The sequence below is a fragment of the Schistocerca gregaria genome, chromosome 3 (genome assembly GCF_023897955.1).
Source record: "Schistocerca gregaria isolate iqSchGreg1 chromosome 3, iqSchGreg1.2, whole genome shotgun sequence".
In the NCBI taxonomy this organism is placed as follows: domain Eukaryota; kingdom Metazoa; phylum Arthropoda; class Insecta; order Orthoptera; family Acrididae; genus Schistocerca; species Schistocerca gregaria.
In genome coordinates, this window is record NC_064922.1 from 67,613,903 (window position 1) to 67,685,991 (window position 72,089).

Genomic DNA, 72,089 nt, shown 5'->3' on the forward strand with positions numbered 1-72,089 from the left:
GCATTCTATATGGCACAATTTTTTCCCTTGCCGAAGTTGATAGCTCAGAAAATAATGTCGAGGGTTGCAAATTTCTTAAGGAAGGGGGAAATCTTCAGGGTTAACCTAAGAACTGCGACTTTACATCCTAGAAATGGAGGCCTCGGACTGGTGGACATACGCAATAAAGCTTCTGCGCTTTTCATAAAAAGGTCTTTAAACATATTCCACGCCAACGCCGGCAGTATTACTACACAATTGTTTAAATGTGTCCAACCAGAAAGCCTTCAACCACCGGCAGACGTACAAGAAATTAACCCCCGACTGCGATACGTTAGGATCTTGTACACAGAATTGAGCTATGTTCAGGAGAAACTCAGAACTTCACTGCACATTACAGCCAGAGATATCATGAGACAAAGACAACAATATGAAGGACAAAATAAAATTGCCACGAAATATATGAGTCACAACTGGGATGCAATTTGGGAGAATATTAATTTTAACGGGCTCAATTCACATGTGGTAACGGCATGGTACAAAGCCGTCAATAATATTGTCAGCACCAACGAGCGGCTTTATAAAATTGGGAAAGCTGAAACCCCCTTATGTCAGAAATGTAAACTAGTTGACACTGCGATTCATAGATTTACGTGTGGTGGAAATCTCAACAATTGGCATTGGCTCAGGAAAAGTATTGCACTACTGCAACGCACGTCACCCAGTGCTTTTCAGACCTGAAACTAAGTTTTACCCCAAAACCAAAAATAATGCAATACACTGTTTAATGGGACAGTTTGTCCATTACATTATCAATAAAATAGGTGGTGACGACGAAACGGAATTCAAGCTTTTTAATGCAAATGGAGTACAGCAACATTAAGCAATATGCAGACCACAGGAAAATCTATGGAAACATGTTGATCATTTTATTCAAACGAATAGGTGTTGGTTAAAGCGCACAGTCTAACACTAAATGTACTATTTTAGGGGTAATGAAGAAGTGAAGTATGAATCTACGTTCAAGATGAAGGAAATGCCTTTCTTTTATCCATTCATGTTACGTCTGCCCCCCAATAAGTGTCTCATAAATGCTCGCTGTATATTGCAGTATAATCACATGATTCCTACTCGAATGTCTGTTGACTGAAAACTCGAATGACGGCTTTGCAATGGGATCTCCCCCCCAAGACGTCGTACAACCAGTGCTCCTTACCATAATAAAAAGAGCAGGCGAAAAATATACACAACTATAACCGCTTTCCTACAACAATTAAAATGCACTGAAGGAGCCATTCGGTGGGAGTGATGGTGGGGGCATCGTGGGCAAACATCGATTTCTTTGACCCCTGCCCTCGTTGTCCCCGTCATGCGCCTACTGATATGCATCCTTATAATCAACAATAAAAAGTGGTCGAAGGCGCCAGACTAAAGGAAAAGTGTCTAGGATACCTGGCTTAAAAAAAAGAGAGAGAGAGAGAGAGAGAGAGAGAGAAAGTGGTTCAGGAAAAAAAAACAGTCTAAGGCGCCAGAAAAAAAAATTTAAACAAAAAAACAAAACAAAAAAGTGGTTAAGGAGTTGAATTAAAAGAAAATAAAAGAAAAAGAAATGGATAAGGCATAAAAAAATGGATAAGGAATAAAAAAAAGTGGTAGAGCACTGGTCTAGTAAACCAGGGGTCGTGAGCTCTCAACCTCAGAGGAGGAAGACGAATTTTGGAAATCAGTTGCGCGTCGTGGCCGTATAGCAAACAGTATCTGTGATGACGAACAATTAGCGACAAGCGTTTTATTAAGAATTACGCTTTGCCAAAGCGGTACAGCATAAGGTGGGACGAAGCAGTCTGAATTAGATTTTATAGTTGTATTTCTCACATATCTCAGAGCCTTTCGTCGTCGTCGTCGTCGTCGTCGCCGCGCCGCCGTTTCTGCAGAAGTAGCAAATGCCCATCGTAGCAAATGCGGCGAGGGACGCCCTGCCTTCGATTCCGAATGCACAAAGTGTGTGGTCCTGTTTCCCAGTCTATATTTGGTCGGTCTCGTAAAAGGTAGAATGTAACGAATGCGTGGAAAGAGCATGGGGCAGCGGCTGTGTAGAACGAAAACACAATTCCTCAGGGGGTGTGAGCGTTTCGAGATGAGTCGTATACAAGTTATAGTTCGTCGTCAGTGACCGTGTGGCCTAATGGATAAGGCGTCGGACTTCGGATCTGAAAATTACGGGTTCGAATGATGTCACGCTCGTGTTTTTCCAGTTCTGAAAAAGAAACATACCGTTTTAATGTAGCAATTGAGCAGTACGAAACCGTCTGAATGTTGCTGTTGACCATTTTTTGCTTGGAGTTGCTCTTGAGCTTGAAACACACACAACAAGAACGGTGTTAACTAGCGAAATGGTCGGCAGAGTGCCGTCACCGCGAGTTTTGACTGGCACTTGCACATCTAAAACGACGTCGGTAAGTAACTCGTAGACATGTATGAAAGACATGTTCTGAAATGCAAGTGTTGTTGTTTGGAGAGCACATCGGTTACGTGTCAGATGTGTAGCCAAGCAGTAATGGGTCGCCATAGCTGCAAATATTAGCTGGTAATATGATGTGTTGTCAGCTGAAGTCTGATGATGCAGGCGACCGTAAGGCCGAAGTACGCAAAAGTGCCGCTAGGCCGCACCTCTTTAGCTCAGTGGTAGAGCACTGGTGCAGTAAACCAGGGGTCGTAAGTTCCATTCTCAGAGGAGGAAGACGAATTTTGGAAATCAGTTGCGCGTCGTGGCTGTATAGCGAACAGTGTCTGTGATGACAAACAATTAGCGACAGGCGTTTTATTAAGAATTACTCTCAGATGTGATTAAGGCGAATTTCGCAGATAAAGCATTTTTTTTATGTAAAAAAAAAAATTCTTTATTTCCAATAAAAGAATGTTAATTTTACATCCAGCACACTGCCTTATTTGATTAGTGGGCCTAGTTAGTAATACAAAGATAATTAGCAGCTAATTCTAAGTCCTATGTAGTAACTAGTTAGTATGTGAGTGATCAGGAGAAAGCAATGGGCAAACGTTAATGTTAGTCTACTACAAACATGTAATCTTAAGACTAGTTACTAAATCCTACAGCGTTACAGTTGTGTCAGCTAATTAGTATAAACTTACTATAGAGCCTTGCTCATTGAGCTAACCCCAATGAGCGTGCCCCTGACACTGGGCAGGCCAAGATGGTAATCGCTGCATGTTTCTAATAATAATGTCTAAAAACTAAGTCCTACAACTAACTTATCCTACGGTCAAGTCCGGTGCGTTGTGTGGTTCGGTTAGGCTGCACCCCACTCCCCCAGAATCCTGTGGCGCAGCGGATTCAGACTGAGGAAGTCGGCCTTTCCGCGCCCAGGCGGTTTGGGAGTAGGGTATCGAACTCTATCTGTGTCCTGGTTTATCTCTTTCTTGTACTAATATAGTTCTTTCAGGTGGTCCTTTAATACTTTCTGAGATACCGCGTTGGCCAGTTTATTGATGATATGGAAAGTGTCGCGATGTCTGGTTAGTCTATATGTGTCGTTGTGTGGTGGTTGGTCCCGCAGTACTGGGGCCACATCATTGAAAAGGGGGCACTCGTAGACTACATGGTCAGGAGTACCCTCCGGAACACCACAGTCACACGCAGATGTCGCCTTTTTACCGAATCGACATAGATATGTCGAGTACGGTCCATGTCCAGTGAGGAAGTGGATGAGTCCCCGGGATGGATCGAAATGTGACATTCCCATCCTTTCCCTGACATCTGGTAGGAGCTCAAAGGTTCGACGCCTTGTTTCTTCGTTTTCCCACGAATGTTGCCATAGCAGCTCCCCTTTTTTCCTAATCTCTACTTTATTTTCAGTCCTGATGCCCAGAATTTCCTCTGTTTTTTCCAAATTCCCCTTTTTAGTCCAGTACCAAGCGGCCTGCTCCCGAATTTTGATATCCAAGCGGCAAAGCCCCATTATAACTAACAGGACTCCTCCCGGTGTAGTTCTGTATGCCCCCACTGATTTCAGAATCATATTTCTCTGCACTCTCCTCACTGTCATGGCGGGCACCACCCTCGTGAGCCTGTGTGCCCAGACTCCGGAGCCGTAACCCACTACAGATCTTAGTATACTGTTATGATAAAGTTTGATGAGATGTGGTGGAAGATGAAACCGCTTGTGCCCAATGGAGATGAGGTTGTTGAGTAACTGTAAAGCTCTTTGAGTTACGGTTTCGATGTGTCTACCAAAAGTCCACCTTTCATCAATGATGATACCAAGGTAGCGTGTCTCACGTCGCCGGAGAACTGGTGATCCATCTATCCTAACAGTTGGGTTACGAGCTAATTGTCCCTTTAGAAGAAGGTATGTAGACTTAGCCGGTGAAATTTTCATTTTAGTCTTACGGCACCACAGTTGAAGTGTGTTTATTGTTCTATCGATCTTAGGCTCTATGTCTTCTCGGCTACGGCCGCCGACCAGTAGGAGGAGGTCAACTGCGTAGGCTATCACCTCCAGCACTTCATCACTTTGCTGTAATGTGTCTAGTAAGGGTTCCATGTGGATGTCCCAGAACAGCGGACCCAGTACGGAACCCTGGGGACATCCATTGGTGATAGTTTTCCTTACTCTTGTGCTAGTAGATGATAGCCAGACCTCCCAATCTTCACAATAGCTCCTCAGACAGCCATATAGAGGCCCTGGACACTCCTTCTCCCTTAAGCAGGAGAACAGCGAAGGCCATCACAGGTTGTCGAAGGCGCCACTTATATCCACCATGATGCCAACAACGTACTTGTACGGGGTAGAGCCGCAGACCTCGGCCGCAAGGGCGATTGCGTCAGATGCCGATCGTCCAGGCCTGAAGCCAAACTGCCTGTTGCTCATTCCGCACAGCACTCGGTGTGCAGCAAGTCTATCAGCCAGAAGTCTCTCCAGAATCTTCCCAAGCAGATCAAGCAGGCAGATTGGTCTGTAAGATTTAGTTTCTGCTGGGTCTTTGTCAGCTCCTTTTTTATAATTATCACTTTTGCCCTCTTCCATATTCGAGGGAACTTTTTCTGCCTGAGGCATTCGTTATATAAATGAGTTAGAGGGGCGACTATCTGGGGGGCCAGGAATTGCACCACCTCCGCCACAATACCGTCTGGCCCAGGAGCTTTTCCTCTCTTCAGGGAGTTTATATGGGCAGCTACCTCTTCTTCAGAGAATGGGTAGACTGCCATATCATTTTCATATGCATTGTTGTTATTCTCCCGCAGCTGCCGTTGTTCGTCTGTCTCATCCGCAGTATCATCAGGCAACAGGGAGTGGAGAAGGACCTCAGCAGTTTCCTGCCAAGACCCCGTCATCCGGTCCCCATGCCTGACGGTTGAGAGCTCCATCGGAGAACGGATTTTTTCCCGGACAAGCCTGTAGGGAACTCCCCATGGGTCTAGTGCTAATTGGTTCAGAACAAAGTGTTCCCAACTCTTTGTTCTAACTTCCCGTAGCTGTTCTTGGAAGTTATCTTTGGCTTCCCGGTAAAGCTGCAGCCATCTTTGTCTTTCTGGCCAGACGACACTGCGCTGGTAGTGCCTCCTGAGCCTTCTGACCGACCGGCGCATCTCCTCTAGTTCAGCAGACCATGGTGACGGAGAGGCCGGCATGGCCCTCCTCCTAGTAGTTACGGCTGCTTTGACTGCTCGAGTTATTACTGAAACCAGTTCTTCGGCTCTGTTGTCAACGTCAAGGTCTCTGTGGTCGTCACCTTCTGATAACGGAGGAATGTCGCACTCCCCAGCAAGCCTCTCCCAGTCGGCTCTATTGTAATTATATTGTATTTCCCACCCTATGGCCCAGCGGCTCTCGCCATCTCCTATGTTGAAAGTAATGAGATTATGGTCACTTGTAGTGGCATTCTCCACTACTTTCCATTGCTGGATTAGGTGTGCTGCATTTGGCGTAGCCAGGGTCACATCGATGTTTGTGCCTTGGCCACCTCCCGCCGCATAGGTCGGAGGGTTGCCAGGCTTGTTAGCCACCACAAGCTGCAAGGCCATGATGGCCTCTTATGCCTTCTCTCCATTGGGATCCCTGGTGCCGCTGTACCATAGGGGGGATTTGGCATTCATATCGGCAGTCACAAATGCTTTCCGCCCCCGCAACGCCGTGATAGCTGTGGTGAGGTGTGCTAGGTGTCTTTCAATATCATCACCATATTGGAAGTACATGTTGATCACAATAATAGCTCCTGATGGAGACTGCAGCTCCACGACGTTGCAGTGGCTGGTTGTGAACTGCGTTAGGACTGTAGCCCTTATCAGTTTGTTTGTAATAATTATTGCCGCTTTTGGGTCTTCTCCTCTGCAGACGACTTGCCAGGTCGCAGCTGTGAAAGCTATCTTCCCGTTTAGGGAGTACGGCTCTTGCAGACAGACCACATCCAGTCTCCTCTCCTCCACTTCCCTTCGTAACTCCTGCATGACAAGTCTGCTGTTATGAGTGTTGAGTTGGCCAATGGTGATTTCCGTCATGTAGTTGTCTATGGAGTGTATGTATGAATTCTGTCATGAGGCCATGTTTTGTTCCAGTCAAATGTGATACATCCATTTGCCAGAACTGCTTGTCGATAAATTTCGTTCAGGTCGAATTTTTCACCACGTCTGTCAAAGACTTTCTTTAGTAGGTCACGCAGGGCTCAGAAGTCAGTGGGGAGATTCAATGACTTGAGTTGAATTCTGTCCACAGCCTCCATTACCGAGAAGGTGACTCTCTGTCCATATTCATGTCCCACCCGAACCACATGTCTCAAGGCAGTGGTCAGGGTAGTCGGCTGCTCCAGCCTCGCCAGTTGCATGGTGAGTTCAAGGTTTGGATAGACTCTAACGGGATCGACAGGTGGCAGCCTCACTACAGGATCTTTTGTTGCAGCTGGTTCACTTGAACTAGTTATTTTATTTTCTTGAACTGGTTGTTTTGTTGTTATATTTATTTCTGCTGAGACTGCCACAGTCTCTGGTACAGGATGCCGTTGCCGTAGGTCTTTAGTCGGCCTTGTTTCCCTGCTTGGGGAGGAGGGTAGCGTGACTGCCAGAGGCCTAGTTTGTGTCCCTCTATCCGTAGTGGTAGAGTCAGTTTGAGTGCCTATGTCTACGGTTCTGGTTGTGGTGCCCATGTGCGACCTCAAGAAAAGCTTGAAGGCACTCGCCCTCATGGCATCCCTCCTCCTTTTGCTTGGGGATTTTCTTTTGGGCATCCTGTTGGCTTTGGTTTGATCAGCCATAGTCTATTCTTGAAATAAGCCTTTGTTCCAGAAGTTTGTAGGTGGGGCAGCTACGTCCCAAGTTTCGACAGGGTTTTTTACCCCGTCTCTTGCAGGGGATGCAAACTGCCGCAGCCCTACAGTCCTTCCTGACATGGCCATCCTCGCCACATTTCGAGCAGGCCGACCCCCTGGTACAGTGCCTCAAAACGTGGTCGAGATCTCCACAATTGTGGCAACGCGGTACGACCAGATAGTCGCGTGTATTTATGGCATGAAAGCCGACGTATAGTTTGCCCACTGCTGTAATTTTTTTCCACATTTGAGCGGAGACCTCGGCAACTTGATGGACCACATCACGGACCCGAGGCCCAGTTTTGAATCTCAAGTTGAAATTTGCTTTGAATTCTTCTTCTGTCATATCTTCGAAACTCTGAGCCTTTATAGATTTTTGCACTTCTTCATTTGTCATAATTGTTGGTACATCATATAAGATGACCAATGGGTTCCTTTTCCTTGGTGGCTCGCATTTGACCACCGAGTTTAGTTTTGCATTACTTAACAGTTTCTCTTTGTCCTCTTCTGAAGCTACTTCAACAATAACAGAGTTACTGCTGGGTTTTACCTTATTTATTTTAATTTTGTCTTTTGCTGGATTGATAGTGGTCGTAAGCAATTCCGGGATTCTTTTTACGCTAGTGTCCTGACCAGGCAGTGTCCTTAGGAAAACCGTTGTGTCTGATCTTTTAGTGACTTTTGCAATGACATCCTTTGTAGTCTGCGGTTTTGGTGGCGCTTGTGCGACCACCGCCGCCCAAGTCTTTCCGGGTTGTTTTCTTAGTCTTTCATTTTCTTTTGTAAGTTCTTCGACGCGGCCTTCAAGCTTGGCGTTTGCGATAGCCCACGCCGCCAGTTCATTTTTGATTATAGTCAAAGCCGCTTGACTAATTTTGCCATTTTTGATGTGTTCCTCAATTGCCTGTCCCGACTCGTCCTGAGGAGCGGGTTCAGACATCACAGAAGCTCGCGTTGGTGCACTCGAATCACTCGTTTCTGGTGTAGCCATGATGAACGAGTGATAAAAAAGGGGGGTGGGAGCCCGTCTCTTGCCCCAGACCGGCTCCTCTGGCATGGGGGGGGGGGGGGGGTGGACTTCTGCAGCTCGCTCACCGACCTCGCCCCTAGGTCAAGAGCACTCCAGAGCTGCTGGGTTCAGCGCGCCGTTTCCAGCGCACTGGTCCCCCTCGGTGACTCCGTCATCGGCGATTTCACGCGACGCACCCCGGCAATTGCACCCCGCACTCCGGAGAGGCGGATGCACCTCCCGCCCTTCGCCGCCTACTTGCCCGAGTTTCCACCTCTCGGCCAGGCACCCACTCCTACTCAGGTGGCGGGCCGGTCCCCCAGGCGTTCGGCGGTCTGGACCCATCTAACCTGGCCCAGGCGATGTTACCACCACCTGGGTTTGGCAGAACACGCCCCGGATACCCAGGGGCGCGGCGAAGCACCCTTGCCGACACGCGCCGCGATCCCACGCCGACAAACGAGATCACCGGCATGCAGAGCACCTGTTGGTCTGTGCCCTGCGAAAAGAAGAGACTGATGTACGGTCCCTCGACACAGCTCCCCCTGTGCCATGCACGCTTCGCTTTCGCATCGGGTTGGGTCGCAGCTCTCCCTTTTGTCGCAAGGCAGAATGCCAAGCTTAACGTCTGGCACCACGGGAAGGCGGAAAGAGCCACTTGGGAAGGAGAGGCTATAAGAGACACATCACTTCCCCTGTGAGGACTACCGCGGCAAGCCCGTCTGGAAGCGATACGCCCGTCTGGAAGCGATACGCCCCAGTGCGAGCCTCCGTGCCTTACGGCGCGCCGGCTACGGGCGGGCCCGCGCCGAACGCGCCGTCGAGCGAGCGACCTCACGCCAGCCAGATAAAGCATTTGCGAAAGCGGTAGAGCATAAGGTGGGACGAGGCAGTCTGAATTACGTTTTATAGATATATTTTTCACATATTTCAGAGCCTCTCGCGGTCGTCGTCGTAATCGTCGTCGTCGTCGCCGCCGCCGCTACTGCAGAAGTAGCAAATGGCCATCGTAGCAAATGCGGCGAGGGACGCCCTGCCTTCGATTCCGAATGCACAAAGTGTGTGGTCGTGTTTCCCAGTGTATATTTGGTCGGTCTCGTAAGAGGTTGAATGTAACGAATGGGTGGGAAAGAGCAAGGGGCAACGGCTGTGCAGAACGAAAACACAATTCCTCAGGGGTGTGAGCGTTTCGAGATGAGTCGTATACAAGTTAGAGTAGGTCGCCAGTGACCGTGTGGCCTAATGGATCAGGCGTCGGACTTCGGATCTGATGATTACATTTTCGAATGCTGTCACGCTCGTGTTTTTCCAGTTCTGAAAAAGAAACATACCGTTTTAATGTAGCAATTGAACAGTACGAAACCGTCTGAATGTTGCTGTTGACCATTTTTTGCTTGGAGTTGCTCTTGAGCTTGAAACACACAGAACAAGACCGGTGTTAACCTGCGAAATGGTCGGCAGGGTGCCGTCACCACGAGTTTTGACTGGCACTTGCACATCTAAAACAACGTCGGAAAGCAACTCGTTCGGCTTTTGAGTCACATCAAGTATGTGTGTTAATTTTGACGCCACTAGCTCTGCATGTTGTCATGCAATTCCTTTACCTCCCAGAAATGATTATGAAATAAAAGTGAAGTACGTGACGAGTGTGACGTTAGGAAAATATTAGGCAGCATGGAGAGATTCTGTATGGGACCACCCAAGCCAAACGAGTACTGTGTGACGTGCTACCCGGCAAGTGTTAACAGAGACAGCCGGCTAGCTAAGTAGGTAGAGCGTGAGACTCTTAATCCAAGGGTTGTGGGTTCGAGACCCACGCTGGGCGGTATGGGATTTTCTTTCGCTGCAGATGTAAATTACCGTTTTTCTGATTAACGTAATGTAATGTAAATAGTAACTTAAAACTTTGCCTACGTCTCTGTCAGTCGCAAGGAAACTGTATTTGATGGTGAAGGTGATTTTGTAGACATGTGTGAAAGACATGTTCTGAAATGCAAGTGTTGTTGTTTGGAGAGCACATCGGTTACGTGTCAGATGTGTAGCCAAGAGGTAATGAGTCGCCATAGCTGCAAATATTAGAAGCTAATATGAAGTGTTGTCAGCTGAAGTCTGATGATGCAGGTGACCGTAAGGCCGAAGTACTCAAGAGTGCCGCTGGGCTGCGCCTCTTTAGCTCAGTGGTATTCCGCCGCCAGCGGCCGTGCTGTGCGGACGTGCGGTGCGGCTGTTGCGGTGTTTACATCGTCACTGCGAGCGGCCGGCGCTGTGTGGTGAGTGCGCGCTTTCTGCGTTAGTCATAGTTCACGATCACATATTTAGATTGACATAATGGATCAGACAACGCGACAGGATACTTTGAAGTTGATTTTCGATCCGAACTACGCCCGACCGAAATCTTACGAATTTGAGGCATTTATCGAAGAAACTTTTCAGATCAAAGTGGATGAATTGATTGGAATACACCTGTCGATTGTCAGTCCGACTGTGTTCCTTAAGTTATCCAGTTCTGACAAGTGCGACCAAATTGTAGAAGCATGTGGTGGGGTGGCAAAATTCAAACATTCAGACGGACACATAGGGCAGGTCACGGTTTCGCGTGCCGGGATGGGAATACGAACGGTTCGAATCTTTGAGCTCCCCTTTGAAGTAACGCCCGAGGAGATAAACAACAAACTGAGAGACTATGGCGCCATTATCAGCAATGTCGCCGAAAAATGGTCTAGCTTGCACAAGTATCCAGTATTAAATGGAGTCAGGCAAGTTAAGATTGACATGCTGAAACATATCTAGTCGTATCTCTGGATTGGTGGATATAGAGCGATCATCATTTACGATGGCCAGCCGAGAACCTGCTCGGGTTGTGGTTCGACCCAACACGTCCGCGCGCAGTGTGTTCAACGGCGTGTGACGCAACTGCCGACTGGGGAGCGAGACCCGCCTAGTCAAATGGCCACGCTACCCGTGACGTACGCCGCCGCACTACGCAGTGACGTCGCCTCAGACATGTGTTTCGACACGGCGATAGTTGCTTATGCCGACGTTCCCGATGGTAGCGTAGCCATGGATACTAGCAGCACAGAAGCTACAGGTCCAGCACACTCACAAGACGAGGAAACTGACAGGCGTGGAGAACAAGACCAGGCTAAGACGGCAGAAGAAGGCATGTGCAAATCACTCGAAGACGTCGGGCAACACAAAGAAGATACGGTTGCCACGTCGGAGGATAATGACCAGCAGCCTACAACTGTTTCGCCAAAGAAACGGAAGAAACGTCGAATAGCCCGTCAGGGAGCAGCAGAAATCGCGCCAATTCTGCGTGAAAAGGCGAAACAAATAGGCCAAGAACTGGCGGAGACGACACAGGCAACTCCTCCGGAAGATCGAACAACAAAAAGGAAGACTCGAAATGAGGACACTGACCCCGACCGTGGAATCCACATTCAAGACGGTACAGCTAGTCTGAAGGACCTTCCACCTGCACCCAACACGTGCACGCGGGAAGTTACGAGCACGCGAGACTGGGCGGATGACATGGAGGAGCAAAGCCATGATGCAGAGATGGCTGACATAGCACAACGTTCAGGACGGACGGCACCCGACCGTCGACAGGATGTGTCCACCCGGCAACAAACCACCATCAAAAATACTCGTGCGGCAGATGATGATGCCGACACTTCCCTTGGCAAACAGTACCCCACCTGACACGGTATAGTCGACATGACGGCTTTACAGGCGTACAGAATTGCAACCTTGAATATAAATAAAATTAGCAGCACCCTCAATCTGAGAAATCTCCAAGATTTTCTGTACGCCGCTGATATTGGCATCTTAATGCTGCAAGAAGTAACGGCTATCCGTTTGGACGACATCACTGGCTACAACGCCGTCATCAATCCTGGCAATGACAATAGCCTCGGCACAGCGATTATGACTAAAGAGGGGATCCTACTTACAGACGTGGCGCAACTGCCTAACAGTAGAGGTCTCGCTGTCACGATAAACAACACCAGGTTTATCAACATATATGCCCCGTCAGGAACAGGAAACAAGCGCCGCAGGGCCGAATTTTTCAAAGAGGACATCGCCCCCCTTTTCGTGGTGCGATTTGACCAAATAATTTTTGCGGGTGACTTTAATTGCGTGCTGAGTCCCAAGGATCAGACGCCAAATTTTAACAAATCTCTGGAGCTGGAGGACATCGTCAGAGACTTCCAACTGTTTGATACTTGGGAACTAAAACACGGTGATAGGCTAGGTTTCACCTATATCACCAGCCATTCTGCCAGTCGTATCGACAGATTTTACGCAACATCCAATTTAAGGAGACACGTATTACAGTCCGAGCTATGGCCCACGATTTTCTCTGATCATATCGCGTACAAATGTACGGTAAATTTAGAGAAACAAGGCACTTACAGGGCGAGAGGTCAGTGGAAGCTAAACGTTACTCATCTTTCGGATGCTGGATGTCACGCCGCCTTCCACACCACTTGGGCAGAATGTGAAAGGAAGTTCCACTTGTACGGCACGGCGCTGAATTGGTGGCTAAACTGCGCGAAGCCCGCAATAATAAAGACAATGAAAACTTACTCCCATGAAAAAGTAGTCTGGCGGAAGCGGACAGTAGAGTTTTACTTCAGCTGTCTGAGAGACTTGTGCGTTCGTGATGCTACAGTCATAACAAATTATGGGCAAATCAACAGAATAAAAGCAAAATTGCTCAACCTGCAGAGACACCATCTCGAAGGCTGTAAAATACGAACGCGTTTGCAGAACGGTACACGAGAAGAAACAACATCGATGTACCACATTCTCCAAGAGAACAAAAGACAAAAACTTAAAATTCTGACGGAACTCAAAACTTCAGACGGGAGACTCTTGACAGATCAAGCTGCAATACGAGACGAGATCCATCGACACTTTAGTGAATTGCTGGCCAATACACAGACAGATGAAACGGCGCAGCAAGCTCTCACTGCTAGGACGACAGAGCGACTCACTCCAGAAGAAGCTGATGTGCTCGCAGCGAGAATAACGGACGAAGACGTCGAAGATGCCATCTCGAAGAGCCCAAAGAACAAATCACCTGGACCAGATGGGCTACCCGCTGAATTTTATTAAACTTTTCGCGAACAAATAATTGCTAAATTGACACTCGTATGCAATGAAATACTAAATGCGGACACTGACCTTCCGAAGGAATTCTGTGAAGGTACAGTGGTCTTAGTCCCCAAAACACCAGGAGGCAAAACCGTGGAGAATCTTCGACCCATAACACTTCTCAATAGTGATTATAAAATCTTCGCCCGTATCATGATGCAAAGGTTCAATTCTGTTATTCGTACAGTGACAGGAGCCTACCAGACAAGTGTAGGAAAGGACAGAACGATATTTCAGACCTTATGCGACTACAGAGACATTATAGCGATATCGGAAGACTGCAACATTCGCTGTGCTCTGATGTCGCTTGACTTTGAAAAAGCTTTTGATAAAGTTAATCATTCGTACCTGCTCCGGTGTATGACATCCATGCACTTCCCCCAGAAAATTATAGCCTCCGTTAAAAACATACTGACGAATAGCACGTCAAGAATCAGTGTCAACGGACAACTCAGTCACCCGATCAATATTCAGAGTTCGGTAAGACAAGGTTGCCCAATGTCCATGACGCTTTTCGCGATTGCGCTTGAACCTCTCTTAGTATCTCTGACTCGGCAACTCCGTGGATTACATATACACGGACACAAGATCATATGTCAAGCCTACGCGGACGATGCAGGGGTACTTGTGACTGACGAAAGAGAGGTGGAAACAGTACTTGAAGTTGTGGCGACCTACGAAATGGCGTCAGGAGCTAAACTCAACCGCAATAAATCTGGTATTATGAATCTTGGTCGGGGTATAGAGATCAGAGCCGCTGGAAGTATCAACACTGTGGAAAAAATCAAATGCCTTGGAATAGAATATACGAGTAATATCCGCCGCACGGCCGCTCTCAATTATCGAAAATTACTTGCCACCTTATTGGCAAGCATAAAACAACACAGCTTGCGTAATTTAAACGTAATACAAAAAGTGCAACTGGCCAATACATACATCACTTCCAAAGTCAACTATGTTGCTCAAGTGCTGCCTCTGCCACGAACCATTGCACACCAAATGCAAGCAGCGCTTGGTTATTTTGTCAGCAGAGGTCAGATATTTAAGGTTTCATATGATACCTTGACGCTACCGACACGCAATGGAGGGCTACAACTGACAGACATCTACCTTAAAGCGCAAGCGCTATACGTTAGCAAAACTTATAAACAGTGGCAACGATCACCGCGGACCTTAGTGGCTCATCTCTTACGTGAAATCACCCCAGTCAGCAGAGATCCACCAATCGATGTGCATCACATCTCCCACGAGCTGTACCACTATAAACACTTTCTGGTGGAATACAGCTATGTACGCCATAGAATACCGGAGAAGGACATATATCGGGTTAAGGAGGTTTACAACACCTTGCTGGAAGGAAAATTGCGCAATCGAATAGAAAACAAGTTTCGACATTATAATTGGAAAAACATATGGGACAACATATCTGACCCCCATCTACCATCCAATGTGCGATCGACGTGGTACCTCGCAGTCAATAGAAAAATCCCAACCAACTCCAAACTGCACGCGATACGTCTGGCACACACACCAAACTGTTCCAGCTGCAATGTCGTCGACACTGCAGAACATCGCTTCGTCTGTGAAGATGTGAAAGACGTGTGGAATCTCTTCAGGCAAAAACTAGCACATGTGCTACGTACGTCACCTAACACAATTTCACCGACACACGTCCTTCTGCCTGATGACGTGCCATATCCTAACACTAAAAGAAGGTCAGCCAACTGGCTCAAAGGACTGACAGTCCATTACATCTCAACGGCTATGACGAAAAGTGAAGCAGATTATTGGATGTACCTGATGACAGAACATCTAAAGCTCGAACGACAAATGAAATACAAAGACAACTACGCAAATTTCTTGAACCGAACATTGTCTCACCGACAGAGCTGAAGAACGATCAAACGACATGTTGTTCAACCTCAGAATTCTTTTTTTTTTCCTTTATGAAATTATCTATTAAGCTTCTCATTCATTTTACGCCAACAAGGTGGCTATTTCGTTTACCCTTCGCCCTCGTGTCGCAGCACTAATAGGTTGCTGACACACCCATGAGAAGCCATCAGGCTGAAGTAAGCCTGGCTCTAATATAAAAATCGCTCCCACTCAATGATGGAAGAATGTAGCGGAACTATTTCCTTTCCATAACCCCAAAAGAAGGGATTTTATTTACTTGTATACATTTACTTCGTTACTCACCTATCTCATTTGGACCAAACATAGCACAGAAGCTAGCCGAAGAAGGCACAAATGGCGAGCGGAAGGACGGGCTGTAGGGGAGGAAGGAGGCCTCCAAAAAATAAAAAAAGTAAAAAAAAATGAAAAGAAAAAAAAAGTCGGTAGAGTGTGAGACTCTGAATCCAAGGGTTGTGGGTTCGAGCCCCACGCTGGGCGGAACGGAATTTTGTTCCGCTGCAGATGTAAATTACTGTTTTTCTGATTAACGTGATGTAATGTAAATAGCAACTTTAAACGTTGCCTACGTCTCTATAAGTCGCATGGAAACTGTATATGAAGGTGAAGGTGATTTTGTAGACATGTGTGAAAGACATGTTCTGAAATGCAAGTGTTGTTGTTTGGAGAGCACATCGGTTATGTGTCAGATGTGTAGCCAAGCAGTAATGGGTCGCCATAGCTGCAAATATTAGAAGCTAATATGAAGTGTTGTCAGCTGAAGTTTGATGATGCAGGCGACCGTAAGGCCAAAGTACGCATGAGTGCCGCTTGGCCGCGCCTCTTTAGCTCAGTGGTGTTTTCGCTCTCGCCTGTGTCGGTCGCGTGCTGTTTGGTGAATGTGCGCATTGCTACGTTGTTTGATTGTGGCGTGATGAATTGCATTCGACTATAATGGATCAACTTATACGGAAAGACACGTTGAAATTGAGTTTTGACCCTCATTATGAACGACCCAAATCCTTTGAGGTTGAGTTAGTTATTAGAGACATCATGAAAATAACTATTGATGATACGATTGGCATTCACCTATCTATCGTTAGCAGTACGGTGTACCTCAAATTGTTGAATCCCGAGAAATGCGAGCAGGTCGTTCAATCTTGTGGAGGAGTGTTGAAGTTCAACCATTCTGACGGCAATGTTGATGATGTCAGAATTTCGCTTGCTGGTCTCGGAGTTAGAACTGTTCGCATATTTGAATTACCCTTTGAAATTTCCGCTGACCAGATTAATGCCAGATTGAGGGAGTATGGAACAGTCATCAGCAATACGGCAGAAAAGTGGTCGACTATGCATATTTTCCCGGTGCTAAACGGTGTCCGTCAGGTGAAGATAGATATGTTAAAGCACATTCCGTCCTACATCACTGTGTGTGGCTACAGGGCCATAGTGATTTATGACGGGCAGCCTAGAACTTGTGCGGGATGTGGGTCCACAGAACATATCCGTGCTCAGTGTATCCAACGACGCATGGCGCAAATACCGGCCGGTGAGCGTGAGTTGCGCGGCCCGACGTCTACGTTGCCATTATCATACGTCGCCGCCACTCGGGCTAATGTCACCTCGGAACCTAGTTTAGATGTTTCGCTAGAGGGTTTGCGCGCAGTGCCCGAAGGCGTTACACCGATGGAAGCGAACGATGTACCGAATGTTCCTTCTTCACACACCCAGAAGGAGGGCAATACTCACTCGCAGATGGGGCACCCACCGGACACCGAAAGTATTCCGGTGGGCGTACCGGTTCGACACGACAAGTCCGACGTGGACCGGATGGAGTCGAACGAGATGGCTGTCCACCAGCCCCCGCCGTCTCCCAAATCTCAGAAGAAACGCCGGCTAGCACATCAAGGGGCAGAAGCAAAGGCGCCAATATTGCGTGAAAAGGCGAACCACGTCAGACAGAAACTGACCGAAGTAACTGACCCACCGTCGTCGGCAACCAGCAAAACGGCAAAAAAATCTCGAACGAACGAATCGGACACTGATCACGGACGATCGCCCTCAGGGGACCCTGCGGTGGCCGATTCATTGGATCCGAACACTATGCCTGAATGTTCCAAGCTCTCGGATTGCGATATGAACGCAGACCAGTTCGTGTGCGATTGGTCAGATGACGTTGAAGAGGGTGGTCGGGAAGAAGATTTAGTACGGGATCGGCGCGGTATAGAGAATCCGTCATCAGAAGCTCAAGCAGATGTGTCCCACCAGCAACAAACGGCTACCGCCGGCGTCGGTGCAGTGGCTGATGACGCGGACTTCTTTTAGATGATGTTCGCCATGAACTTGAATAGTAGGCATATTGTCACCTAGACCTCTGTTCTCATGACGTCCTTGCAAGCTTACCGCATTGCGACACTGAACATCAATAAGATCAGTAGCCCACTCAACTTAAAAAACCTTCAAGATTTTCTCTATGCCGCTGATATTGATCTCATTATGCTGCAGGAAGTGACCAATATTAACCTTGACCGTATCACAGGTTACAATGCCGTCGTTAATCCTGGAAATGGTACAGAACTAGGGACCGCGATCATGGCTAAGGAAGGGATAGTGATGTCACATATCGAACGCCTGGCGAATAGCAGAGGTATAGCGACTACTATCGATACTACCAGATTTATTAATCTCTACGCCCCTTCCGGTTCTGGGAGACGACGACAGAGAGCAGAGTTTTTTAAAGATGGCATTGTGCCACTTTTCACACCACCTTCAGACCAACTTATATTCGCTGGTGATTTTAACTGTGTACTCAGTCCCAAAGACCAGACACCAAATTTCAATCCGTCCGCCGAGCTTCGCGCCATCATTGAAGAGTTAAATTTAATAGACACATGGGAGCATAGACACGGTGACAGGCCCGGATTCACATTCGTTACTGGTCACTCAGCTACCCGCGTCGATAGAATCTACGCATCAGCAAATATGAGGGAACATGTTTTGCAGTCAGAGCTATGGCCGACTGTCTTTACAGATCATGTGGCATATATATGTACCGTCAATTTAGCCAAACAAGGGACGTACAGGGCAAGGGGACCCTGGAAACTAAATGTAGCGCATTTAACAGAACCCGAGTGTCACACAGTCTTCCGCAACACGTGGGCAGAATGCGAACGAAAGTTTCCCGCGTGGGTAAAATGTGCAAAACCCGCCTTAACAAAAGCGATGAAGAATTATTCCAGAGATCGATGTGCCTGGCAGAAGCAAACCCTGGAATTCTACTTTCAGTGTTTAAGGGATTTATATCGAGAAGATGCAACGGTAATAGCAAATCGTATGCATATTAAACGAATACTGGCTACGATTTTAACCCTCAAACGGAAGCAATTGGAAGGCTGTAAAGTCAGGACACGTCTGCAAAACGCCGTACAGGACGAAACGACATCAATGTATCATGTTATTCGCGAACAGAAAAGGGGGCACAGAAAGATATTGACAGAACTGCACACTGCAGATGGCCGACACTTACACCACCAGCGCAACATACGAGACGAGATTTATAAACATTTCACAGCACAGTTAACGGAACACCCGGTGGATATAGCCGCGCAGCAAGCCCTCATGGCACGCCGTTTTGCGACATTGAGCACGGAAGAAGCAGACGGCCTCGCTGCAGTAATAACTGACGATGAAGTAGCGGACGCCATTCGAGGGAGCCCACAGAATAAATCGCCTGGCCCCGACGGATTACCGGCCGAGTTTTATAGAACTTTTCGACACCATTTAGTTCCAAAGATGACCATGGTCTGTAATGATATCCTAAACGCTGGAGATGATATCTTAAGGGAATACTGTGAGGGCATAGTGGTATTGGTCCCCAAAACCCCAGCGGGCAAGACAGTCGACAATCTCCAACCGATTACATTACTTAATACGGATTATAAGATATTCGCGCGGGTCATGATGCAGCGATTCAGTACGGTACTCAGTACTGTCACGGGGGCCTATCAAACGAGCGTTGGGAAAACTAGAAACATCCAGCAGACGTTAAGCGAATATAGAGATATCATAGCTACAGCCGCCGCTTGTGACATCCGATGCGCTTTAGTCTCGCTAGATTTTGAAAAAGCATTCGATAAAGTCACTCACTCCTATCTTCTGTGCGCGATGGCAGCAATGAATTTTCCACGGAAAGTTATTGACACTGTTACACTCCTGCTGAGAAACGGAACATCCAAGATCTGTCTCAACGGACAACTAAGTAAACCTATTTCCATCACTAGGTCGGTCCGACAAGGTTGCCCGATGTCAATGGCTTTGTTTGCAGTTGCTCTTGAACCCTTGCTGTTCTCCCTGACGCAAGACCTTCCGGGATTACGTATACATGGCCAGAAGATTGTCTGCCAGGCATTTGCGGATGACGTCAGTTTCGTGGTGACGAACGATGAAGACTTAGAACGCGCGTTTCAGCTGATAAACACTTATGAAGCCGCCTCAGGAGCGAAAGTCAACTGTAAAAAGTCTGGCGTTATGCCACTTGGTAGGGGACTAGAACTTGTCAATAGCCGTTCACTAAAAAGGATGGCAACTTTTAAATGTCTCGGCATTGAATACACGCGCAGCATCAGCTGCACGGTTGCTCTTAACTATAGGAGATTGTTGGCACAAATTCGGGCCGGCATACGGCAACATCATTTGCGAAATATCAACGCCATGCAAAGAGAGCTTTTAGTCAATACTTACATCGTTTCAAAAGTCAATTATGTCGCGCAAATCCTCCCAATACCAAAAGTCATAGCACAACGCATGCTTGCGGCGCTCGGCCACTTTGTCAGTAGGGGACAAATTTTCAAAGTCGCATTTGAAACCTTGACGCTCCCCATGGGAAAGGGCGGCCTCAATCTGACTGATGTTTACCACAAAGCGAAAGCATTATATATCAGCAACGTGTATAAACAATGGCAATGAACACCACATTCCTTAATGGCCCTTCTTCTCCATGAAATCGCACTAGCCAGCATGACGCCTCCTGTCAACGTAAGTCACATCCCGACTGCATTATGCCACTTTAGTAATTTTTTCCTAGACTACAGCTATGTTCAATGCACCATACCTGAGAATGATCTTTACAGGGTCAGAGCGCTTTACAGCTGCCTGACGGACAGTAAATCGCGGAACAGAATAGAAGTAAAGTATAAAGACTGCAATTGGGCAAAGATCTGGGAAAACATTCACGACGGACACTTACCATCGCAGGTGCGGTCTACGTGGTACGTGGCGGTCAATAGGATCATACCGACAAATTCAAAGCTACACATGATTCACTTGTCCGACACTCCGAATTGCGTTCACTGTACTTTACTAGATACCATTGAACATCGCTTTCTATGCGACGATGTGAAGGACATCTGGATTCTCTTTGCACGGAAGCTCTCAAGTATGCTGCGTACTGCACCTAAGATGATTACTCCAGCTGGACTCCTCACTCCCGATGCCGTTCCATACCCCCCCGCAAAACGACGAGCAGTCAATTGGCGTCAAGGTCAGACGGTGTATTATATATTATCGGCGCCAGAAAAAAATAAAGTAGACTATTGGTTATACCTACTAACTCAACACCAGAAACTTCAACGAATAGACAAATATAGAGAAAAGTATGCGTCCTTCCTACTCCGAACATTACCGTAGAGAGATATTCATCCAGGGCGACGTTTGCAGTACGAAAATACTGCTGGATGGCCCCTTCAGAATTATAATGGCCGCAATTAGGATTCGGATTGCGGGAATCGAACGGTCACGAATATGCGACGGACCGCCCCGACAGTGGTGACACTTTGGGGGGCGATACCTCTCCTGTCGACAGTAATACGAGACTGTTCTACAGGAACCCCGTGGAATTTCGGAGATCTAATACTCACATTACACTTATTCTTTTCTTACCTATTTAGGAAGATTCGTTTATTTGCAAAGAAGAGGTGTTTCTTTTATGTTTGAATCTCCCATACAAGAGGAGGAGAAGATTTGTTCCTTCATACTGCGGAAGACTCCAGCACCCTCCAGTTTATTTTCACATATGCAGTCTTCCTTGGACGTTGTGATGACTCACATTCTCGCAGAAGAGTTAATTTGTTTAATCCCCACATGCAATATAGTGGTTAACCAACTATCCAAATGCATACTGAAGAGCGTTAAACTGTAACACGAATATTATTTAATATAAACGGTGATTTTTTTTTTATGGCGGAGAAGCCGAGCCGATGAAGGCAATTTTGGCGAGCTTGAGGACGGGCTAGAAGGAGTGGCTGGAGGACCGACACAACAAAAATAATAATAAATAAATAAATAAATAAATAAATAAACAAATAAAAAGTGGTAGAGCACTGGTGTAGTAAACCAGGGGTCGTAAGTTCCATCCTCAGAGGTGGAAGACGAGTTTTGGAAATCAGTTTCGCGTCGTGGCCGTATAGCAAACAGTATTTGTGATGACGAACAAATAGCGACAGGCGTTTTATTAAGAATTACTCTCAGATGTAATTAAGGCGAATGGCGCAGATAAAGCATTTGCCAAAGCGGTACAGCATAAGGTGGGACGAGGAATCTGAATTACATTTTATAGATGTATTTCTCACATATCTCAGAGCCTCTCGCGATCTTCGTCGTCGTCGTCGTCGTCGTCGTCGTCGTCGTCGTCGTGGCCGCCGCCGCTTCTGCAGAAGTAGCAAATGGCCATCGTAGCAAATGCGGCGAGGGACGCCCTGCCTTCGATTCCGATTGCACAAAGTGTGTGGTCTTGTTTCTCAGTCTATATTTGGTGGGTCACGTAAGAGGTTGAATGTAACAAATGGGTGGGAGACAGCAAGGGGCAGCGGTTGTGTAGAACGAAAACACAAATCCTCAGGAGTGTGAGCGTTTCGAGATGAGTCGTATACATGTAAATGTTGGTCGTCAGTGACCGTGTGGCCTAATGGATAAGGCGTCGGACTTTGGATCTGAAGATTACAGGTTCGAATGCTGTCACGCTCTTCTTTTTCCAGTTCTGAAAAAGAAACATACCGTTTTAATGTAGCAATTGAGCAGTACGAAACCGTCTGAATGTTGCTGTTGACCATTTTTTGCTTGGAGATGCTCTTGAGCTTGAAACACACACAACAAGACCGATGTTAACTAGCGAAATGGTCGGCAGAGTGCCGACACAGCGAGTTTTGACAATCACTTGCACATCTAAAACAACGTCGGAAAGTAACTCGTTCGGCTGTTGAGTCACATAAAGTATGTGTGTTAATTTTGACGCCACTAGCCCTGCATGTTGTCATGCATTTTCTTTACCTCTCAGAAATGATTATGACATAAAAGTGAAGTACGTGACGAGTGTGACGTTAGGAAAACATTAGGCATCATGGAGAGATTCTGTACGGGACCACCCAACCCAAACGAGTACTGTGTGACGTGCTACCCGGCAGGTATTCACCGAGGTAGCCGGCTAGCTTAGTCGGTAGAGCGTCAGACTCTTAATCCCAGGGTCGTGGGTTCGAGCCACACGCTGGGTGGAATAGGATTTTGTTCCGCTGCAGATGTAAATTACCGTTTTTCTGATTAACGAGATTTAATGGAAATAGCAACTTTAAACTTTGCCTACGTCTCTGTCAGTCGCAAGGAAACTGTATTTGAAGGTGAAGGTGATATTGTAGACATGTGTGTAAGACACGTTCTGAAATGCAAGTGTTGTTGTTTGGAGAGCACATCGGTTACGTGTCAGATGTGTAGCCAAGCAGTAATGGGTCGCCATAGCTGCAAATATTAGCCGGTAATATGAAGTGTTGTCAGATGAAGTCTGATGATGCAGACGACCGTAAGGACGAAGTACCCAAGACTACCGCTAGGCCGCGCCTCTTTAGCTCAGTGGTAGAGCACTGGTCTGATAAACCAGTGGTCATAAGTTCCTTTTTCACAGGAGATAGATGAATTTTGGAAATCAGTTGCGCGTCGTGGCCGTATAGCAAACAGTATCTGTGATGACGAACAATTAGCGACAGGCGTTTTTTTAAGAATTACTCTCAGATGTGATTAAGGCGAATGGCGCCGATAAAGCATTTGCCAAAGCGGTACAGCATAAGGTGGGACAAGGCAGTCTGAATTACATTTTATAGACGTATTTCTCACATATCTCAGAACCTCTCGCGGTCGTCGTCGCCGCCGCCGATCCCAATTTTCATCACGTCTCCGATGAAATCCTCGATTTCGAAAGAGGTTGGTCGAGCAAATGAATTATAGAAAGTTAACTTCAAAGTATCTATCCTCATAGCTTGTGTCATCACTGATTCATCAACATCATTCCTCACACGCAAGAATAACCGCTGCTAGCGAGCGACTTACCCCGCAGAAGTAAACAAGCCAGCCACAGCGCTGACCAAAGACAACCGCACGCCACTACCGCTGCAGGCAGACTATCGCTCCATTAGGCCACACGGTCACTGACGACCAACATTTACATGTATACGACCCATCTCGAAACGCTCACACCCCTGAGGATTTGTGTTTTCGTTCTACACAACCGATGTAGCCATCTAGCTCAGTCGGTACAGCGTCAGACTCCTAATCCCAGGGTCGTGGTTTCGAGCCACATGCTGGTCGTTACGGAATTTTGTTCCGCTACAGATGTAAATTACCGTTTTTCTGATTAACGAGATTTAATGGACATAGCAACTTTAAACTTTGCCTACGTCTCTGTCAGTCGCAAGAAAACTGTATTTGAAGGTGAAGGTGATTATGTAGACATGTGTGAAAGACACGTTCTGAAATGCAAGTGTTGTTGTTTGGAGAGCACATGGGTTACGTGTCAGATGTGTAGCCAAGCAGTAATGGGTCGCCATAGCTGCAAATATTAGCCGGTAATATGAAGTGTTGTCAGAGGAAGTCTGATGATGCAGACGACGGTAAGGACGAAGAACCCAAGAGTACCGCTAGGTCGCGCCCCTGTAGCTCATGGTAGAGCACTGGTCTGATAAACCACTGGTCGTAAGTTCCATTTTCACAGGAGATAGATGAAATTTGGAAATCAGTTGCGCGTCGTGGCCGTATAGCAAACAGTACCTGTGATGACGAACAATTAGCGACAGGCGTTTTTTTAAGAATTACTCTCAGATGTGATTAAGGCCAAAGGCGCAGATAAAGCATTTTCCAAAGCGGTACAGTATAAGGTGGGACAAGGCAGTCTGAATTACATTTTATAGATGTATTTCTCACATATCTCAGAGCCTCTCGCGGTCGTCGTCGTCGTCGTCGTCGTCGTCGTCGTCGTCGTCGTCGTCGTCGTCGCCGCCGCCGCTGCCGCTTCTGCAGAAGTAGCAAATGGCCATCTTAGCAAATGCTGCGAGGGACGCCCTGCCTTCGATTCCGAATGCACAAAGTGTGTGGTCTTGTTTCTCAGTCTATATTTGGTCGGTCTCGTCAGAGGTTGAATGTAACGAATGGGTGGGAAAGAGCAATGGGCAGCGGCTGTGTAGAACGAAAACACAAATCCTCAGGGGTGTGAGCGTTTCGAGATGAGTCGTATACATGTAAATGTTGGTCGTCAGTGACCGTGTGGCCTAATGGATAAGGCGTCGGATTTCGGATCTGAAGATTACAGGTTCGAATGCTGTCACGCTCTTTTTTTTCCAGTTCTGAAAAAGAAACATACCGTTTTAATGTAGCAATTGAGCAGTACGAAACCGTCTGAATGTTGCTGTTGACCATTTTTTGCTTGGAGATGCTCTTGAGCTTGAAACACACACAACAAGACGGGTGTTAACTAGCGAAATGGTCGGCAGAGTGCCGACACAGCGAGTTTTGACAATCACTTGCACATCTAAAACAACGTCGGAAAGTAACTCGTTCGGCTGTTGAGTCACATAAAGTATGTGTGTTAATTTTGACGCCACTAGCTCTGCATGTTGTCATGCATTTTCTTTACCTCTCAGAAATGATTATGACATAAAAGTGAAGTACGTGACGAGTGTGACGTTAGGAAAACATTAGGCATCATGGAGAGATTCTGTATGGGACCACCCAACCCAAACGAGTACTGTGTGACGTGCTAACCGGCAGGTATTCACCGAGGTAGCCGGCTAGCTTAGTCGGTAGAGCGTCAGACTCTTAATCCCAGGGTCGTGGGTTCGAGCCACACGCTGGCTGGAATAGGATTTTGTTCCGCTGCAGATGTAAATTACCGTTTTTCTGATTAACGAGATTTAATGGAAATAGCAACATTAAACTTTGCCTACGTCTCTGTCAGTCGCAAGGAAACTGTATTTGAAGGTGAAGGTGATATTGTAGACATGTGTGTAAGACACGTTCTGAAATGCAAGTGTTGTTGTTTGGAGAGCACATCGGTTACGTGTCAGATGCGTAGCCAAGCAGTAATGGGTCGCCATAGCTGCAAATATTAGCCGGTAATATGAAGTGTTGTCAGATGAAGTCTGATGATGCAGACGACCGTAAGGACGAAGTACCCAAGACTACCGCTAGGCCGCGCCTCTTTAGCTCAGTGGTAGAGCACTGGTCTGATAAACCGGTGGTCATAAGTTCCATTTTCAAAGGAGATAGATGAATTTTGGAAATCAGTTGCGCGTCGTGGCCGTATAGCAAACAGTATATGTGATGACGAACAATTAGCGACAGGCGTTTTTTTAAGAATTACTCTCAGATGTGATTAAGGCGAATGGCGCCGATAAAGCATTTGCCAAAGCGGTACAGGATACGGTGGGACAAGGCAGTCTGAATTACATTTTATAGATGTATTTCTCACGTATCTCAGAGCCTCTCGCGGTCGTCGTCGCCGCCGCCGATCCCAATTTTCATCACGTCTCCGATGAAATCCTCGATTTCGAAAGAGGTTGGTCGAGCAAATGAATTATCGAAAGTTAACTTCAAAGTATCTATCCTCATAGCTTGTGTCATCACTGATTCATCAACATCATTCCTCACACGCAAGAATAACCGCTGCTAGCGAGCGACTTACCCCGCAGAAGTAAACAAGCCAGACACAGCGCTGACCAAAGACAACCGCACGCCACTACCGCTGCAGGCAGACTATCGCTCCATTAGGCCACACGGTCACTGACGACCAACATTTACATGTATACGACTCATCTCGAAACGCTCACACCCCTGAGGATTTGTGTTTTCGTTCTACACAACCGAGGTAGCCGGCTAGCTCAGTCGGTACAGCGTCAGACCCCTAATCCCAGGGTCGTGGTTTCGAGCCACATGCCGGTCGTTACGGAATTTTGTTCCGCTGCAGATGTAAATTACCGTTTTTCTGATTAACGAGAATTAATGGAAATAGCAACTTTAAACTTTGCCTACGTCTCTGTCAGTCGCAAGGAAACTGTATTTGAAGGTGAAGGTGATATTGTAGACATGTGTGTAAGACACGTTCTGAAATGCAAGTGTTGTTGTTTGGAGAGCACATCGGTTACGTGTCAGATGTGTAGCCAAGCAGTAATGGGTCGCCATAGCTGCAAATATTAGCCGGTAATATGAAGTGTATTCAGATGAAGTCTGATGATGCAGACGACGGTAAGGACGAAGAACCCAAGAGTACCGCTAGGTCGCGCCTCTGTAGCTCAGTGGTAGAGCACTGGTCTGATAAACCAGTGGTCGTAAGTTCCATTTTCACAGGAGATAGATGAAATTTGGAAATCAGTTGCGCGTCGTGGCCGTATAGCAAACAGTATCTGTGATGACGAACAATTAGCGACAGGCGTTTTTTTAAGAATTACTCTCAGAAGTGATTAAGGCGAAAGGCGCAGATAAAGCATCTGCCAAAGCGGTACAGTATAAGGTGGGACAAGGCAGTCTGAATTACATTTTATAGATGTATTTCTCACATATCTCAGAGCCTCTCGCGGTCGTCGTCGTCGTCGTCGTCGTCGTCGTCGTCGTCGTCGTCGCCGCCGCCGCTGCCGCTTCTGCAGAAGTAGCAAATGGCCATCGTAGCAAATGCGGCGAGGGACGCCCTGCCTTCGATTCCGAATGCACAAAGTGTGTGGTCTTGTTTCTCAGTCTATATTTGGTCGGTCTCGTCAGAGGTTGAATGCAACGAATGGGTGGGAAAGAGCAAGGGGCAGCGGCTGTGTAGAACGAAAACACAAATCCTCAGGGGTGTGAGCGTTTCGAGATGAGTCGTATACATGTAAATGTTGGTCGTCAGTGACCGTGTGGCCTAATGGATAAAGCGTCGGACTTCGGATCTGAAGATTACAGGTTCGAATGCTGTCACGCTCTTCTTTTTCCAGTTCTGAAAACGAAACATATCGTTTTAATGTAGCAATTGAGCAGTACGAAACCGCCTGAATGTTGCTGTTGACCATTTTTTGCTTGGAGATGCTCTTGAGCTTGAAACACACACAACAAGACGGGTGTTAACTAGCGAAATGGTCGGCAGAGTGCCGACACAGCGAGTTTTGACAATCACTTGCACATCTAAAACAACGTCGGAAAGTAACTCGTTCGGCTGTTGAGTCACATAAAGTATGTGTGTTAATTTTGACGCCACTAGCTCTGCATGTTGTCATGCATTTTCTTTACCTCTCAGAAATGATTATGACATAAAAGTGAAGTACGTGACGAGTGTGACGTTAGGAAAACATTAGGGAGCATGGAGAGATTCTGTATGGGACCACCCAACCCAAACGAGTACTGTGTGACGTGCTACCCGGCAGGTATTCACCGAGGTAGCCGGCTAGCTTAGTCGGTAGAGCGTCAGACTCTTAATCCCAGGGTCGTGGGTTCGAGCCACACGCTGGCTGGAATAGGATTTTGTTCCGCTGCAGATGTAAATTACCGTTTTTCTGATTAACGAGATTTAATGGAAATATCAACTTTAAACTTTGCCTACGTCTCTGTCAGTCGCAAGGAAACTGTATTTGAAGGTGAAGGTGATTTTGTAGACATGTATGAAAGACACGTTCTGAAATGCAAGTGTTGTTGTTTGGAGAGCACATCGGTTACGTGACAGATGTGTAGCCAAGCAGTAATTTGTCGAAATAGCTGCAAATATTAGCCGGTAATATGAAGTGTTGTCAGCTAAAGTCTGATGATGCAGACGACCGTAAGGACGAAGTTACAATAAGTACCGCTACGCCGCGCCTATTTGGCTCAGTGGTAGAGCACTTGTCTAATAAAGCAGGGGTCGTAAGTTCCATCCTCACAGGAAAAAGATGAATTTTGGAAATCAGTTGCGCGTCGTGGACGTATAGCAAACAGTACCTGTGATGACGAACAATTAGCGACAGGCGTTTTTTTAAGAATTACTCTCAGATGTGATTAAGGCGAATGGCGCAGATAAAGCATTTGCCAAAGCGGTACAGCATAAGGTGGGACGAGGAAGTCTGAATTACATTTTATAGATGTATTTCTCACATATCTCAGAGCCTCTCGCGATCTTCGTCGTCGTCGTCGTCGTCGTCGTCGTCGTCGTTGTAGTCGTCGTCGTCGTCGTCGTCGTCCCCCCGCCGCCGCTTCTGCAGAAGTAGCAAATGGCCATCGTAGCAAATGCGGCGAGGGACGCCCTGCCTTCGATTCCGAATGCACAAAGTGTGTGGTCTTGTTTCTCAGTCTATATTTGGTCGGTCTCGTCAGAGGTTGAATGTAACGAAAGGGTGGGAAAGAGCAAGGGGCAGCGGCTGTGTAGAATGAAAACACAAATCCTCAGGGGTGTGAGCGTTTCGAGATGAGTCGTATACATGTAAATGTTGGTCGTCAGTGACCGTGTGGCCTAATGGATAAGGCGTCCGACTTCGGATATGAAGATTACAGGTTCGAATGCTGTCACGCTTGTGTTTTTCCAGTTCTGAAAAAGAAACATACCGTTTTAATGTTGCAATTGAACAGTACGAAACCGTCTGAATGTTGCTGTTGACCATTTTTTGCTTGGAGATGCTCTTGAGCTTGTAACACACACAACAAGACCGGTGTTAACTAGCGAAATGGTCGGCAGAGTGCCGACACAGCGAGTTTTGACTATCACTTGCACATCTAAAACAACGTCGGAAAGTAACTCGTTCGGCTTTTGAGTCACATAAAGTATGTGTGTTAATTTTGACGCCACTAGCTCTGCTTGTTGTCATGCAATTTCTTTGCCTCTCAGAAATGATTATGACATAAAAGTGAAGTACGTGACGAGTGTGACGTTAGGAAAACATTAGGCAGCATGGAGAGATTCTGTATGGGACCACCCAACCCAAACGAGTACTGTGTGACGTGCTACCCGGCAGGTATTCACCGAGGTAGCCGGCTAGCTCAATCGGTAGAGGGTCAGACTCTTAATCCCAGGGTCGTGGGTTCGAGCCAGACGTTGGGCGGAACGGAATTTTGTTCCGCTGCAGATGTAAATTACCGTTTTTCTGATTAACGAGATTTAATGGAAATAGCAACTTTAAACTTTGCCTACGTCTCTGTCAGTCGCAAGGAAACTGTATTTGAAGGTGAAGGTGATTTTGTAGACATGTGTGAAAGACATGTTCTAAAATGCAAGTGTTGTTGTTTGGAGAGCACATCGGTTACGTGACAGATGTGTAGCCAAGCAGTAATTTGTCGAAATAGCTGCAAATATTAGCCGGTAATATGAAGTGTTGTCAGCTAAAGTCTGATGATGCAGACGACCGTAAGGACGAAGTTACAATAAGTACCGCTAGGCCGCGCCTATTTGGCTCAGTGGTAGAGCACTTGTCTAATAAAGCAGGGGTCGTAAGTTCCATCCTCACAGGAAAAAGATGAATTTTGGAAATCAGTTGCGCGTCGTGGCCGTATAGCAAACAGTACCTGTGATGACGAACAATTAGCGACAGGCGTTTTTTTAAGAATTACTCTCAGATGTGATTAAGGCGAATGGCGCAGATAAAGCATTTGCCAAAGCGGTACAGCATAAGGTGGGACGAGGCAGTCTGAATTACATTTTATAGATGTATTTCTCACATATCTCAGAGCCTCTCGCGATCTTCGTCGTCGTCGTCGTCGTCGTTGTAGTCGTCGTCGTCGTCGTCGTCGTCGCCGCCGCCGCCGCTTCTGCAGAAGTAGCAAATGGCCATCGTAGCAAATGCGGCGAGGGACGCCCTGCCTTCGATTCCGAATGCACAAAGTGTGTGGTCTTGTTTCTCAGTCTATATTTGGTCGGTCTCGTCAGAGGTTGAATGTAACGAATGGGTGGGAAAGAGCAAGGGGCAGCGGCTGTGTAGAATGAAAACACAAATCCTCAGGGGTGTGAGCGTTTCGAGATGAGTCGTATACATGTAAATGTTGGTCGTCAGTGACGGTGTGGCCTAATGGATAAGGCGTCGGACTTCGGATATGAAGATTACAGGTTCGAATGCTGTCACGCTTGTGTTTTTCCAGTTCTGAAAAAGAAACATACCGTTTTAATGTTGCAATTGAACAGTACGAAACCGTCTGAATGCTGCTGTTGACCATTTTTTGCTTGGAGATGCTCTTGAGCTTGAAACACACACAACAAGACCGGTGTTAACTAGCGAAATGGTCGGCAGAGTGCCGACACAGCGAGTTTTGACTATCACTTGCACATCTAAAACAACGTCGGAAAGTAACTCGTTCGGCTTTTGAGTCACATAAAGTATGTGTGTTAATTTTGACGCCACTAGCTCTGCTTGTTGTCATGCAATTTCTTTGCCTCTCAGAAATGATTATGACATAAAAGTGAAGTACGTGACGAGTGTGACGTTAGGAAAACATTAGGCAGCATGGAGAGATTCTGTATGGGACCACCCAACCCAAACGAGTACTGTGTGACGTGCTACCCGGCAGGTATTCACCGACGTAGCCGGCTAGCTCAATCGGTAGAGGGTCAGACTCTTAATCCCAGGGTCGTGGGTTCGTGCCAGACGTTGGGCGGAACGGAATTTTGTTCCGCTGCAGATGTAAATTACCGTTTTTCTGATTAACGAGATTTAATGGAAATAGCAACTTTAAACTTTGCCTACGTCTCTGTCAGTCGCAAGGAAACTGTATTTGAAGGTGAAGGTGATTTTGTAGACATGTGTGAAAGACATGTTCTGAAATGCAAGTGTTGTTGTTTGGAGAGCACATCGGTTACGTGACAGATGTGTAGCCAAGCAGTAATTTGTCGAAATAGCTGCAAATATTAGCCGGTAATATGAAGTGTTGTCAGCTAAAGTCTGATGATGCAGACGACCGTAAGGACGAAGTTACAATAAGTACCGCTAGGCCGCGCCTATTTGGCTCAGTGGTAGAGCACTTGTCTGATAAAGCAGGGGTCGTAAGTTCCATCCTCACAGGAAAAAGATGAATTTTGGAAATCAGTTGCGCGTCGTGGCCGTATAGCAAACAGTACCTGTGATGACGAACAATTAGCGACAGGCGTTTTTTTAAGAAATACTCTCAGATGTGATTAAGGCGAATGGCGCAGATAAAGCATTTGCCAAAGCGGTACAGCATAAGGTGGGACGAGGCAGTCTGAATTACATTTTATAGATGTATTTCTCACATATCTCAGAGCCTCTCGCGATCTTCGTCGTCGTCGTCGTCGTCGTTGTAGTCGTCGTCGTCGTCGTCGTCGCCGCCGCCGCCGCCGCTTCTGCAGAAGTAGCAAATGGCCATCGTAGCAAATGCGGCGAGGGACGCCCTGCCTTCGATTCCGAATGCACAAAGTGTGTGGTCTTGTTTCTCAGTCTATATTTGGTCGGTCTCGTCAGAGGTTGAATGTAACGAATGGGTGGGAAAGAGCAAGGGGCAGCGGCTGTGTAGAATGAAAACACAAATCCTCAGGGGTGTGAGCGTTTCGAGATGAGTCGTATACATGTAAATGTTGGTCGTCAGTGACCGTGTGGCCTAATGGATAAGGCGTCCGACTTCGGATATGAAGATTACAGGTTCGAATGCTGTCACGCTTGTGTTTTTCCAGTTCTGAAAAAGAAACATACCGTTTTAATGTTGCAATTGAACAGTACGAAACCGTCTGAATGTTGCTGTTGACCATTTTTTGCTTGGAGATGCTCTTGAGCTTGAAACACACACAACAAGACCGGTGTTAACTAGCGAAATGGTCGGCAGAGTGCCGACACAGCGAGTTTTGACTATCACTTGCACATCTAAAACAACGTCGGAAAGTAACTCGTTCGGCTTTTGAGTCACATAAAGTATGTGTGTTAATTTTGACGCCACTAGCTCTGCTTGTTGTCATGCAATTTCTTTGCCTCTCAGAAATGATTATGACATAAAAGTGAAGTACGTGACGAGTGTGACGTTAGGAAAACATTAGGCAGCATGGAGAGATTCTGTATGGGACCACCCAACCCAAACGAGTACTGTGTGACGTGCTACCCGGCAGGTATTCACCGAGGTAGCCGGCTAGCTCAATCGGTAGAGGGTCAGACTCTTAATCCCAGGGTCGTGGGTTCGAGCCAGACGTTGGGCGGAACGGAATTTTGTTCCGCTGCAGATGTAAATTACCGTTTTTCTGATTAACGAGATTTAATGGAAATAGCAACTTTAAACTTTGCCTACGTCTCTGTCAGTCGCAAGGAAACTGTATTTGAAGATGAAGGTGATTTTGTAGACATGTGTGAAAGACATGTTCTGAAATGCAAGTGTTGTTGTTTGGAGAGCACATCGGTTACGTGACAGATGTGTAGCCAAGCAGTAATTTGTCGAAATAGCTGCAAATATTAGCCGGTAATATGAAGTGTTGTCAGCTAAAGTCTGATGATGCAGACGACCGTAAGGACGAAGTTACAATAAGTACCGCTAGGCCGCGCCTATTTGGCTCAGTGGTAGAGCACTTGTCTAATAAAGCAGGGGTCGTAAGTTCCATCCTCACAGGAAAAAGATGAATTTTGGAAATCAGTTGCGCGTCGTGGCCGTATAGCAAACAGTACCTGTGATGACGAACAATTAGCGACAGGCGTTTTTTTAAGAATTACTCTCAGATGTGATTAAGGCGAATGGCGCAGATAAAGCATTTGCCAAAGCGGTACAGCATAAGGTGGGACGAGGCAGTCTGAATTACATTTTATAGATGTATTTCTCACATATCTCAGAGCCTCTCGCGATCTTCGTCGTCGTCGTCGTCGTTGTAGTCGTCGTCGTCGTCGTCGTCGTCGTCGTCGCCGCCGCCGCCGCTTCTGCAGAAGTAGCAAATGGCCATCGTAGCAAATGCGGCGAGGGACGCCCTGCCTTCGATTCCGAATGCACAAAGTGTGTGGTCTTGTTTCTCAGTCTATATTTGGTCGGTCTCGTCAGAGGTTGAATGTAACGAATGGGTGGGAAAGAGCAAGGGGCAGCGGCTGTGTAGAATGAAAACACAAATCCTCAGGGGTGTGAGCGTTTCGAGATGAGTCGTATACATGTAAATGTTGGTCGTCAGTGACCGTGTGGCCTAATGGATAAGGCGTCCGACTTCGGATATGAAGATTACAGGTTCGAATGCTGTCACGCTTGTGTTTTTCCAGTTCTGAAAAAGAAACATACCGTTTTAATGTTGCAATTGAACAGTACGAAACCGTCTGAATGTTGCTGTTGACCATTTTTTGCTTGGAGATGCTCTTGAGCTTGAAACACACACAACAAGACCGGTGTTAACTAGCGAAATGGTCGGCAGAGTGCCGACACAGCGAGTTTTGACTATCACTTGCACATCTAAAACAACGTCGGAAAGTAACTCGTTCGGCTTTTGAGTCACATAATGTATGTGTGTTAATTTTGACGCCACTAGCTCTGCTTGTTGTCATGCAATTTCTTTGCCTCTCAGAAATGATTATGACATAAAAGTGAAGTACGTGACGAGTGTGACGTTAGGAAAACATTAGGCAGCATGGAGATATTCTGTATGGGACCACCCAACCCAAACGAGTACTGTGTGACGTGCTACCCGGCAGGTATTCACCGAGGTAGCCGGCTAGCTCAATCGGTAGAGGGTCAGACTCTTAATCCCAGGGTCGTGGGTTCGAGCCAGACGTTGGGCGGAACGGAATTTTGTTCCGCTGCAGATGTAAATTACCGTTTTTCTGATTAACGAGATTTAATGGAAATAGCAACTTTAAACTTTGCCTACGTCTCTGTCAGTCGCAAGGAAACTGTATTTGAAGGTGAAGGTGATTTTGTAGACATGTGTGAAAGACATGTTCTGAAATGCAAGTGTTGTTGTTTGGAGAGCACATCGGTTACGTGACAGATGTGTAGCCAAGCAGTAATTTGTCGAAATAGCTGCAAATATTAGCCGGTAATATGAAGTGTTGTCAGCTAAAGTCTGATGATGCAGACGACCGTAAGGACGAAGTTACAATAAGTACCGGTAGGCCGCGCCTATTTGGCTCAGTGGTAGAGCACTTGTCTAATAAAGCAGGGGTCGTAAGTTCCATCCTCACAGGAAAAAGATGAATTTTGGAAATCAGTTGCGCGTCGTGGCCGTATAGCAAACAGTACCTGTGATGACGAACAATTAGCGACAGGCGTTTTTTTAAGAATTACTCTCAGATGTGATTAAGGCGAATGGCGCAGATAAAGCATTTGCCAAAGCGGTACAGCATAAGGTGGGACGAGGCAGTCTGAATTACATTTTATAGATGTATTTCTCACATATCTCAGAGCCTCTCGCGATATTCGTCGTCGTCGCCGCTGCCGCTTCTGCAGAAGTAGCAAATGGCCATCGTAGCAAATGCGGCGAGGGACGCCCTGCCTTCGATTCCGAATGCACAAAGTGTGTGGTCTTGTTTCTCAGTCTATATTTGGTCGGTCACGTGGGGAAGAAGTTGAATGTAACGAATGGGTGGGAAAGAGCAAGGGGCAGCGGCTGTGTAGAACGAAAACACAAATCCTCAGGGGTGTGAGCGTTTCGAGATGAGTAGTATACATGTAAATGTTGGTCGTAAGTGACCGTGTGGCCTAATGGATAAGGCGTCGGACTTCGGATCTGAAGATTACAGGTTCGATTGCTGTCACGCTTGTGTTTTTCCAGTTCTGAAAAAGAAACATACCGTTTTAATGTAGCAATTGACCAGTACGAAACCGTCTGAATGTTGCTGTTGACCATTTTTTGCTTGGAGATGCTCTTGAGCTTGAAACTCACACAACAAGACCGGTGTTAACTAGCGAAATGGTCGGCAGAGTGCCGACATAGCGAGTTTTGACAATCACTTGCACATCTAAAACAACGTCGGAAAGTAACTCGTTCGGCTTTTGAGTCACATAAAGTATGTGTGTTAATTTTGACACCACTAGCTCTGCTTGTTGTCATGCAATTTCTTTGCCTCTCAGAAATGATTATGACATAAAAGTGAAGTACGTGACAAGTGTGACGTTAGGAAAACATTAGGCAGCATGGAGAGATTCTGTATGGGACCACCCAACGCAAACGAGTACTGTGTGACGTGCTACCCGGCAGGTATTCACCGAGGTAGCCGGCTAGCTCAGTCGGTAGAGCGTCAGACTCTTAATCCCAGGGTCGTGGGTTCGAGCCAGACGCTGGGCGGAACGGAATTTTGTTCCGCTGCAGGTGTAAATTACCGTTTTTCTGATTAATGAGATTTAATGGAAATAGCAACTTTAAACTTTGCCTACGTCTCTGTCAGTCGCAAAGAAACTGTATTTGAAGGTGAAGGTGATTTTGTAGACATGTGTGAAGGACATGTTCTGAAATGCAAGTGTTGTTGTTTGGAGAGCACATCGGTTACGTGTCAGATGTGTAGCCAAGCAGTAATTTGTCGCCATAGCTGCAAATATTAGCCGGTAATATGAAGTGTTGTCAGCTAAAGTCTGATGATGCTGACGACCGTAAGGACGAAGTACCCAAGAGTACCGCTAGGCCCACCTCTTTAGCTCAGTGGTAGAGCATTGGTCTAATAACCCTGGGGGCGTAAGTTCCATCCTCACAGGAAAAAGATGAATTTTGGAAATCAGTTGCGCGTCGTGGCCGTATAGCAAACAGTACCTGTGATGACGACAATTAGCGACAGGCGTATTTTACGAATTACTCTCAGATGTGATTAAGGCGAATGGCGCAGATAAAGCATTTGCCAAAGCGGTACAGCATAAGGTGGGACGAGGCAGTCTGAATTACATTTTATCGATGTATTTCTCACATATCTCAGAGCCTCTCGCGGTCTTCGTCGTCGTCGTCTTCGCCGCCGCCGCTTCTGCAGAAGTAGCAAATGGCCATCGTAGCAAATGCGGCGAGGGACGCCCCGCCTTCGATTCCGAAAGCACAAAGTGTGTGGTCTTGTTTCTCAGTCTATATTAGGTCGGTCTCGTCAGAGGTTGAATGTAAGGAATGGGTGGGAAAGAGCAAGGGGCAGCGGCTGTGTAGAACGAAAACACAAATCCTCAGGGGTGTGAGCGTTTCGAGATGACTCGTATACATGTAAATGTTGGTCGTCAGTGACCGTGTGGCCTAATGGATAAGGCGTCGGACTTCGGATCTGAAGATTACAGGCTCGAATGCTGTCACGCTTGTGTTTTTCCAGTTCTGAAAAAGAAACATACCGTTTTAATGTAGCAATTGAGTAGTACGAAACCGTCTGAATGTTGCTGTTGATCATTTTTTGCTTGGAGATGCTCTTGAGCTTGAAACACACACAGCAAGACCTGTGTTAACTAGCGAAATGGTAGGCAGAGTGCCGACACAGCGAGTTTTGACTATCACTTGCACATCTAAAACAACGTCGGAAAGTAACTCGTTCGGCTTTTGAGTCACATAAAGTATGTGTGTTAATTTTGACGCCACTAGCTCTGCTTGTTGTCATGCAATTTCTTTGCCTTTCAGAAATGATTATGACATAAAAGTGAAGTACGTGACGAGTGTGACGTTAGGAAAACATTAGGCAGCATGGAGAGATTGTGTATGGGACCACCCAAACCCAAACGAGTACTGTGTGACGTGCTACCCGGCAGGTATTCACCGAGGTAGCCGGCTAGCTCAGTCGGTAGAGCGTCAGACTCTTAATCCCAGGGTCGTGGGTTCGAGCCAGACGCTGGGCGGAAAGGAATTTTGTTCCGCTGCAGGTGTAAATTACCGTTTTTCTGATTAACGAGATTTAATGGAAATAGCAACTTTAAACTTTGCCTACGTCTCTGTCAGTCGCAAGGAAACTGTATTTGAAGGTGAAGGTGATTTTGTAGACATGTGTGAAAGACATGTTCTGAAATGCAAGTGTTGTTGTTTGGAGAGCACATCGGTTACGTGTCAGATGTGTAGCCAAGCAGTAATTTGTCGCCATAGCTGCAAATATTAGCCGGTAATATGAAGTGTTGTCAGCTAAAGTCTGATGATGCAGACGACCGTAAGGACGAAGTACCCAAGGGTACCGCTAGGCCGCGCCTATTTAGCTCAGTGGTAGAGCACTGGTTTAATAAACCAGGGGTCGTAAGTTCCATCCTCACAGGAGAAAGATGAATTTTGGAAATCAGTTGCGCGTCGTGGCCGTATAGCAAACAGTACCTGTGATGACGAACAATTAGCGACAGGCGTATTTTAAGAATTACTCTCAGATGTGATTAAAGCGAATGGCGCAGATAAAGCATTTGCCAAAGCGGTACAGCATAAGGTGTGACGAGGCAGTCTGAATTACATTTTATAGATGTATTTCTCACATATCTCAGAGCCTCTCGCGATCTTCGTCGTCGTCGTCGTCGTCGTCGTCGCTTCTGCAGAAGTAGCAAATGGCCATCGTAGCAAATGCGGCGAGGGACGCCCCGCCTTCGATTCAGAATGCACAAAGTGTGTGGTCTTGTTTCTCAGTCTATATTTGGTCGGTCTCGTCAGAGGTTGAATGTAACGAATGGGTGGGAAAGAGCAAGGGGCAGCGGCTGTGCAGAACGAAAACACAAATCCTCAGGGGTGTGAGCGTTTCGAGATGAGTCGTATACATGTAAATGTTGGTCGTCAGTGACCGTGTGGCCTAATGGATAAGGCGTCCGACTTCGGATCGGAAGATTACAGGTTCGAATGCTGTCACGCTTGTGTTTTTCCAGTTCTGAAAAAGAAACATACCGTTTTAATGTAGCAATTGAGCAGTACGAAACCGTCTGAATGTTGCTGTTGACCATTTTTTGCTTGGAGATGCTCTTGAGCTTGAAACACACACAACAAGACCGGTGTTAACTAGCGAAATGGTCGGCAGAGTGCCGACACAGCGAGTTTTGACTACCACTTGCACATTTAAGACAACGTCGGAAAGTAACTCGTTCGGCTTTTGAGTCACATAAAGTATGTGTGTTAATTTTGACGCCACTAGCTCTGCTTGTTGTCATGCAATTTCTTTGCCTCTCAGAAATGATTATGACATAAAAGTGAAGTACGTGACGAGTGTGACGTTAGGAAAACATTAGGCAGCATGGAGAGATTCTGTATGGGACCACCCAAACCCAAACGAGTACTGTGTGACGTGCTACCCGGCAGGTATTCAACGAGGTAGCCGGCTAGCTCAGTCGGTAGAGCGTCAGACTCTTAGTCCCAGGGTCGTGGGTTCGAGCCAGACGTTGGGCGGAACGGAATTTTGTTCCGCTGCAGGTGTAAATTACCGTTTTTCTGATTAACGAGATTTAATGGAAATAGCAACTTTAAACTTTGCCTACGTCTCTGTCAGTCGCAAGGAAACTGTATTTGAAGGTGAAGGTGATTTTGTAGACATGTGTGAAAGACATGTTCTGAAATGCAAGTGTTGTTGTTTGGAGAGCACATCGGTTACGTGTCAGATGTGTAGCCAAGCAGTAATTTGTCGCCATAGCTGCAAATATTAGCCGGTAATATGAAGTGTTGTCAGCTAAGGTCTGATGATGCTGACGACCGTAAGGACGAAGTACCCAAGAATACCGCCAGGCCCCCATCTTTAGCTCAGTGGTAGAGCATTGGTGTAATAACCCAGGGATCGTAAGTTCCATCCTCACAGGAGAAAGATGAATTTTGGAAATCAGTTGCGCGTCGTGGCCGTATAGCAGACAGTACCTGTGATGACGAACAATTAGCGACAGGCGTTTTTTTAAGAATTACTCTCAGATGCGATTAAGGCGAATGGCGCAGATAAAGCATTTGCCAAAGCGGTACAGCATAAGGTGGGACGAGGCAGTCTGAATTACATTTTATAGATGTATTTCTCACATATCTCAGAGCCTCTCGCGATATTCGTCGTCGTCGCCGCCGCCGCTTCTGCAGAAGTAGCAAATGGCCATCGTAGCAAATGCGGCGAGGGACGCCCTGCCTTCGATTCCGAATGCACAAAGTGTGTGGTCTTGTTTCTCAGTCTATATTTGGTCGGTCTCGTCAGGGGTTGAATGTAACGAATGGGTGGGAAAGAGCAAGGGGCAGCGGCTGTGTAGAACGAAAACACAAATCCTCAGGGGTGTGAGCGTTTCGAGATGAGTCGTATACGTGTAAATGTTTGTTGTCAGTGACCGTGTGGTCTAATGGATAAGGCGTCGGACTTCGGATCTGAAGATTACAGGTTCGAATGCTGTCACGCTCCTGTTTCCCAGTTGTGAAAACGAAACATACCGTTTTAATGTAGCAATTGAGCAGTACGAAACCGTCTGAATGTTGCTGTTGACCATTTTTTGCTTGGAGATGCTCTTGAGCTTGAAACACACACAGCAAGACCGGTGTTAATTAGCGAAATGGTCGGCAGAGTGCCGACACAGCGAGTTTTGACTATCACTTGCACATCTAAAACAACGTCGGAAAGTAACTCGTTCGGCGTTTGAGTCACATAAAGTATGTGTGTTAATTTTGAAGCCACTAGCTCTGCTTGTTGTCATGCAATTTCTTTGCCTCTCAGAAATGATTATGACATATAAGTGAAGTATGTGACGAGTGTGACGTTAGGAAAACATTAGGCAGCATGGAGAGATTCTGTATGGGACCACCCAACCCAAACGAGTACTGTGTGACGTGCTACCCGGCAGGTATTCATCGAGGTAGCCGGCTAGTTCAGTCGGTGAAGCGTGAGAATCTTAATCCTAGGTTTGTTGGTTCGAGCCCCACGCTGGGCGCGAACGGAATTTTGTTCCGCTGCAGATGTAAATTACCGTTTTTCTGATTAACGAGATTAATAGGAAATAGCAACATTAAACTTTGCCTACGTCTCTGTCAGTCGCAAGGAAACTGTATTTGAAGGTGAAGGTGATTTTGTAGACATGTGTGAAAGACATGTTCTGAAATGCAAGTGTTGTTGTTTGGAGAGCACATCGGTTACGTGTCAGATGTGTAGCCAAGCAGTAATTTGTCGCCATAGCTGCAAATATTAGCCGGTAATATGAAGTGTTGTCAGCTAAAGTCTGATGATGCAGACGACCGTAAGGACGAAGTACCCAAGAGTACCGCTAGGCCGCGCCTCTTTAGCGCAGTGGTAGAGCACTGGTCTAATATACCAGGGGTCGTAAGTTCCATCCTCACAGGAGAGAGATGAATTTTGGAAATCAGTTGCGCGTCGTGGCCGTATTGCAAACAGTATCTGTGATGACGAACAATTAGCGACAGGCGTTTTTTTAAGAATTACTCTCAGATGTGATTAAGGCGAATGGCGCAGATAAAGCATTTGCCAAAGCGGTACAGCATAAGGTGGGACGAGGCAGTCTGAATTACATTTTATAGATGTATTTCTCACATATCTCAGAGCCTCTCGTGATCTTCGTCGTCGTCGTCTTCGCCGCCGCCGCTTCTGCAGAAGTAGCAAATGGCCATCGTAGCAAATGCGGCAAGGGACGCCCCGCCTTCGATTCCGAAAGCACAAAGTGTGTGGTCTTGTTTCTCAGTCTATATTAGGTCGGTCTCGTCAGAGGTTGAATGTAACGAATGGGTGGGAAAGAGCAAGGGGCAGCGGCTGTGTAGAACGAAAACACAAATCCTCAGGGGTGTGAGCGTTTCGAGATGACTCGTATACATGTAAATGTTGGTCGTCAGTGACCGTGTGGCCTAATGGATAAGGCGTCGGACTTCGGATCTGAAGATTACAGGCTCGAATGCTGTCACGCTTGTGTTTTTCCAGTTCTGAAAAAGAAACATACCGTTTTAATGTAGCAATTGAGTAGTACGAAACCGTCTGAATGTTGCTGTTGACCATTTTTTGCTTGGAGATGCTCTTGAGCTTGAAACACACACAGCAAGACCGGTGTTAACTAGCGAAATGGTCGGCAGAGTGCCGACACAGCGAGTTTTGACTATCACTTGCACATTTAAAACAACGTCGGAAAGTAACTCGTTCGGCTTTTGAGTCACATAAAGTATGTGTGTTAATTTTGACGCCACTAGCTCTGCTTGTTGTCATGCAATTTCTTTGCCTTTCAGAAATGATTATGACATAAAAGTGAAGTACGTGACGAGTGTGACGTTAGGAAAACATTAGGCAGCATGGAGAGATTCTGTATGGGACCACCCAAACCCAAACGAGTACTGTGTGACGTGCTACCCGGCAGGTATTCAACGGGGTAGCCGGCTAGCTCAGTCGGTAGAGCGTCAGACTCTTAATCCCAGGGTCGTGGGTTCGAGCCAGACGCTGGGCGGATCGGAATTTTGTTCCGCTGCAGGTGTAAATTACCGTTTTTCTGATTAACGAGATTTAATGGAAATAGCAACTTTAAACTTTGCCTACGTCTCTGTCAGTCGCAAGGAAACTGTATTTGAAGGTGAAGGTGATGTTGTAGACATGTGTGTAAGACATGTTCTGAAATGCAAGTGTTGTTGTTTGGAGAGCACATCGGTTACGTGTCAGATGTGTAGCCAAGCAGTAATTTGTCGCCATAGCTGCAAATATTAGCCGGTAATATGAAGTGTTGTCAGCTAAAGTCTGATGATGCAGACGACCGTAAGGACGAAGTACCCAAGAGTACCGCTAGGCCGCGCCTATTTAGCTCAGTGGTAGAGCACTGGTCTAATAAACCAGGGGTCGTAAGTTCCATCCTCACAGGAGAAAGATGAATTTTGGAAATCAGTTGCGCGTCGTGGCCGTATAGCAAACAGTACCTGTGATGACGAACAATTAGCGACAGGCGTATTTTAAGAAATACTCTCAGATGTGATTAAGGCGAATGGCGCAGATAAAGCATTTGCCAAAGCGGTACAGCATAAGGTGGGACGAGGCAGTCTGAATTACATTTTATAGATGCATTTCTCACATATCTCAGAGCCTCTCGCGATCTTCGTCGTCGTCGTCGTCGTCGTTGTCGTCGTCGTCGTCGACGTCGTCGTCGCTTCTGCAGAAGTAGCAAATGGCCATCGTAGCAAATGCGGCGAGGGACGCCCTGCCTTCGATTCCGAATGCACAAAGTGTGTGGTCTTGTTTCTCAGTCTATATTTGGTCGGTCTCGTCAGAGGTTGAATGTAAGGAATGGGTGGGAAAGAGCAAGGGGCAGCGGCTGTGTAGAACGAAAACACAAATCCTCAGGGGTGTGAGCGTTTCGAGATGAGTCGTATACATGTAAATGTTGGTCGTCAGTGACCGTGTGGCCTAATGGATAAGGCGTGGGACTTCTGATATGAAGACTACAGGCTCGAATGCTGTCACGCTTGTGTTTTTCCAGTTCTGAAAAAGAAACATACCGTTTTAATGTAGCAATTGAGCAGTTCGAAACCGTCTGAATGTTGCTGTTGACCATTTTTTGCTTGGAGATGCTCTTGAGCTTGAAACACACATAACAAGACCGGTGTTAACTAGCGAAATGGTCGGCAGAGTGCCGACACAGCGAGTTTTGACTATCACTTGCACATTTAAAACAACGTCGGAAAGTAACTCGTTCGGCTTTTGAGTCACATAAAGTATGTGTGTTAATTTTGAAGCCACTAGCTCTGCTTGTTGTCATGCAATTTCTTTGCCTTTCAGAAATGATTATGACATAAAAGTGAAGTACGTGACGAGTGTGACGTTAGGAAAACATTAGGCAGCATGGAGAGATTCTATATGGGACCACCCAACCCAAACGAGTACTGTGTGACGTGCTACCCGGCAGGTATTCACCGAGGTAGCCGGCTAGCTCAATCGGTAGAGCGTCAGACTCTTAGTCCCAGGGTCGTGGGTTCGAGGCAGACGCTGGGCGGAACGGAATTTTGTTCCGCTGCAGGTGTAAATTACCGTTTTTCTGATTAACGAGATTTAATGGAAATAGCAACTTTAAACTTTGCCTACGTCTCTGTCAGTCGCAAGGAAACTGTATTTGAAGGTGAAGGTGATTTTGTAGACATGTGTGAAAGACATGTTCTGAAATGCAAGAGTTGTTGTTTGGAGGGCACATCGGTTACGTGTCAGATGTGTAGCCAAGCAGTAATTTGTCGCCATAACTGCAAATATTAGCCGGTAATATGAAGTGTTGTCAGCTAAGGTCTGATGATGCTGACGACCGTAAGGACGAAGTACCCAAGAATACCGCCAGGCCCCCCTCTTTAGCTCAGTGGCAGAGCATTTGTCTAATAACCCAGGGGTCGTAAGTTCCATCCTCACAGGAGAAAGATGAATTTTGGAAATCAGTTGCGCGTCGTGGCCGTATAGCAAACAGTACCTGTGATGACGAACAATTAGCGACAGGCGTTTTTTTAAGAATTACTCTCAGATGCGATTAAGGCGAATGGCGCAGATAAAGCATTTGCCAAAGCGGTACAGCATAAGGTGGGACGAGGCAGTCTGAATTACATTTTATAGATGTATTTCTCACATATCTCAGAGCCTCTCGCGATATTCGTCGTCGTCGCCGCCGCCGCTTCTGCAGAAGTAGCAAATGGCCATCGTAGCAAATGCGGCGAGGGACGCCCTGCCTTCGATTCCGAATGCACAAAGTGTGTGGTCTTGTTTCTCAGTCTATATTTGGTCGGTCTCGTCAGGGGTTGAATGTAACGAATGGGTGGGAAAGAGCAAGGGGCAGCGGCTGTGTAGAACGAAAACACAAATCCTCAGGGGTGTGAGCGTTTCGAGATGAGTCGTATACGTGTAAATGTTTGTTGTCAGTGACCGTGTGGTCTAATGGATAAGGCGTCGGACTTCGGATCTGAAGATTACAGGTTCGAATGCTGTCACGCTCGTGTTTTCCAGTTGTGAAAACGAAACATACCGTTTTAATGTAGCAATTGAGCAGTACGAAACCGTCTGAATGTTGCTGTTGACCATTTTTTGCTTGGAGATGCTCTTGAGCTTGAAACACACACAGCAAGACCGGTGTTAACTAGCGAAATGGTCGGCAGAGTGCCGACACAGCGTGTTTTGACTATCACTTGCACATCTAAAACAACGTCGGAAAGTAACTCGTTCGGCTTTTGAGTCACATAAAGTATGTGTGTTAATTTTGAAGCCACTAGCTCTGCTTGTTGTCATGCAATTTCTTTGCCTCTCAGAAATGATTATGACATATAAGTGAAGTATGTGACGAGTGTGACGTTAGGAAAACATTAGGCAGCATGGAGAGATTCTGTATGGGACCACCCAACCCAAACGAGTACTGTGTGACGTGCTACTCGGCAGGTATTCATCGAGGTAGCCGGCTAGCTCAGTCGGTAGAGCGTCAGACTCTTAATCCCAGGGTCGTGGGTTCGAGCCAGACACTGGGCGGAACGGAATTTTGTTTCGCTGCAGATGTAAATTACCGTTTTTCTGATTATCGAGATTTAATGGAAATAGCAACTTTAAACTTTGCCTACGTCTCTGTCAGTCGCAAGGAAACTGTATTTGAAGGTGAAGGTGATTTTGTAGACATGTGTGAAAGACATGTTCTGAAATGCAAGTGTTGTTGTTTGGAGAGCACATCGGTTACGTGTCAGATGTGTAGCCAAGCAGTAATTTGTCGCCATAGCTGCAAATATTAGCCGGTAATATGAAGTGTTGTCAGCTAAGGTCTGATGATGCTGACGACCGTAAGGACGAAGTACCCAATAGTACCGCCAGGCCCCCCTCTTTAGCTCAGTGGTAGAGCATTGGTCTAATAACCCAGGGGTCGTAAGTTCCATCCACACAGGAGAAAGATGAATTTTGGAAATCAGTTGCGCGTCGTGGCCGTATAGCAAACATTACCTGTGATGACGAACAATTAGCGACAGGCGTTTTTTTAAGAATTACTCTCAGATGCGATTAAGGCGAATGGCGCAGATAAAGCATTTGCCAAAGCGGTACAGCATAAGGTGGGACGAGGCAGTCTGAATTACATTTTATAGATGTATTTCTCACATATCTCAGAGCCTCTCGCGATATTCGTCGTCGTCGCCGCCGCCGCTTCTGCAGAAGTAGCAAATGGCCATCGTAGCAAATGCGGCGAGGGACGCCCTGCCTTCGATTCCGAATGCACAAAGTGTGTGGTCTTGTTTCTCAGTCTATATTTGGTCGGTCTCGTCAGAGGTTGAATGTAAGGAATGGGTGGGAAAGAGCAAGGGGCAGCGGCAGTGTAGAACGAAAACACAAATCCTCAGGGGTGTGAGCGTTTCGAGACGAGTCGTATACATGTAAATGTTGGTCGTCAGTGACCGTGTGGCCTAATGGATAAGGCGTCGGACTTAGGATCTGAAGATTACAGGCTCGAATGCTGTCACGCTTGTGTTTTTCTAGATCTGAAAAAGAAACATACCGTTTTAATGTAGCAATTGAGCAGTTCGAAACCGTCTGAATGTTGCTGTTGACCATTTTTTGCTTGGAGATGCTCTTGAGCTTGAAACACACATAACAAGACCGGTGTTAACTAGCGAAATGGTCGGCAGAGTGCCGACACAGCGAGGTTTGACTATCACTTGCACATTTAAAACAACGTCGGAAAGTAACTCGTTCGGCTTTTGAGTCACATAAAAGTATGTGTGTTAATTTTGACGCCACTAGCTCTGCTTGTTGTCATGCAATTTCTTTGCCTTTCAGAAATGATTATGACATAAAAGTGAAGTACGTGACGAGTGTGACGTTAGGAAAACATTAGGCAGCATGGAGAGATTCTATATGGGACCACCCAACCCAAACGAGTACTGTGTGACGTGCTACCCGGCAAGTATTCACCGAGGTAGCCGGCTATCTCAATCGGTAGACCGTCAGACTCTTAGTCCCAGGGTCGTGGGTTCGAGCCAGACGCTGGGCGGAACGGAATTTTGTTTCGCTGCAGATGTAAATTACCGTTTTTCTGATTATCGAGATTTAATGGAAATAGCAACTTTAAACTTTGCCTACGTCTCTGTCAGTCGCAAGGAAACTGTATTTGAAGGTGAAGGTGATTTTGTAGACATGTGTGAAAGACATGTTCTGAAATGCAAGTGTTGTTGTTTGGAGAGCACGTCGGTTACGTGTCAGATGTGTAGCCAAGCAGTAATTTGTCGCCATAGCTGTAAATATTAGCCGGTAATATGAAGTGTTGTCAGCTAAAGTCTGATGATGCAGACGACCGTAAGAACGAAGCACCCAAGAGTACCGCTAGGCCGCGCCTCTTTAGCTCAGTGGACGCAGTCTGCCTGCGGCAGCGGTGGTGAGCGGACCTCCAGGGCCAGCGCGCTGCGGCAGGAAGTGTTTACGTCAGGCGGTGAGTCGCGTTCTTACAGCGTCTGCTTATTAGTATTCGTTCCGTTCTGTAGGATCTGATATGGAATTATGAATCCGACTAACAGGAAAGATACCTTGAAGTTTACCTTTGATAGGAACTTTTCGAAACCAAATTCGTTTGAAGTTGAAGCATGGTTAGAGGAAACAGCTAAGATAACTTTTGATGACATTGTAGGGATAAATTTCTCTATCGTGACTAGTGTTGTTTATGTGAAATTAACGTCCTCTGAAATGTGTGATAGAATTGTGGAGTCCAGTGGCGGTGTACTGAAGTTTAAACATAGAGATGGTACCGTCAGTGACGTCAGCATTACGCATGCCGGACTGGGCATCCGAACGGCACGTATTTTCGAACTCCCGTTTGAAATATCAGCCGCGCAAATAAATTCTGCATTAACACCTTACGGGAGGGTTATTAACAATTTTGCGGAGCGTTGGTCCAAAGCCCACAAATTTCCGGTGCTTAACGGCGTCAGGCAGGTTAAGATCGATCTACAGAAGCATATCCCTTCATACATTAACGTAGGTGGACATCGCGGAATTGTCATATATGATGGGCAGCCAAAAACGTGTGCCGGCTGTGGTGCGCCCGGCCACGTGCGCTCTGAATGTATACAAAGACGCGTGACGCAGATACCTGTCGGTGAAGCCGCTAGCCCCCCTGTGACGACGGCACTGCCACTGACATACGCTGTCGCGGCTTCTGGTCTTCCACCCGCGACCCCGCCTGTAGATGCCCCTCGTTTGAATGATGTTTTGGCCGATAACGTCAAAGAACCGAGTGCTGACGCGGCACCGCCGCTACCACACTCAGAGATGGAGGTAACGACGGATGACTCCCCAGTGGTTGATGCCACTGGTACTGAGGATGAAGCGGACGCTGTGTTCCCGGCGGATCAACCCCAGAGTCAACAGTCCACTTCGGATGTTGATGATACTGCGAACCCTAACAGGAAGCCTTCCAAAAAGAAGCGAAGACTTGCACATCAAGGAGCCAATCAGCTCGCCCCACAGCTCCGCGAAAAAGCGAAACGAATAAGCAGCCAAATGAGTCAGAACACTTCTGAACCCTCTGAAGTTGGTCTCCCTGCGTCTGGTCGAATGGACATTGATCCTGTAGTGTCTCCCCCTGTGAATCCACGACGGGTGGAAGATAGTGATACCTCGAGTAGAGTCGTTTTGCCGGATACCCACGCTCAAGGAAACGCAGGATCGCTTTTGTCAGAGGCCACTCTCACTGGGAATTGGGCACAGGAAATGGAAGTATTGGATGCGAGCAATGATGCGCCTGTCATGCGGACCATTGAGACGGAATCTTCGGCACCCCCCACAGAGAAGCATACACCAACCGTACCAGGAACTACAGGAACTCCGACTGACGCGCTTGGCCTCAATTTCGTTAGCCATCCTTCTAAGACTGTTTAATTAATAGTATGTGCCTTCTCCCATGAACGAGCCCCAAGCCTATAAAATTGCCACGTTAAACATCAATAAGATACAGTCGTACTGGCGGCTCCGTAATTTACAAGATTTTGTATACGCAGCGGATATCGATATTCTGTTACTTCAAGAAGTCGCTGCGATTGAACTTGACCGAATATCTGGTTATACTACTCTCTCCAATTCCGGGAGCGGTGCGAATTTAGGGACAGCGATTCTGTTAAAAGAAGGGATTGTAGCGACCGACGCAGAAAAACTGCCTGATCATAGAGGGATCGCTGTCACTTTCCATCGGACACGCATAATCAATGTTTACGCCCCGTCCGGCAGTAGCAATAGGCGTGCTAGGGCTGAGTTCTTCACAAGCGCCATAGTCCCACTTTTTAGGGGAACCTACGATCGTATAATTTTTGCGGGTGACTTCAATTGTGTCTTAAGTCCAAAAGACCAGACGCCTAATTTTAACAAATCTGGAGAACTAGAACGTATCGTCCAAGAAATGAACCTCATTGACACATGGGAGCATACGCACGGAGCGGCACCTGGGTTCACTCATGTCATGAACCACTCTGCAAGCCGGCTAGACAGAATCTATGTATCTGCGTGTATGAAGACTCAAGTCCTCCAATCCGAAGTTTGGCCCACAATTTTTTCCGATCATGCCGCATATATTTGTACTGTTAACATGGTCAAGCAAGGCACATTTCGCGGCAGAGGCTTCTGGAAACTTAACAATGCTCTCCTTAACGGTGTAGACTGTCACCGTGTCTTTAACGAAACATGGGAGGCATGTGAACGACGGGTTGCACAGTATGCCTCCGTTACTGAATGGTGGATAACACATGCCAAACCAACTTTATCAAAAATGTTTAAACGCTACGCTCGGGACAAATCCTGGTGGAAACGGCAAACGTCTGAGTTTTATTTTACTTGTCTCAGGGAGCTTTACCAGTCCGATGTGACTGTACCTGAAAATTTTATGCAGATTAAAAAAATTAAGGCAAAATTATTAAAACTTCAGCGGCAGCAGGCAGAAGGCTTTCAAATAAGGTCCAGGCCCCAGAATGTGATAGACGACGAAATGACATCCATGTTTCACGTCATTCGTGAAAATAAGAGGGGGCGGCGGAGATTAATAACTCGTCTTCAGTTGAGTGAAGGCGTTGCGCTCACGCGGCAACAAGACATACGGAACGCACTTCACAATCACCTGGCAGATCTGCTGGCAACGACACATACCGACGATGGAACTCACGATGAATTACTCAATAACTTGCAAAGGACTTTGGGTGCTGCTGAAGTCGAAACTCTCATGCGAGAAATTGATGAAGACGAATTGGATTCTGCGCTATCACGAAGTCCGAAAAATAAATCGCCGGGACCCGACGGTCTCACTGCCGAATTTTATCTTACTTTCTGCGACAAATTAAAGCCCAAGTTGTTGAGTATGTTTAATGAAATTTTACGGCCTGATTTTAATGTTCCTCAGGCTCTCGTGGAAGGCATCGTGGTTTTAATCCCTAAACGCCCAATGTGCAGTTCTGTTGACGATTTTCGGCCGCTTACTTTACTGAACAGTGACTACAAAATTTTAGCACGTATTATTTCTAATAGATTGAAAATGTTGATGAATACTGTCATTGGTCAGTACCAGACCAGTGTAGGTGTCGGTAGGACGATCTTCCAAAATTTGTCTCAATACAGGGACGTCATAGCCATTGCAGATGCGTGCAAGATACGGTGTGCGCTAGTTTCCCTTGACTTTTCAAAGGCATTCGACAGAGTAAACCATCAGTTTCTCATCCGGACGATGCATGCCATGGGATTTCCACTACGTTTTATCAATCTTATACATGAGCTCCTACGTAAAGGAGTAACTCGACTCATGGTGAATGGCCAGCTGAGCGCATCGATTAATATTACTAATTCAGTGCGACAGGGATGCCCTATGTCAATGGCCTTGTTTGCCATTGCCATTGAGCCTTTGCTTGTCACCTTGACACAACGTCTACAAGGATTAACCATCCACGGCATTAAGATTGTTTGTACTGCATATGCGGATGACGTCGGATTTTTGGTCATGGACGAAGGTGAAGTCGAGGAAGCCCTTCAGATCGTCAAAAACTACGAACTTGTTGCGGGTGCGAAGTTGAATGCCAGGAAATCTGGCATTATGAACATAGGACGCGGCATCTCGCTGCACCATCACGGTCAGTTGCAACTATTTTCTAAAATGAAATGCCTTGGTATTGAGTACAGGAGCAACATACAGCACACAATTGCGGTGAACTATAGGAATCTCCTGGCAAGTATGCGTGCTTGCATGCAGACCCACTACCTAAGGAGCCTTGATGAACTGCAGAAAGTCACCTTCGCTAATGTCTACCTCACCTCAAAGATTAACTACGTTGCACAAGTACTGCCCATGCCACAGGAGACAGCGAAGCGTATGATGTCCGCTCTAGGCCATTTTGTCACACGTGGACACATTTTTAAAGTCAAGTACGATACGCTCACTCTCTCCACGACCGATGGAGGCTTAAATTTAACAGATGTTCGTTCCAAGTCACGAGCTTTGTACGTATGCACCACCTACAAACGGTGGAGGTCGTTACCGAACAGTCTAACGGCTCACTTGTTAACCGAAATAGCGCCGGCCTGCCTGCAGCCTCCCGTCTCTGTTCAACATATTCCGCCTGCGCTGACTCACTTTAAGAGCTTTTTCATTGAGTTCAGTTACGTACGGTCAACTCTCCCAGAAAATGAGCTTTCCGTGGTGAAGTTAGTTTATAATAAACTACTGGCAACCAAGAACAGGAACAACATCGAACACAAATACCCCAATCATCGCTGGCCAGTGATATGGAAAAACATACATAGCCGTGATTTACCAACGTCAGTGAAAGCCTCTTGGTACAGGGTCGTGAACCGTAAAATAAGTACCAATTCACGACTTCATGCTCTACATTTGGCTGACTCACCTTTGTGCCTTATGTGCAACTTGCCTGATACTGATGAACATCGTTTTCTGTGCACCACTGTCCAAGCAGTTTGGCCATGCATTCGCCGAAAACTGGCTACGATTATGAGGACTTCCCAGCTTTGTATTAAACCTGAAGATTTCCTGTATCCAGATTCAGTGCCGTACCCGAACACCAAACGAAACTCTGTCAATTGGTTGAAGGGTCATTATGTTCATTATTTACAGACGCAAGAACCCAAGAGTGAGGCGGCGTTCTGTCTTTACCTGGCATTACAGTTTCACATACTTTCACAGACGAGACATTACAGGAAACGATATGCGAATTTTTTAGAAGTTGTTCTTCGATGAAAGAAGTATTTTTTTTCTTTCCTTCATTCTACATTGCTTTGTTTTTTTTTTCTTTTCTTCTTCAAATGTCACAGTGACGTATACTGAACAGCGTTACGACAAGGACTATTTTATTTTCTTCTGTTTTTCTAGCGGACCAGAGTTCCTTTTTTCATTTTCTATTAAAAAAAAAACAAAAAAAATAAATAAATAAATTATAATAAAAAATAAACAATTATAAAAGTTGATAAAAAAACCAACAACACAACGAAAGCACTAAAAAGAACAACAAACAACAGAAAGAGTGTTGCAGACCAGAAGTAGGGGATTGCTGCCTGGGGTGAAGTACGGTTGGGACTTCGTGGGCCCTCTCGCCGCTACGGTAGCCGTGAAGGCCCAGGACAAATCTCTGAAAATGGAATACAACACACGCACAAAAAAAAAAAAAAAATTCTACTTTGTCACCATTGCGGGACTATGCATTAGGTTTAGAAGTATCTTTGGTTTGGAAATTGGAATAGTTCAGAAGAATAAGTAATTCAGAAATCATGGCAGATGAAGCCGACGCCGACGAAGGCGACTTATGGCGAGCGCAAGGCGGGGCTGAAGGGGAGGAAGGAGGCCCTTAAAAAAAAAAAAAAAAAAAAAAAAAAGTGGTAGAGCACTAGTCTAATAAACCAGGGGTCGTAAGTTCCATCCACACAGGAGAAAGATGAATTTTGGAAATCAGTTGCGCGTCGTGGCCGTATAGCAAACAGTACCTGTGATGACGAACAATTAGCGACAGGCTTTTTTTTAAGAATTACTCTCAGATGTGATTAAGGCGAATGGCGCAGATAAAGCATTTGCCAAAGCGGTACAGCATAAGGTGGGACGAGGCAGTCTGAATTACATTTTATAGATGTATTTCTCACACATCTCAGAGCCTCTCGCGATATTCGTCGTCGCCCCGCTGCCGCTTCTGCAGAAGTAGCAAATGGCCATCGTAGCAAATGCGGCGAGGGACGCCCTGCCTTCGATTCCGAATGCACAAAGTGTGTGGTCTTGTTTCTCAGTCTATATTTGGTCGGTCTCGTCAGAGGTTGAATGTAACGAATGGGTGGGAAAGAGCAAGGGGCAGCGGCTGTGTAGAACGAAAACACAAATCCTCAGGGGTGTGAGCGTTTCGAGATGAGTCGTATACGTGTAAATGTTTGTTGTCAGTGACCGTGTGGCCTAATGGATAAGGCGTCGGACTTCGGATCTGAAGATTACAGGCTCGAATGCTGTCACGCTTGTGTTTTTCTAGATCTGAAAAAGAAACATACCGTTTTAATGTAGCAATTGAGCAGTTCGAAACCGTCTGAATGTTGCTGTTGACCATTTTTTGCTTGGAGATGCTCTTGAGCTTGAAACACACATAACAAGACCGGTGTTAACTAGCGAAATGGTCGGCAGAGTGCCGACACAACGAGTTTTGACTATCACTTGCACATTTAAAACAACGTCGGAAAGTAACTCGTTCGGCTTTTGAGTCACATAAAGTATGTGTGTTAATTTTGACGCCACTAGCTCTGCTTGTTGTCATGCAATTTCTTTGCCTTTCAGAAATGATTATGACATAAAAGTGAAGTACGTGACGAGTGTGACGTTAGGAAAACATTAGGCAGCATGGAGAGATTCTATATGGGACCACCCAACCCAAACGAGTACTGTGTGACGTGCTACCCGGCAGGTATTCACCGAGGTAGCCGGCTATCTCAATCGGTAGACCGTCAGACTCTTAGTCCCAGGGTCGTGGGTTCGAGCCAGACGCTGGGCGGAACGGAATTTTGTTTCGCTGCAGATGTAAATTACCGTTTTTCTGATTATCGAGATTTAATGGAAATAGCAACTTTAAACTTTGCCTACGTCTCTGTCAGTCGCAAGGAAACTGTATTTGAAGGTGAAGGTGATTTTGTAGACATGTGTGAAAGACATGTTCTGAAATGCAAGTGTTGTTGTTTGGAGAGCACGTCGGTTACGTGTCAGATGTGTAGCCAAGCAGTAATTTGTCGCCATAGCTGTAAATATTAGCCGGTAATATGAAGTGTTGTCAGCTAAAGTCTGATGATGCAGACGACCGTAAGGACGAAGTACCCAAGAGTACCGCTAGGCCGCGCCTCTTTAGCTCAGTGGTAGAGCACTAGTCTAATAAACCAGGGGTCGTAAGTTCCATCCACACAGGAGAAAGATGAATTTTGGAAATCAGTTGCGCGTCGTGGCCGTATAGCAAACAGTACCTGTGATGACGAACAATTAGCGACAGGCTTTTTTTTAAGAATTACTCTCAGATGTGATTAAGGCGAATGGCGCAGATAAAGCATTTGCCAAAGCGGTACAGCATAAGGTGGGACGAGGCAGTCTGAATTACATTTTATAGATGTATTTCTCACACATCTCAGAGCCTCTCGCGATATTCGTCGTCGTCGCCGCTGCCGCTTCTGCAGAAGTAGCAAATGGCCATCGTAGCAAATGCGGCGAGGGACGCCCTGCCTTCGATTCCGAATGCACAAAGTGTGTGGTCTTGTTTCTCAGTCTATATTTGGTCGGTCTCGTCAGAGGTTGAATGTAACGAATGCGTGGGAAAGAGCAAGGGGCAGCGGCTGTGTAGAACGAAAACACAAATCCTCAGGGGTGTGAGCGTTTCGAGATGAGTCGTATACGTGTAAATGTTTGTTGTCAGTGACCGTGTGGCCTAATGGATAAGGCGTCGGACTTCGGATCTGAAGACTACAGGTTCGAATGCTGTCACGCTCGTGTTTTCCAGTTCTGAAAAAGAAACATACCGTTTTAATGTAGCAATTGAGCAGTACGAAACCGTCTGAATGTTGCTGTTGACCATTTTTTGCTTGGAGATGCTCTTGAGCTTGAAACACACACAGCAAGACCGGTGTTAACTAGCGAAATGGTCGGCAGAGTGCCGACACCGCGAGTTTTGACTGGCACTTGCATATCTAAAACAACGTCGGAAAGTAACTCGTTCGGCTTTTGAGTCACATAAAGTATGTGTGTTAATTTTGACGCCACTAGCTCTGCTTGTTGTCATGCAATTTCTTTGCCTTTCAGAAATGATTATGACATAAAAGTGAAGTACGTGACGAGTGTGACGTTAGGAAAACATTAGGCAGCATGGAGAGATTCTGTATGAGACCACCCAACCCAAACGAGTACTGTGTGACGTGCTACCCGGCAGGTATTCATCGAGGTAGCAGGCTAGCTCAGTCGGTATAGCGTCAGACTGTTAGTCCCAGGGTCGTAGGTTCGAGGCAGACGCTGGGCGGAACGGAATTTTGTTCCGCTTAAGATTTAAATTACCGTTTTTCTGATTAACGAGATTTAATGGAAATAGCAACATTAAACTTTGCCTACGTCTCTGTCAGTCGCAAGGAAACTGTATTTGAAGGTGAAGGTGATTTTGTAGACATGTGTGAAAGACATGTTCTGAAATGCAAGTGTTGTTGTTTGGAGAGCACATCGGTTACGTGTCAGATGTGTAGCCAAGCAGTAATTTGTCGCCATAGCTGCAAATATTAGACGGTAATATGAAGTGTTGTCAGCTAAAGTCTGATGATGCAGACGACCGTAAGGACGAAGTACTCAAGAGTACCGCTAGGCCGCGCCTATTTAGCTCAGTGGTAGAGCACTGGTCTAATAAACCAGGGGTCGTAAGTTCCATCCTCACAGGAGAAAGATGAATTTTGGAAATCAGTTGCGCGTCGTGGCCGTATAGCAAACAGTACCTGTGATGACGAACAATTAGAGACAGGCGTTTTTTTAAGAATTACTCTCAGATGTGATTAAGGCGAATGGCGCCGATAAAGCATTTGCCAAAGCGGTACAGCATAAGGTGGGACGATGGCCTAATGGATAAGGCGTCGGACTTCAGACTTGAAGATTACAGGTTCGAATGCTCTCACGCTTGTGTTTTTCCAGTTCTGAAAAAGAAACATACCGTTTTAATGTAGCAATTGAGCAGTACGAAACCGTCTGAATGTTGCTGTTGACCATTTTTTGCTTGGAGATGCTCTTGAGCTTAAACACACACAACAAGACCGGTGTTAACTAGCGAAATGGTCGGCAGAGTCCCGACACAGTGAGTTTTGACTATCACTTGCACATCCAAAACAACGTCGGAAAGTAACTCGTTCGGCTTTTGAGTCACATAAAGTATTTGTGTTAATTTTGACGCCACTAGCTCTGCTTGTTGTCATGCAATTTCTTTGCCTCTCAGAAATGATTATGACATAAAAGTGAAGTACGTGACGAGTGTGACGTTAGGAAAACATTAGGCAGCATGGAGAGATTCTGTATGGGACCACCCAACCCAAACGAGTACTGTGTGACGTGCTACCCGGCAGGTATTCCCGAGGCAGCCGGCTAGTTCAGTCGGTGGAGCGTGAGAATCTTAATCCTAGGTTTGTTGGTTCGAGCCCCACGCTGGGCGTGAACGTTATTTTGTTCCGCTGCAGATGTAAATTACCGTTTTTCTGATTAACGAGATTTAATGGAAATAGCAACATTAAACTTTGCCTACGTCTCTGTCAGTCGCAAGGAAAATTGTATTTGAAGGTGAAGGTGATTTTGTAGACATGTATGAAAGACATGTTCTGAAATGCAAGTGTTGTGGTTTGGAGAGCACATCGGTTACGTGTCAGATGTGTAGCCAAGCAGTAATTTGTCGCCATAGCTGCAAATATTAGCCGATAATATGAATTGTTGTCAGCTAAAGTCTGATGATGCAGACGACCGTAAGGACGAAGTACCCAAGAGTACCGCTAGGCCGCGCCTCTTTAGCTCAGTGGTAGAGCACTGGTGTAATAAACCAGGGGTCGTAAGTTCCATCCTCACAGGAGAAAGATGAATTTTGGAAATCAGTTGCGCGTCGTGGCCGTATAGCAAACAGTACCTGTGATGACGAACAATTAGCGACAGGCGTTTTTTTAAGATTTACTCTCAGATGTGATTAAGGCGAATGGCGCAGATAAAGCATTTGCCAAAGCGGTACAGCATAAGGTGGGACGAGGCAGTCTGAATTACATTTTATAGATGAATTTCTCACATATCTCAGAGTCTCTCGCGATCTTCGTCGTCGTCGTCGTCGTCGTCGCCGCCGGAGCTTCTGCAGAAGTAGCAAATGGCCATCGTAGCAAATGCGGCGTGGGACGCCCTGCCTTCGATTCCGAATGCACAAAGTGTGTGGTCTTGTTTCTCAGTCTATATTTGGTCGGTCTCGTCAGAGGTTGAATGTAACGAATAAATGGGAAAGAGCAAGGGGCAGCGGCTGTGTAGAACGAAAACACAAATCCTCAGGGGTGTGAGCGTTTCGAGATGAGTCGTATACATGTAAATGTTGGTCGTCAGTGACCGTGTGGCCTAATGGATAAGGCGTCGGACTTCGGCTCTGAAGATTACAGGTTCGAATGCTGTCGCGCTTGTGTTTTTCCAGTTCTGAAAAAGAAACATACCGTTTTAATGTAGCAATTGAGCAGTACGAAACAGTCTGAATGTTGCTGTTGACCATTTTTTGCTTGGAGATGCTCTTGAGCTTGAAACACACACAGCAAGACCGGTGTTAACTAGCGAAATGGTCGGCAGAGTGCCGACACCGCGAGTTTTGACTGGCACTTGCATATCTAAAACAACGTCGGAAAGTAACTCGTTCGGCTTTTGAGTCACATAAAGTATGTGTGTTAATTTTGACGCCACTAGCTCTGCTTGTTGTCATGCAATTTCTTTGCCTCTCAGAAATGATTATGACATAAAAGTGAAGTACGTGACGAGTGTGACGTTAGGAAAACATTAGGCAGCATGGAGAGATGCTGTATGGGACCACCCAACCCAAACGAGTACTGTGTGACGTGCTACCCGGCAAGTATTCACCGAGGTAGCCGGCTATCTCAGTCGGTAGAGCGTCAGACACTTAATCCCATGGTCGTGGGTTCCAGCCAGACGCTGGGCGAAACGGAATTTTGTTCCGCTGCAGGTGTAAATTACCGTTTTTCTGATTAACGAGATTTAATGGAAATAGCAACTTTAAACTTTGCCTACGTCTCTGTCAGTCGCAAGGAAACTGTATTTGAAGGTGAAGGTGATTTTGTAGACATGTGTAAAAGACATGTTCTGAAATGCAAGTGTTGTGGTTTGGAGAGCACATCGGTTACGTGTCAGATGTGTAGCCAAGCAGTAATTTGTCGCCATAGCTGCAAATATTAGCCGATAATATGAATTGTTGTCAGCTAAAGTCTGATGATGTAGACGACCGTAAGGACGAAGTACCCAAGAGTACCGCTAGGCCGCGCCTCTTTAGCTCAGTGGTAGAGCACTGGTCTAATAAACCAGGGGTCGTAAGTTCCATCCTCACAGGAGAAAGATGAATTTTGGAAATCAGTTGCGCGTCGTGGCCGTATAGCAAACAGTACCTGTGATGACGAACAATTAGCGACAGGCGTTTTTTTAAGATTTACTCTCAGATGTGATTAAGGCGAATGGCGCAGATAAAGCATTTGCCAAAGCGGTACAGCATAAGGTGGGACGAGGCAGTCTGAATTACATTTTATAGATGTATTTCTCACATATCTCAGAGCCTCTCGCGATCTTCGTCGTCGTCGTCGTCGTCGTCGTCGTCGTCGTCGCCGCCGCTTCTGCAGAAGTAGCAAATGGCCATCGTAGCAAATGCGGCGAGGGACGCCCTGCCTTCGATTCCGAATGCACAAAGTGTGTGGTCTTGTTTCTCAGTCTATATTTGGTCGGTCTCGTCAGAGGTTGAATGTAACGAATAAGTGGGAAAGAGCAAGGGGCAGCGGCTGTGTAGAACGAAAACACAAATCCTCAGGGGTGTGAGCGTTTCGAGATGAGTCGTATATATGTAAATGTTGGTCGTCAGTGACCGTGTGGCCTAATGGATAAGGCGTCGGACTTCGTATCTGAAGATTACAGGTTCGAATGCTGTCACGCTTGTGTTTTTCCAGTTCTGAAAAAGAAACATACCGTTTTAATGTAGCAATTGAGCAGTACGAAACCGTCTGAATGTTGCTGTTGACCATTTTTTGCTTGGGGATGCTCTTGAGCTTGAAACACACACAGCAAGACCGGTGTTAACTAACGAAATGGTCGGCAGAGTGCCGACACCGCGAGTTTTGACTGGCACTTGCACATCTAAAACAACGTCGGAAAGTAACTCGTTCGGCTTTTGAGTCACATAAAGTATGTGTGTTAATTTTGACGCCACTAGCTCTGCTTGTTGTCATGGAATTTCTTTGCCCCTCAGAAATGATTATGACATAAAAGTGAAGTGCGTGACGAGTGTGACGTTAGGAAAACATTATGCAGCATGGAGAGATGCTGTATGGGACCACCCAACCCAAACGAGTACTGTGTGACGTGCTACCCGGCAGGTATTCATCGAGGTAGCCGGCTAGCTCAGTCGGTAGAGTGTCAGACTCTTAATCCCAGGGTAGTGGGTTCGAGCCAGACGCTGGGCGGAACGGAATTTTGTTCCGCTGCAGATGTAAATTACCGTTTTCTGATTAACGTGATTTAATAGAAATAGCAACATTAAACTTTGCCTACGTCTCTGCCAGTCGCAAGGAAACTGTATTTGAAGGTGAAGGTGATTTTGTAGACATGTGTGAAAGACATGTTCTGAAATGCAAGTGTTGTTGTTTTGAGAGCACATCGGTTACGTGTCAGATGTGTAGCCAAGTAGTAATTTGTCGCCATAGCTGCAAATATTAGCCGGTAATATGAAGTGTTGTCAGCTAAAGTCTGATGATGCAGACGACCGTAAGGACGAAGTACCCAAGAGTACCGCTAGGCCGCGCCTATTTAGCTCAGTGGTAGAGCACTGGTCTAATAAACCAGGGGTCGTAAGTTCCATCCTCACAGGAGAAAGATGAATTTTGGAAATCAGTTGCGCGTCGTGGCCGTATAGCAAACAGTACCTGCGATGACGAACAATTAGAGACAGGCGTTTTTTTAAGAATTACTCTCAGATGTGATTAAGGCGAATGGCGCAGATAAAGCATTTGCCAAAGCGGTACAGCATAAGGTGGGACGAGGCAGTCTGAATTACATTTTATAGATGTATTTCTCACATATCTCAGAGCCTCTCGCGATCTTTGTCGTCGTCGTTGTCGTCGTCGTCGCCGCCGCCGCTTCTGCAGAAGTAGCAAATGGCCATCGTAGCAAATGCGGCGAGGGACGCCCTGCCTTCGATTCCGAATGCACAAAGTGTGTGGTCTTGTTTCTCAGTCTATATTTGGTCGGTCTCGTCAGAGGTTGAATGTAACGAATGGGTGGGAAAGAGCAAGGGGCAGCGGCTGTGTAGAACGAAAACACAAATCCTCAGGGGTGTGAGCGTTTCGAGATGAGTCGTATACGTGTAAATGTTTGTTGTGAGTGACCGTGTGGCCTAATGGATAAGGCGTCGGACTTCAGACTTGAAGATTACAGGTTCGAATGCTCTCACGCTTGTGTTTTTCCAGTTCTGAAAAAGAAACATACCGTTTTAATGTAGCAATTGAGCAGTACGAAACCGTCTGAATGTTGCTGTTGACCATTTTTTGCTTGGAGATGCTCTTGAGCTTGAAACACACACAACAAGACCGGTGTTAACTAGCGAAATGGTCTTCAGAGTCCCGACACAGCGAGTTTTGACTATCACTTGCACATCTAAAACAACGTCGGAAAGTAACTCGTTCGGCTTTTGAGTCACATAAAGTATGTGTGTTAATTTTGACGCCACTAGCTCTGCTTGTTGTCATGCAATTTCTTTGCCTCTCAGAAATGATTATGACATAAAAGTGAAGTACGTGACGAGTGTGACGTTAGGAAAACATTAGGCAGCATGGAGAGATTCTGTATGGGACCACCCAACCCAAACGAGTACTGTGTGACGTGCTACCCGGCAGGTATTCCCGAGGCAGCCGGCTAGTTCAGTCGGTGGAGCGTGAGAATCTTAATCCTAGGTTTGTTGGTTCGAGCCCCACACTGGGCGCGAACGTTATTTTGTTCCGCTGCAGATGTAAATTACCGTTTTTCTGATTAACGAGATTTAATGGAAATAGCAACATTAAACTTTGCCTACGTCTCTGTCAGTCGCAAGGAAAATTGTATTTGAAGGTGAAGGTGATTTTGTAGACATGTATGAAAGACATGTTCTGAAATGCAAGTGTTGTGGTTTGGAGAGCACATCGGTTACGTGTCAGATGTGTAGCCAAGCAGTAATTTGTCGCCATAGCTGCAAATATTAGCCGATAATATGAATTGTTGTCAGCTAAAGTCTGATGATGCAGACGACCGTAAGGACGAAGTACCCAAGAGTACCGCTAGGCCGCGCCTCTTTAGCTCAGTGGCAGAGCACTGGTCTAATAAACCAGGGGTCGTAAGTTCCATCCTCACAGGAGAAAGATGAATTTTGGAAATCAGTTGCGCGTCGTGGCCGTATAGCAAACAGTACCTGTGATGACGAACAATTAGCGACAGGCGTTTTTTTAAGATTTACTCTCAGATGTGATTAAGGCGAATGGCGCAGATAAAGCATTTGCCAAAGCGGTACAGCATAAGGTGGGACGAGGCAGTCTGAATTACATTTTATAGATGTATTTCTCACATATCTCAGAGTCTCTCGCGATCTTCGTCGTCGTCGTCGTCGTCGTCGTCGTCGTTGTAGTCGTCGTCGTCGTCGTCGTCGTCGTCGTCGTCGTCGTCGTCGTCGTCGTCGTCGCCGCCGCCGCCGCCGCTTCTGCAGAAGTAGCAAATGGCCATCGTAGCAAATGCGGCGAGGGACGCCCTGCCTTCGATTCCGAATGCACAAAGTGTGTGGTCTTGTTTCTCAGTCTATATTTGGTCGGTCTCGTCAGAGGTTGAATGTAACGAATAAGTGGGAAAGAGCAAGGGGCAGCGGCTGTGTAGAACGAAAACACAAATCCTCAGGGGTGTGAGCGTTTCGAGATGAGTCGTATATATGTAAATGTTGGTCGTCAGTGACCGTGTGGCCTAATGGATAAGGCGTCGGACTTCGTATCTGAAGATTACAGGTTCGAATGCTGTCACGCTTGTGTTTTTCCAGTTCTGAAAAAAAAACATACCGTTTTAATGTAGCAATTGAGCAGTACGAAACCGTCTGAATGTTGCTGTTGACCATTTTTTGCTTGGAGATGCTCTTGAGCTTGAAACACACACAGCAAGACCGGTGTTAACTAACGAAATGGTCGGCAGAGTGCCGACACCGCGAGTTTTGACTGGCACTTGCACATCTAAAACAACGTCGGAAAGTAACTCGTTCGGCTTTTGAGTCACATAAAGTATGTGTGTTAATTTTGACGCCACTAGCTCTGCTTGTTGTCATGGAATTTCTTTGCCCCTCAGAAATGATTATGACATAAAAGTGAAGTGCGTGACGAGTGTGACGTTAGGAAAACATTATGCAGCATGGAGAGATGCTGTATGGGACCACCCAACCCAAACGAGTACTGTGTGACGTGCTACCCGGCAGGTATTCATCGAGGTAGCCGGCTAGCTCAGTCGGTAGAGGGTCAGACTCTTAATCCCAGGGTAGTGGGTTCGAGCCAGACGCTGGGCGGAACGGAATTTTGTTCCGCTGCAGATGTAAATTACCGTTTTCTGATTAACGTGATTTAATAGAAATAGCAACATTAAACTTTGCCTACGTCTCTGCCAGTCGCAAGGAAACTGTATTTGAAGGTGAAGGTGATTTTGTAGACATGTGTGAAAGACATGTTCTGAAATGCAAGTGTTGTTGTTTTGAGAGCACATCGGTTACGTGTCAGATGTGTAGCCAAGTAGTAATTTGTCGCCATAGCTGCAAATATTAGCCGGTAATATGAAGTGTTGTCAGCTAAAGTCTGATGATGCAGACGACCGTAAGGACGAAGTACCCAAGAGTACCGCTAGGCCGCGCCTATTTAGCTCAGTGGTAGAGCACTGGTCTAATAAACCAGGGGTCGTAAGTTCCATCCTCACAGGAGAAAGATGAATTTTGGAAATCAGTTGCGCGTCGTGGCCGTATAGCAAAAAGTACCTGCGATGACGAACAATTAGAGACAGGCGTTTTTTTAAGAATTACTCTCAGATGTGATTAAGGCGAATGGCGCAGATAAAGCATTTGCCAAAGCGGTACAGCATAAGGTGGGACGAGGCAGTCTGAATTACATTTTATAGATGTATTTCTCACATATCTCAGAGCCTCTCGCGATCTTTGTCGTCGTCGTTGTCGTCGTCGTCGCCGCCGCCGCTTCTGCAGAAGTAGCAAATGGCCATCGTAGCAAATGCGGCGAGGGACGCCCTGCCTTCGATTCCGAATGCACAAAGTGTGTGGTCTTGTTTCTCAGTCTATATTTGGTCGGTCTCGTCAGAGGTTGAATGTAACGAATGGGTGGGAAAGAGCAAGGGGCAGCGGCTGTGTAGAACGAAAACACAAATCCTCAGGGGTGTGAGCGTTTCGAGATGAGTCGTATACGTGTAAATGTTTGTTGTGAGTGACCGTGTGGCCTAATGGATAAGGCGTCGGACTTCAGACTTGAAGATTACAGGTTCGAATGCTCTCACGCTTGTGTTTTTCCAGTTCTGAAAAAGAAACATACCGTTTTAATGTAGCAATTGAGCAGTACGAAACCGTCTGAATGTTGCTGTTGACCATTTTTTGCTTGGAGATGCTCTTGAGCTTGAAACACACACAACAAGACCGGTGTTAACTAGCGAAATGGTCGGCAGAGTCCCGACACAGCGAGTTTTGACTATCACTTGCACATCTAAAACAACGTCGGAAAGTAACTCGTTCGGCTTTTGAGTCACATAAAGTATGTGTGTTAATTTTGACGCCACTAGCTCTGCTTGTTGTCATGCAATTTCTTTGCCTCTCAGAAATGATTATGACATAAAAGTGAAGTACGTGACGAGTGTGACGTTAGGAAAACATTAGGCAGCATGGAGAGATTCTGTATGGGACCACCCAACCCAAACGAGTACTGTGTGACGTGCTACCCGGCAGGTATTCCCGAGGCAGCCGGCTAGTTCAGTCGGTGGAGCGTGAGAATCTTAATCCTAGGTTTGTTGGTTCGAGCCCCACACTGGGCGCGAACGTTATTTTGTTCCGCTGCAGATGTAAATTACCGTTTTTCTGATTAACGAGATTTAATGGAAATAGCAACATTAAACTTTGCCTACGTCTCTGTCAGTCGCAAGGAAAATTGTATTTGAAGGTGAAGGTGATTTTGTAGACATGTATGAAAGACATGTTCTGAAATGCAAGTGTTGTGGTTTGGAGAGCACATCGGTTACGTGTCAGATGTGTAGCCAAGCAGTAATTTGTCGCCATAGCTGCAAATATTAGCCGATAATATGAATTGTTGTCAGCTAAAGTCTGATGATGCAGACGACCGTAAGGACGAAGTACCCAAGAGTACCGCTAGGCCGCGCCTCTTTAGCTCAGTGGCAGAGCACTGGTCTAATAAACCAGGGGTCGTAAGTTCCATCCTCACAGGAGAAAGATGAATTTTGGAAATCAGTTGCGCGTCGTGGCCGTATAGCAAACAGTACCTGTGATGACGAACAATTAGCGACAGGCGTTTTTTTAAGATTTACTCTCAGATGTGATTAAGGCGAATGGCGCAGATAAAGCATTTGCCAAAGCGGTACAGCATAAGGTGGGACGAGGCAGTCTGAATTACATTTTATAGATGTATTTCTCACATATCTCAGAGTCTCTCGCGATCTTCGTCGTCGTCGTCGTCGTCGTCGTTGTAGTCGTCGTCGTCGTCGTCGTCGTCGTCGTCGCCGCCGCCGCCGCCGCCGCTTCTGCAGAAGTAGCAAATGGCCATCGTAGCAAATGCGGCGAGGGACGCCCTGCCTTCGATTCCGAATGCACAAAGTGTGTGGTCTTGTTTCTCAGTCTATATTTGGTCGGTCTCGTCAGAGGTTGAATGTAACGAATAAGTGGGAAAGAGCAAGGGGCAGCGGCTGTGTAGAACGAAAACACAAATCCTCAGGGGTGTGAGCGTTTCGAGATGAGTCGTATATATGTAAATGTTGGTCGTCAGTGACCGTGTGGCCTAATGGATAAGGCGTCGGACTTCGTATCTGAAGATTACAGGTTCGAATGCTGTCACGCTTGTGTTTTTCCAGTTCTGAAAAAGAAACATACCGTTTTAATGTAGCAATTGAGCAGTACGAAACCGTCTGAATGTTGCTGTTGACCATTTTTTGCTTGGAGATGCTCTTGAGCTTGAAACACACACAGCAAGACCGGTGTTAACTAGCGAAATGGTCGGCAGAGTGCCGACACCGCGAGTTTTGACTGGCACTTGCACATCTAAAACAACGTCGGAAAGTAACTCGTTCGGCTTTTGAGTCACATAAAGTATGTGTGTTAATTTTGACGCCACTAGCTCTGCTTGTTGTCATGCAATTTCTTTGCCTCTCAGAAATGATTATGACATAAAAGTGAAGTGCGTGACGAGTGTGACGTTAGGAAAACATTAGGCAGCATGGAGAGATGCTGTATGGGACCACCCAACCCAAACGAGTACTGTGTGACGTGCTACCCGGCAAATATTCACCCAGGTAGCCGGCTATCTCAGTCGGTAGAGCGTCAGACACTTAATCCCAGGGTCGTGGGTTCGAGCCAGACGCTGGGCGAAACGGAATTTTGTTCCGCTGCAGGTGTAAATTACCGTTTTTCTGATTAACGAGATTTAATGGAAATAGCAACTTTAAACTTTGCCTACGTCTCTGTCAGTCGCAAGGAAACTGTATTTGAAGGTGAAGGTGATTTTGTAGACATGTGTAAAAGACATGTTCTGAAATGCAAGTGTTGTGGTTTCGAGAGCACATCGGTTACGTGTCAGATGTGTAGCCAAGCAGTAATTTGTCGCCATAGCTGCAAATATTAGCCGATAATATGAATTGTTGTCAGCGAAAGTCTGATGATGCAGACGACCGTAAGGACGAAGTACCCAAGAGTACCGCTAGGCCGCGCCTATTTAGCTCAGTGGTAGAGCACTGGTCTAATAAACCAGGGGTCGTAAGTTCCATCCTCACAGGAGAAAGATGAATTTTGGAAATCAGTTGCGCGTCGTGGCCGTATAGCAAACAGTACCTGCGATGACGAACAATTAGAGACAGGCGTTTTTTTAAGAATTACTCTCAGATGTGATTAAGGCGAATGGCGCAGATAAAGCATTTGCCAAAGCGGTACAGCATAAGGTGGGACGAGGCAGTCTGAATTACATTTTATAGATGTATTTCTCACATATCTCAGAGCCTCTCGCGATCTTTGTCGTCGTCGTTGTCGTCGTCGTCGCCGCCGCCGCTTCTGCAGAAGTAGCAAATGGCCATCGTAGCAAATGCGGCGAGGGACGCCCTGCCTTCGATTCCGAATGCACAAAGTGTGTGGTCTTGTTTCTCAGTCTATATTTGGTCGGTCTCGTCAGAGGTTGAATGTAACGAATGGGTGGGAAAGAGCAAGGGGCAGCGGCTGTGTAGAACGAAAACACAAATCCTCAGGGGTGTGAGCGTTTCGAGATGAGTCGTATACGTGTAAATGTTTGTTGTGAGTGACCGTGTGGCCTAATGGATAAGGCGTCGGACTTCAGACTTGAAGATTACAGGTTCGAATGCTCTCACGCTTGTGTTTTTCCAGTTCTGAAAAAGAAACATACCGTTTTAATGTAGCAATTGAGCAGTACGAAACCGTCTGAATGTTGCTGTTGACCATTTTTTGCTTGGAGATGCTCTTGAGCTTGAAACACACACAACAAGACCGGTGTTAACTAGCGAAATGGTCGGCAGAGTCCCGACACAGCGAGTTTTGACTATCACTTGCACATCTAAAACAACGTCGGAAAGTAACTCGTTCGGCTTTTGAGTCACATAAAGTATGTGTGTTAATTTTGACGCCACTAGCTCTGCTTGTTGTCATGCAATTTCTTTGCCTCTCAGAAATGATTATGACATAAAAGTGAAGTACGTGACGAGTGTGACGTTAGGAAAACATTAGGCAGCATGGAGAGATTCTGTATGGGACCACCCAACCCAAACGAGTACTGTGTGACGTGCTACCCGGCAGGTATTCCCGAGGCAGCCGGCTAGTTCAGTCGGTGGAGCGTGAGAATCTTAATCCTAGGTTTGTTGGTTCGAGCCCCACACTGGGCGCGAACGTTATTTTGTTCCGCTGCAGATGTAAATTACCGTTTTTCTGATTAACGAGATTTAATGGAAATAGCAACATTAAACTTTGCCTACGTCTCTGTCAGTCGCAAGGAAAATTGTATTTGAAGGTGAAGGTGATTTTGTAGACATGTATGAAAGACATGTTCTGAAATGCAAGTGTTGTGGTTTGGAGAGCACATCGGTTACGTGTCAGATGTGTAGCCAAGCAGTAATTTGTCGCCATAGCTGCAAATATTAGCCGATAATATGAATTGTTGTCAGCTAAAGTCTGATGATGCAGACGACCGTAAGGACGAAGTACCCAAGAGTACCGCTAGGCCGCGCCTCTTTAGCTCAGTGGCAGAGCACTGGTCTAATAAACCAGGGGTCGTAAGTTCCATCCTCACAGGAGAAAGATGAATTTTGGAAATCAGTTGCGCGTCGTGGCCGTATAGCAAACAGTACCTGTGATGACGAACAATTAGCGACAGGCGTTTTTTTAAGATTTACTCTCAGATGTGATTAAGGCGAATGGCGCAGATAAAGCATTTGCCAAAGCGGTACAGCATAAGGTGGGACGAGGCAGTCTGAATTACATTTTATAGATGTATTTCTCACATATCTCAGAGTCTCTCGCGATCTTCGTCGTCGTCGTCGTCGTCGTCGTCGTCGTCGTTGTAGTCGTCGTCGTCGTCGTCGTCGTCGTCGTCGTCGTCGCCGCCGCCGCCGCCGCCGCTTCTGCAGAAGTAGCAAATGGCCATCGTAGCAAATGCGGCGAGGGACGCCCTGCCTTCGATTCCGAATGCACAAAGTGTGTGGTCTTGTTTCTCAGTCTATATTTGGTCGGTCTCGTCAGAGGTTGAATGTAACGAATAAGTGGGAAAGAGCAAGGGGCAGCGGCTGTGTAGAACGAAAACACAAATCCTCAGGGGTGTGAGCGTTTCGAGATGAGTCGTATATATGTAAATGTTGGTCGTCAGTGACCGTGTGGCCTAATGGATAAGGCGTCGGACTTCGTATCTGAAGATTACAGGTTCGAATGCTGTCACGCTTGTGTTTTTCCAGTTCTGAAAAAGAAACATACCGTTTTAATGTAGCAATTGAGCAGTACGAAACCGTCTGAATGTTGCTGTTGACCATTTTTTGCTTGGAGATGCTCTTGAGCTTGAAACACACACAGCAAGACCGGTGTTAACTAGCGAAATGGTCGGCAGAGTGCCGACACCGCGAGTTTTGACTGGCACTTGCACATCTAAAACAACGTCGGAAAGTAACTCGTTCGGCTTTTGAGTCACATAAAGTATGTGTGTTAATTTTGACGCCACTAGCTCTGCTTGTTGTCATGCAATTTCTTTGCCTCTCAGAAATGATTATGACATAAAAGTGAAGTGCGTGACGAGTGTGACGTTAGGAAAACATTAGGCAGCATGGAGAGATGCTGTATGGGACCACCCAACCCAAACGAGTACTGTGTGACGTGCTACCCGGCAAATGTTCACCGAGGTAGCCGGCTATCTCAGTCGGTAGAGCGTCAGACACTTAATCCCAGGGTCGTGGGTTCGAGCCAGACGCTGGGCGAAACGGAATTTTGTTCCGCTGCAGGTGTAAATTACCGTTTTTCTGATTAACGAGATTTAATGGAAATAGCAACTTTAAACTTTGCCTACGTCTCTGTCAGTCGCAAGGAAACTGTATTTGAAGGTGAAGGTGATTTTGTAGACATGTGTAAAAGACATGTTCTGAAATGCAAGTGTTGTGGTTTCGAGAGCACATCGGTTACGTGTCAGATGTGTAGCCAAGCAGTAATTTGTCGCCATAGCTGCAAATATTAGCCGATAATATGAATTGTTGTCAGCTAAAGTCTGATGATGCAGACGACCGTAAGGACGAAGTACCCAAGAGTACCGCTAGGCCGCGCCTCTTTAGCTCAGTGGTAGAGCACTGGTCTAATAAACCAGGGGTCGTAAGTTCCATCCTCACAGGAGAAAGATGAATTTTGGAAATCAGTTGCGCGTCGTGGCCGTATAGCAAACAGTACCTGTGATGACGAACAATTAGCGACAGGCGTTTTTTTAAGATTTACTCTCAGATGTGATTAAGGCGAATGGCGCAGATAAAGCATTTGGAAAAGCGGTACAGCATAAGGTGGGACGAGGCAGTCTGAATTACATTTTATAGATGTATTTCTCACATATCTCAGAGCCTCTCGCGATCTTCGTCGTCGTCGTCGTCGTCGTCGGCGTCGTCGTCGTCGTCGTCGCCGCCGCTTCTGCAGAAGTAGCAAATGGCCATCGTAGCAAATGCGGCGAGGGACGCCCTGCCTTCGATTCCGAATGCACAAAGTGTGTGGTCTTGTTTCTCAGTCTATATTTGGTCGGTCTCGTCAGAGGTTGAATGTAACGAATAAGTGGGAAAGAGCAAGGGGCAGCGGCTGTGTAGAACGAAAACACAAATCCTCAGGGGTGTGAGCGTTTCGAGATGAGTCGTATATATGTAAATGTTGGTCGTCAGTGACCGTGTGGCCTAATGGATAAGGCGTCGGACTTCGTATCTGAAGATTACAGGTTCGAATGCTGTCACGCTTGTGTTTTTCCAGTTCTGAAAAAGAAACATACCGTTTTAATGTAGCAATTGAGCAGTACGAAACCGTCTGAATGTTGCTGTTGACCATTTTTTGCTTGGAGATGCTCTTGAGCTTGAAACACACACAGCAAGACCGGTGTTAACTAACGAAATGGTCGGCAGAGTGCCGACACCGCGAGTTTTGACTGGCACTTGCACATCTAAAACAACGTCGGAAAGTAACTCGTTCGGCTTTTGAGTCACATAAAGTATGTGTGTTAATTTTGACGCCACTAGCTCTGCTTGTTGTCATGGAATTTCTTTGCCCCTCAGAAATGATTATGACATAAAAGTGAAGTGCGTGACGAGTGTGACGTTAGGAAAACATTATGCAGCATGGAGAGATGCTGTATGGGACCACCCAACCCAAACGAGTACTGTGTGACGTGCTACCCGGCAGGTATTCATCGAGGTAGCCGGCTAGCTCAGTCGGTAGAGGGTCAGACTCCTAATCCCAGGGTAGTGGGTTCGAGCCAGACGCTGGGCGGAACGGAATTTTGTTCCGCTGCAGATGTAAATTACCGTTTTCTGATTAACGTGATTTAATAGAAATAGCAACATTAAACTTTGCCTACGTCTCTGCCAGTCGCAAGGAAACTGTATTTGAAGGTGAAGGTGATTTTGTAGACATGTGTGAAAGACATGTTCTGAAATGCAAGTGTTGTTGTTTTGAGAGCACATCGGTTACGTGTCAGATGTGTAGCCAAGTAGTAATTTGTCGCCATAGCTGCAAATATTAGCCGGTAATATGAAGTGTTGTCAGCTAAAGTCTGATGATGCAGACGACCGTAAGGACGAAGTACCCAAGAGTACCGCTAGGCCGCGCCTATTTAGCTCAGTGGTAGAGCACTGGTCTAATAAACCAGGGGTCGTAAGTTCCATCCTCACAGGAGAAAGATGAATTTTGGAAATCAGTTGCGCGTCGTGGCCGTATAGCAAACAGTACCTGCGATGACGAACAATTAGAGACAGGCGTTTTTTTTAAGAATTACTCTCAGATGTGATTAAGGCGAATGGCGCCGATAAAGCATTTGCCAAAGCGGTACAGCATAAGGTGGGACGAGGCAGTCTGAATTACATTTTATAGATGTATTTCTCACATATCTCAGAGCCTCTCGCGATCTTTGTCGTCGTCGTTGTCGTCGTCGTCGCCGCCGCCGCTTCTGCAGAAGTAGCAAATGGCCATCGTAGCAAATGCGGCGAGGGACGCCCTGCCTTCGATTCCGAATGCACAAAGTGTGTGGTCTTGTTTCTCAGTCTATATTTGGTCGGTCTCGTCAGAGGTTGAATGTAACGAATGGGTGGGAAAGAGCAAGGGGCAGCGGCTGTGTAGAACGAAAACACAAATCCTCAGGGGTGTGAGCGTTTCGAGATGAGTCGTATACGTGTAAATGTTTGTTGTGAGTGACCGTGTGGCCTAATGGATAAGGCGTCGGACTTCAGACTTGAAGATTACAGGTTCGAATGCTCTCACGCTTGTGTTTTTCCAGTTCTGAAAAAGAAACATACCGTTTTAATGTAGCAATTGAGCAGTACGAAACCGTCTGAATGTTGCTGTTGACCATTTTTTGCTTGGAGATGCTCTTGAGCTTGAAACACACACAACAAGACCGGTGTTAACTAGCGAAATGGTCGGCAGAGTCCCGACACAGCGAGTTTTGACTATCACTTGCACATCTAAAACAACGTCGGAAAGTAACTCGTTCGGCTTTTGAGTCACATAAAGTATGTGTGTTAATTTTGACGCCACTAGCTCTGCTTGTTGTCATGCAATTTCTTTGCCTCTCAGAAATGATTATGACATAAAAGTGAAGTACGTTACGAGTGTGACGTTAGGAAAACATTAGGCAGCATGGAGAGATTCTGTATGGGACCACCCAACCCAAACGAGTACTGTGTGACGTGCTACCCGGCAGGTATTCCCGAGGCAGCCGGCTAGTTCAGTCGGTGGAGCGTGAGAATCTTAATCCTAGGTTTGTTGGTTCGAGCCCCACACTGGGCGCGAACGTTATTTTGTTCCGCTGCAGATGTAAATTACCGTTTTTCTGATTAACGAGATTTAATGGAAATAGCAACATTAAACTTTGCCTACGTCTCTGTCAGTCGCAAGGAAAATTGTATTTGAAGGTGAAGGTGATTTTGTAGACATGTATGAAAGACATGTTCTGAAATGCAAGTGTTGTGGTTTGGAGAGCACATCGGTTACGTGTCAGATGTGTAGCCAAGCAGTAATTTGTCGCCATAGCTGCAAATATTAGCCGATAATATGAATTGTTGTCAGCTAAAGTCTGATGATGCAGACGACCGTAAGGACGAAGTACCCAAGAGTACCGCTAGGCCGCGCCTCTTTAGCTCAGTGGCAGAGCACTGGTCTAATAAACCAGGGGTCGTAAGTTCCATCCTCACAGGAGAAAGATGAATTTTGGAAATCAGTTGCGCGTCGTGGCCGTATAGCAAACAGTACCTGTGATGACGAACAATTAGCGACAGGCGTTTTTTTAAGATTTACTCTCAGATGTGATTAAGGCGAATGGCGCAGATAAAGCATTTGCCAAAGCGGTACAGCATAAGGTGGGACGAGGCAGTCTGAATTACATTTTATAGATGTATTTCTCACATATCTCAGAGTCTCTCGCGATCTTCGTCGTCGTCGTCGTCGTCGTCGTCGTCGTTGTAGTCGTCG

General features: G+C 46.4%; 2 non-coding genes across 2 annotated transcripts; both read left to right on the forward strand.

Moving 5' to 3' along the window:
- The first annotated feature begins 25,458 nt into the window (after positions 1 to 25,458).
- Trnak-cuu (transfer RNA lysine (anticodon CUU)) lies at positions 25,459 to 25,531 on the forward strand. Its single transcript has one exon. It is a non-coding gene; the product is annotated as a tRNA-Lys (tRNA).
- Positions 25,532 to 28,076: 2,545 nt separating this feature from the next.
- On the forward strand, positions 28,077 to 28,149 carry Trnak-cuu (transfer RNA lysine (anticodon CUU)). Its single transcript has one exon. It is a non-coding gene; the product is annotated as a tRNA-Lys (tRNA).
- The last annotated feature ends 43,940 nt before the right edge of the window (positions 28,150 to 72,089 follow it).